Source organism: Cupressus sempervirens, chromosome 7 (genome assembly GCF_028749045.1).
Source record: "Cupressus sempervirens isolate cs-2001-9-10 chromosome 7, ASM2874904v1, whole genome shotgun sequence".
In the NCBI taxonomy this organism is placed as follows: Eukaryota; Viridiplantae; Streptophyta; class Pinopsida; order Cupressales; family Cupressaceae; genus Cupressus; species Cupressus sempervirens.
Window position 1 is genome coordinate 140,653,507 of NC_143124.1, and position 72,089 is coordinate 140,725,595.

The 72,089-nt window shown below is 33.8% G+C and overlaps 2 protein-coding genes and 1 pseudogene across 3 annotated transcripts; 2 read left to right on the forward strand and 1 right to left on the reverse strand.

Moving 5' to 3' along the window:
* Positions 1 to 11,770: 11,770 nt before the first annotated feature.
* Positions 11,771 to 12,784, forward strand: LOC149545916 (non-specific lipid transfer protein GPI-anchored 26-like; annotated as a pseudogene).
* Positions 12,785 to 27,571: 14,787 nt separating this feature from the next.
* Positions 27,572 to 33,988, forward strand: LOC149545917 (disease resistance protein Roq1-like). 2 transcript variants are annotated; one of them, XM_089790881.1, is made up of 7 exons: positions 27,572 to 28,396; positions 30,517 to 30,603; positions 30,695 to 31,784; positions 32,062 to 32,382; positions 32,491 to 32,752; positions 32,894 to 33,366; positions 33,454 to 33,988. In XM_089790881.1, exons 1-7 carry the CDS (start codon positions 27,591 to 27,593, stop codon positions 33,877 to 33,879), a joined length of 3,465 nt encoding a protein of 1,154 aa, XP_089647007.1. In that variant the 5' UTR covers positions 27,572 to 27,590; the 3' UTR covers positions 33,880 to 33,988. The 2 variants fall into 2 exon arrangements, with proteins under 2 accessions (XP_089647007.1, XP_089647006.1); XM_089790880.1 differs by having other exon boundaries at positions 32,491 to 33,366.
* A 1,829-nt stretch (positions 33,989 to 35,817) lies between these two features.
* On the reverse strand, positions 35,818 to 37,281 carry LOC149545918 (non-specific lipid transfer protein GPI-anchored 9-like). Its single transcript, XM_089790882.1, has 3 exons — positions 36,833 to 37,281; positions 36,524 to 36,556; positions 35,818 to 36,355 (listed from the first exon to the last, which is right to left on the reverse strand). The coding sequence occupies exons 1-3, from the start codon at positions 37,182 to 37,184 to the stop codon at positions 36,126 to 36,128; spliced, it is 615 nt and encodes a 204-aa protein (XP_089647008.1). The 5' UTR covers positions 37,185 to 37,281; the 3' UTR covers positions 35,818 to 36,125.
* Positions 37,282 to 72,089: the final 34,808 nt, after the last annotated feature.

A 72,089-nucleotide genomic window follows, 5' to 3' on the forward strand; every position in this document is an offset into this window, starting at 1 on the left:
GACTCCAAACTAGCCTAATGAGGCTTAGAAATTGGCATTTAGCCTTTTTTGTCTTCAAACACAAAACTTTCCCAAAACACATGGAAAACTACAACCATATTAAAATACCCTTTTTTCCATTCTATAACATACCTTAAGATTAGATATTCATCTTTTGGACAAAATAAGAGTATTCGGCTTGTACCCCTACAACTACACTCAAAAGTTGGTGATTTTACAAAGCAACTACCATTTAAACATATCCCTAAGGTCTCAAATCTTGTAAAATATCAAGAAATGTTTCAAAACCTCTAAATATAAGAGGAATTAGACTCAAAACATGTAGAACACCAAAAGCCCCAATTTGGTTGCTTCAAACCCTTGGTTTGAGGGTTTCTCTAATCTCACTCTTCCAAACCTTTCCAAGATCAATTGATGATTAATTCATCATTAGATACACCATATAAAATTATTTCAATCATAAAAAGACATGCTATTCAGCCCAAACTCCTTCTGCTACACTTGTGCCATCATTTTCACTAGGAAAATACCCTGCTACATCTCTATGATCACTCTTTCAATCACTTCTATGCAAATATAAATTTAGATTCACATGAAAAAATTTTAATAACCATAATTCCATTGATTCTATGCCTTTAAGTCCATGGGATGACTATTAGTTACCAAGAAGGCTTCAAAACAATGAAAGGAAAACTCAGAAATTCAAACTACTTTGCTGATCATGAAAGTATAGTCAATGGAAAATGACTCTCAAACCCTCTAAAACATGTGACAATTTCCTAAAATAACCTACTAAAACTTCCAAATTTATTATATCATGGATCTCAAACCAAAACAAAGAACATCAATGCTTGAAACAATGAAAATGTTGATCTAAAACATGTATTTCATTAACTATTTGGGTTGTCCATACACTCCAGGATTTCTTGCCATACCATGGAGTCTCAAAAAATAAATATCAAAGATTAACTTCCTGAACCTCTTCCAATCAGTTTGAGGGAGTATTTAAGTGGTTTAGTAATTAAAACTTCATTTCCCTCCTAAATGACTACTAGTCGTTATGCCTTGGACATTTTAACATTTAAACTATGAAAATGCATTAAAACTTATTAAATTTTCTCCCTAATGTGTTTCTAAAACCTAGGAGACTTCTTTAAACTTATTTAAAATCCTACTAACCTCATAACTCCTCCTAGACACATTAGGACACTAATGGTCCAAATTACATTCATTTAATCCTTTCAAGGATATTATTTCACTCAAAGCTATGTCACGGTATTTAAACTAGTATAGATTCAAATACATCATAGTTGATATGATTTGCATCATTTAGGATCCCTTTGACGTCCTTAGATCTCTGATTGCCATTAGGTATCTTGATCTCTTTCATTGTCTTCAAGGTTTTCTTGTTGTGCCTAAGTGCCCTTACACCATTCTTTCTCATTTATAAGTGTTCCCATGCCCCTATAGTTATCTTAGTATTTATTTTTTTCATTTATACTTATGAGAGCATGGCATATCATTCCCCATTTCATGAAATCATATTTTCAGCCACTATACCAACCTCATCAACAAGTTTCATTTGTTCAACACCTCCCCAACCCTGGTCAAGCTACTACACTAGTTGGCCCCATATTAGATCAGTCCCAAAAGCTGAAAGAAGTTAAGGAACAAAGAAAAAAATTTAAATTTTTTTCCAAAACTTAGTCAATGAGCTAGATAGCATAAAAAGGCAACAATTTCAACAATCCCCTAAGAGCCACTTCATCTCTAGTTATTGTAATGATTTCTAGAATCATCCTTCCCATGCTTATCAATAAACAAAAGAAAAAAAAATCCAAGCATAGATGAAATCCTTACAAATTTTGAAGAACAAATGAGGGATGTAGAAAGCGAGAATGAGTATAATATACGGTAGGAGGATCTTTCTTATCAGGCTTACATTCATCTACAATAGTTAGCAACACAATGAGGACAATATGAGGAACTTCATTCTAAAACCGATAAGCAATATAAGGTTCAGAAACAACAATATGTAGAACATCCTGCAAAAAGGGAGAAACAATATAAGGTTCAGAAACAGAAATATGAGATGCAAATGTGGAAGTATGAAGAAGAGTTTCAAAGGGAGTCAAAGTGTGTGAGGAATTTCATGAAAATGAGCTAGAAGATCACAATGTGATAATTAGAAGACTAGCTATTGCATATAAAAAACTAAAAGAAAGTCAAATTGATAATGTATTCCAAATCAGCCTATAATGCAAGAGGTTTCTAAGCCTATGATTCCTAGTTTCTTGAGTTACAATCTTGTAAAATAAGAAAGGCAAAGTATAGTCCCAAATGAGCAGATAGTCCAACACCCTATACTCACCTGTGAAGAAGAGGAAGTTGTACTTCAACAGATACTTCAATATGCAAAGATCATTCTGGAAGCTCAATCATCTCCAGATATTCTAATGCATCATGAGAAGGAGGTTTGTAATTTTGATTTTCCAAGTTTTAAAAATTTTCTCCTAAACAAGTTGAAGTTGAAAAATCTGACTCTCTACAAGAAAATTAGCATATTGGAAAATCTAATATTATTCAAAGTTATTTGATTTGTTTAACGAGATTCTTGGTTTTGTAAAAGAGGAAAAAGATGAGGTTCAAGATACAGAAAATAAAGACTAGGATTTTCTCACATTGAATTCAGTAGAGAAAGTAACAGAAGTCCAGGAGCAGAGCCTTTTAAGACAAGAGGGATCAAGTATGTCCTTTGAGATTCCTATATATTTTGAGTATGATGATAAACATGCCTCATTGGTTGTAGGAGAGAATAATGAGAAAGAAGAAAGGGTCATGATTTTCTTCGATCTAGGTATTGAAACAAACTATATATTTTGGAATGTACACATTGAGCACTACATTTCCTATTACTATTTTTTTTTTATTAAGCTTCAATCTTTAAGCTCTTCAATATTTGACAACAATTGAGAAAAATTTGAAAATTTTGGAAAAACACTTCCTTTTTTGTCCTAAAGTGGAACAAACTTTCCTTAAGATACTCTTATTTTTTTCTATGGTAGTTTTGAACATGAGTTCTTTGTTTTAGTTATTAGAACATAGTTCTATTTTGTCAAACTTTTAGAACTATATGAGAAGGAACTTTGTTAGTTGTCTCAAGAGTTTGAAAACAATATACTCTTTAAGATGTTTTCTAACAAAAAAATATGATACTAATAATGTTATTATTATTAGTAGTAGTTATAGGTCTCTCTAGATGATAATTGTGGAAGTTGATGTTTACTTTTGTTTTTGCAGAGCATTTGCTTAATATTTTTGGAATAAGCAATTAGATTGGGCAAGTAGTTATGTGTGTCAATGAAATAGTTTCACTAGCTAATATCATCCTTCGACTTACTTTTGGAAAATAGAATTTGATTTTGTATTCTTTTCCTGTGCAATTTTTATAAAGTTGGAATGTGATGAAGAATTAGACTGAGGTAGTTGTAGTCGAAAAAATGTCTCATGAGTTTTGATTTGCAATAGTAGGTCAAAATAAGATATAATTATTGGAACTAATCTACATTACTCAAATCCAATTTAAGTTTTTGAAATGATGAGACTTAGAAAGTTCAATAAGGATGCACAAATTTGACCATACGTTTATTAATAAATTAATATTGTGCCATGATATTTCTTTAACACAAGTACAAAATCTTGGATATGGAATTCAAAATTAGCAATATTAAATATGATAAATTTCTTTAACACAAGTACAAAATCTTGGATATGGAATTCAACATTAGCAGTATTAAATAGTCACTATCTATTCATTGTTGGAAAACATAATCATATCTTTATTATGGATATAAAAATATGAAAAAGAAGTCACATTTTCGTGATTGTAGCCAGTCGTTATCGCTAACCATGTGTTCAATTTTAATGAGAAAATTAGAAATCTCACCCTATTAATTTATTTTAACAAACTTATATAAAAGGTTAAAGTTTGAACAATTCCATTAGAACTTCACTATGGAAAATTGAAGAATTAGGTGGCTATAGAAACTTTCTATGTTTGGTCATATTTTTATCCCATATATCATAATTTCATATATCTATACATTTCAATGCACCTAATTTTGGTAGTATGTCAAACTTAGAAGAATCTACTAAATCAGCATTACAAAAGCATAGCAAAAAAGGTACCAAATTTGCAATAGAAGCATATGTTGCTAAAACTATACAAAATAATTAGAAGTTATAAAAAGAATAGGGAGATCCACCATGCATTGTACAAGCTCTCAATACTTTAATAAAAATACATAATGAACAAATATTCATTAGAAGACGACAAAAAACAATATTGTGTGCCTCTATATGTTTCTATCCATGATTTTTGTTGACAATTAATTGTATAAAACTCAGAATGCTCAAATTAATTTAGCCACTACAATGTGTGATATTATAAATCTATAGTAATTTGATGCTCAAATATATCTATAAATTATAGTATTATTGTTAGTTATTTTTGTTAATTTTAAATTATGATTTTATCTGATACCACATCATCCTTCAATGCATGCAATGTGATCTAAATTCTTCTATGTGAAGACATATTTTGGGGAAGCATAACTACTTTTTGATAGGATGGAAATTCTTTCCTATCATATTCTCACCCTCAATGTATTTGTGTGAAACATGTGTCTAGAGTTCTTGTCATTAATTTCTTCTCATTTGGTATACTATGATTTGTTTTAATTGACCTAATGATCTAGTTTAGTGAAAAGTGCACACAATTCAATTTCTTGTTTGACTTATTTGTTACCTTATGCACTTATGAAAATATTCAACAAATTGGTCAAAATCTCTTATCAAATAATAGTTATTGTATTCAACAATTTGGTTAGATTTTTTGTATGATAATAATGTAATATCTCTTGTTAGAGGGAACTATCTATTATTGATATAATTTAAATACATATCTATTATCAACTTGTGATTTATCAAATGAATTTGCATATTTGTCATGTTTTAAATATTACTTGGCATGCTAGTTGTTAGCCTCCACCAATAGATAGGTGGGACTAACAACTTGATTTCTTTAGGTTTATGTAATACAATTTTATTTATTATTATTTTCCTATTTGAAATCCATTCTAACTCTTGCCAACTTTCTACCAATGACATTACACATCACACCATCATATATATCCTTCTTGGTAGTAAATACTAATGATTGATTAAATTGTACATAACTATTTTTAGTATATACACACATTATTGTATCAATACATTCTTATATATATATATATATATATACTCCATTAATTTTTTTAATTTATTATATAATTGTTATTATATTTTTATATTACTTCAAAGAATTCTAGTTATTTGTTTCTTCCCTTCTTTTACCCATTTTCCCTTTATTTTTCACATTTTGTCTCTCTTATCACCCCCTAACCCCTCCTTCCTTATAAGAGTTATGACTAAAGTCCATGTTTTTACTTTCTTCTTCTAAATGGTAAGTCATTAAGTGCTCCAACAAAAAATTGATGTCAAAATGCACAAAGATGAGTCCAAGAATATTCTATAAAACGAGCTGACATATTGTTGAAAACTTAATCCTATAATTAGGTTTATAGTCATCTTATAGAAAATTCATTCATAATGTTACTTGAGGATGGGGATAGTATTAAAAAATGTTTAAAAGTATCTTGATACTTATTGTAAAAACTTAAGGATGTAGCATATAAAGGAGTACAAACCCATTAACTATAGAAAGTTGTTTAAATTCCCAAGAAAACGTAAATTTTCTTTCAATTATTCCATTTTGCACTCTAGTATTATACCATTATTAGAGTGTAGAATAAATTAGTATAGAAGATATCTTAGTTAATTTCACTATAGAATATAAACAAAGTACACAAGATTGCTTAGTAATCTCACAAGAAAAGAAAATTAGTATAAAGCATACCTAATTAATTTCACTAAAGAATTTAGCTGGGATTAACACATTTATGAATTTCAATTAAACTAAGAAGTACAATTTTAGAAATCAATTTTAAAATAAATAAATAACAAAATTAAATTATTAGAAAAATCAAAGATCACAAAAATGTACAAACTTTCTAAAACATTTCTTAGATTACTATTAGTCTCACAATAAGATTCATACTATCAAATATTTCTAAATTATCTCACTTCTTTGAAATTAAATATTTTAACAAGAAATTTATATCTATCCACTCCATTAGTATTTGTCCTCAATTCACACTGCTTTTCCTTGATGGTTTCTTTTTGTCTTGTCCATTATCTAAATCTATTTTCCATCTAGCTTTTTTTTGAATTGAAGTTAAAAAGTGCACTAAAAATTTAGTTTTATAGACCAAGATTAGTCCTTCAACAAGATCAAAAATTATTTTAGTGTTGAAAGGCCCTTGGTCTATAGGTGAAGTTGAATGATTCATAAAGAGCCAACCAAGGATCAAGTCTTGCTGAGTGCAAGGCCCAACACCATAAGGGATGAGGTTTGGATCATGCCCCAGGTGAATTTGATGGTGTGGATGCCCCTTAGTCCTTGGCCCTAAGCTAAAGAGATGCACATGTGGGCATGTATCAACTTCCTAACCCCTCAACCAAAAAAAAAAATCATTTTAGATATTTCAATAATATAAAAGCTCACCATAAAATATTAAAAAGGGTGAGCTCAAGCTATGACTTAATAGGATGCCTTATTCTTCCTGAATGTTGTCCTCATTTATAGCTTCCTAGATATGTTACATACACCCCAAACAAACACAAAAAATTTAATATTAGTTGAGTTGAAACAACATATATTGCACCAACAAAGATCATACACTAATATCGAAGTGAAACTAAAAGTGATGCCTAGAAGTTCCAATTCTATCTCATATGCAACAATCAGTAACATGGAAGCCAAAACAACCAAAATTGTTACCTAACTATAGACAATAGACTTCTATAAAATAGGCATCCATTTAGACCAGGAATGTTAGTTTTTTGTTAGATAAGTATAAACTACTAGCCTCCTTAATTTTACTAAAACTTTCCCTTATGTCAGCTAGCAAATTAATATAACTTTTCTACATTCATTTTGCTAAAACATAGTGCCATCTACCCAATCAATATTGCTCCACTTACAAACATTAAATTTCTCCTTAATTGAAAAATGAAAGCTAAAACTGACTTTTTCACAACTAATAGTGTCTTGTCCTACAAGATTTCATAGTTATTTTGAATCTTGGTGTGATTGGATGTCTTGTATTTTTTATGATATTGTGAAAGGATTGAATAGAACATTCTATTTAGATTGAGGATTTATAGTTCTAATAAAAAATGTGTCACGTGTTCTAATTAATTCAAATTGAATAGAGTTTGAACTCAACAAAAGTAACATCAAGTCACAAAGAACAAAAAAGAATTCACAAAATATAAATTCAGCTAACTAATTAAAAAGAAAAAGAATTAACAAAAAGACCTCAAATAAAATAAAATAAACCCCTTTATAATCCTCATTCAACTCCTTTAAATTAAACCCAAAAGAAAAACAACCAACAAAAGTGAAGACCTGTTACCCAAACATTTTAGAGGGAAGATTAATTATATTAATTTTGGAAAGAGAGAGAGAGAAAGATTATTTTTCAGCTAAACACATTTTCTCTCTCCTCGTACTCTTTCTCTCTCCATGTACTAAAACTTGTAGAGAGAAGTATGAGTTTGGGTTTGGGTTTGAGTTTCACTTTTTCTCTCTCCATGTACTAAAGTAATCTCTCTCCCCGTACTCCAACTTTTTAACCTAATCCTAACTCAAACCTCCCAACCCAAACTTCAACATGAAAGCAACTGCCGGAATTTTTTTTTTTTTTTTTTAAATCCATTGATAAAATTTGAAAGATTGGTTTCATTTGTAGAGAAGGCACTCATAGGTCAGCCATGGTGAATTTAAAAGTGAAGACTGTGTTTTCAAAGGCACCAACTTTTGATAGAATTCCTCAAAGTACCATTTGTTTTCTCCATTTTTATTGCATAGCGTGACATTACCTGCTCACAGTTCATAGATTTTATTGGAATCTGCTTTCATGCTCAATTTACCATTTTTCTATTTATGTTTTGCTCTATATCCACACCTCCAATAGCATCATGAGTTGCTTGAAGAAATGGTAAATGTGAGAAACATGAGAGATTTTATATAATAATGGGTGTGCTATATGGAGTGCACATTTTTCAGCTATCCCATGCAAGACAAATCAGACGGCTTCAAAAATGTTGACTAAGCAAGGGAGTTGTTTGAATTAATATCATACTCATACATGTGTGCATTCCATTCAAAGCTAGTTTTAGATAGAATTCAATAGCAAAAATGATGGTTGGTCATTGATTAAAGCACGTGAATTGTTTAGAAAATTGCCTTTCCATTTCCCTAGCCATCATACACAATTACCCAACTCCATAATACTCCCAACTCCATCCCAGCGTTGAATAATGCATTATTTAGAGTCTCAAATGCAGAGATGGTCAAGCATTATTACAACCTGATTAAGGAAGGCCATGAGATGATGTGGTCAGCCAGTAGATGATTTGTTTGACAAATTGTCTTTCCACTTCTCCACTCACCATAGCTAATGAGAACATGTGGATTGTGTGAAGTAATAACAAGCAAAGAAATGTTGGAAATTCTGACCATTAACAAGGTGTGTAGCTTGTTTGGGAATACAACTTGTTCCCCCTGCGATGATATGCTCATGGAAGCATAGAATAATATGGACATTGTCGTTTAATTGTTTGATTAAATTCTCATCTTAAGTCAGTTGTTCCTAACCCAATAATACAAGCCATGGACCAACATGTGAGAAGACCATTTGAAGAGAATTTGGAACAAATTTTGTATTCCAAGGGACTGACATACTACATTGATGCATTAGCAGGCAGAGAATTAAGTTTGATTGATACTCCATAATGCACAAAACAAGGCATGTTAATAAGTCGCGGGTGGAGAGTATAGCTAAGTGTTTGCAACAATGCATTGAAAGAATTGGGATGAAGAAAGGCATATGAACTATTGGATTAAAGGTTCCCCTCACGTATCTGCAATAAAACAAAGCATAGTCAAATAGTGCGCTGTCCCATTGAAATTCAGTCCTATGTAGCCTGCGCCAAATCAATTTCTCTAGCAAATCATTTCAAATTTTCATGCATTCACAGTATGTAGATGGAGGTTGTGTATGAGCTGAAAAACATGGATCCTTCTAGTTTATTACATTCTCTCAGAGTGTATTCACAAGTTGAATTTAGGAAGTTATCAGAGGAGGATAAGAATTCAATCACTTCTCTCTTTGCACATTACAAAGTAGTTTGTCCTCACTGCAATTTTGCAAGGACGAGATTTCTATGTTTGAATAATAGGAATAATTCTAAATTTCCCCAACCTAGTTTTAGATGTGAGAATTGTGGCCTCTCCTTTACGATGGGCAAGAGAATCAAACCGAGAAAGAGGAATTATGAAAACCAATCTTAACTGCCTACAAGATGGGAAGGAATTAATGCCATAGAGATGGGCTACTCTTTTGCATTTAGACATGCAGCTAGAGCCGCACTTGAAGGTATCCATTCATAGCTATGATTCCAAGGAATTTCTTTTCTGCAAACCTTCATATAGATCACTTTGAACATGGTCACTGAGCAAAAGGAGGTAGATTCACCAATAGAGATGAACTCTAGAAGGCTCTGTCTTCCAGTGAGAAAATCAAGGAATCCACATAAGACAAGAGAACTATTTGATCGAAAGTCACAAGTATGGAAGATTTGGAGTAGAGGAAAGATATTTATTGGAACACATGGACTATCAACAAAACTTCTTTCTCTCATTCCTCTAGCCATGACATTTATTAGAAGCATAGACAAGTCACAAACAGAGAAATAAACTACTTATCATATATCATGCTCTGAGAGAGAAATGTTGAGTTCATTGATGTTTACTAACACAATAAAGTGTTATTGGGTACCATGATTCGATAGAATAAGGAAAGAGTTAGATGATGGTAATAATAGGTCATTAGAAGAATCAATTTTAGACATGTTGGAGAAAGTTAAAATAATTCACAAGGAGTTTCATTGATATGTAGACATGTCATTGCAAAGAACAATTGGAGTTGACTAAAGTGGACAAGATGAGATTTTGTAAACACTTGGGAAAACTATAAGGCATTATTTTAGAGGATTAGTGTTTGTGAAAAGATGACTTGTAGATCAAGAAAGGAGTGTAGAGATCACATCAGTGATAGTGAAGTCTTGTTCTAATTTTGATGATATGAACATGAAATAATTTCATTGCAAAGTGACTTAAGTCATTTCTTGTAATTGAAGTGTCAACTCTAGGACTAGTTTGGGTTTTGGTTAGATTCTTAACTTTTCTTTGGTTAAGGTTGTGTTTTAAAGTTAAAATTTGTAAAAAGTTAGAGTTAGTTTGAAAAAGCATTACTAACTTCCAAGCTCTAACTTTTTGAGTAGTTATGAACCCGAAAAGTTGGTTAATCTGGATTGGCTATAAATTATTGAAAATCAATTTAATAAGGGACCTTTTGGACTTGGATACAGGGAACACTTATGCTCTGATAACAAAGCAATTTTTGGAAAGTGTGTACAATTGTTGTTTTTGTAATCAATTATTTCTTATTTTTTTGGTGCAAAGAAATAAAGCAAGTACATTTGGCATTCTCTTTCTAAAGGGTCTGAATTTTTGAGGTGTTGATTTATTTATGAGTATTTTCATGGTATGGTGTGAGTATTTGTGAATGGTTGAATTAGCATTGTGTTGGTGAAAGTCCTCAAGCGTAGTCCTTTATTGCTCTCATTAATAGTTTACATCATTTTTATGAAAATCTTGAAGGCGTGTGGTGCATTCACTGTCAATGGTTTTCCTTTCTATTTTCTAAGTTTTATTTATCTTTATTGAAAATTCACATATTTTATCTTATGAGGGAGTTGCCCCTCTAAACGCAAAGGAAGGCCAGATATCAAAGGCCTATCCAACTGTTTGAGAAATCGATTTGCCACCTACTCCATTGGACCAAATCGTATATTTTCAAGTGACAAAAACAAGACCTTAAATAAATAAAAAGTAATTGAACCGCTTTCTAATCCTCATTCAACTCTAACTCGTTGAAAAAAGAATTAGAAAAGTAACAGAGATCCCTCTTCGTTACGAGATGCTGCTCTGAAGTATCAGTCAAATTTTGTTAAAACAAACCCTGACCAACTCTCACGTTAACAAAAACTATGCATCGAAAGAAGCGGCCGACATGTTGGACCTTGTGACCGACTATTGACTCTGAAACTCCACAACTTACACGGACAGTCAACTGGTGATGCAATATTTGAATGCCCCGTATTATTTCTCTTGTTCTATCACTCATGGGATATAAATTCTTAATTTAAAAAGCATCTTTAATTGATTTGTGTAGAAAAAAGGAACTCATATTATGAATTTAGAAAGAAAAAATAAAAGGTATTGGTGTACGTAGACCACTTACAACGATTTTTCTGCTGACTGTGCTTAAATTGTTCAAAACTGGCAGAGAGAATCATGTTTGGTCAACTAAAACTTTCTGTGATTGCCAGCTTTGTATTCCGTGTACAGACAACTTTTAATTCCAATTACGCAATCTCTACTTGTTCACATTATAAATTACTGTTTTTCCAATCAGGATCTCACGAGTTCACTTCGACATTCCCAATTCCACTACTGCCAAAGCCTATTGCTAGAATTTTTCTACTTTTCAAAGTTCATTCACAATGGCAGGTGCATTGAAATTCCCTCAACGATTGGTTTCGGTCTCATTGATTGTGATGGTATTAATAGCAGTACTTGCAGAGTATGGCGGTGTGGCTGCTCAATCTGCAGGCTGTGCAACTCCTCTCTAGACATTGAGTCCATGTGTGGGATATATCACAAGTAATTTGTCAAATCCAACTCCACCACCGGGCTGCTGCAGTGCATTAACTTCTGCAGTGAAGAAGAGTGCAATGTGCCTCTGCCAGCTGTTCAACACCAGCAATAAACTGGGCATTCGCACAGATCAAACAAGGGCTCTGGCTCTACCAGGTGCCTGCAATATCACCACTCCACCCGCCAGTCAATGCAATGGTAAGGAAACCTCAATGTTACTTGGAAGTCTTTATTCTGCTTTAACATCAATGCTTATATTGTTCCATATTTTTAGATTTAATTGAGTATGTGTTTATACATAAATGTTTCAGAGTCATTCAGACAATCCAAGAAATGTCTTTACAACAACATTTCAGATACACATATTCATGAATTTTACTTTTTAACATTTAAGTTCAAAAATTTAGTCTGAAGATGAACATTATATTCAAGTTTTAAAGATCGAGTACTAAATGGTACACTACTTGTATTTTTGGTCAACAGCTCTCGGGGCTCCAACTGCTTCTCTAGCTACAAGTATGTTTACACTTTTTCTTGGCTTAAGTGTCCTGAGCATTTGCAGTTAAAGGGTAATTTTATATATGAAAGAGTTGGTTTATTCATAAAAGAAGAAAAAAAATTAACATAATTTGATGGCTACACTTGCAGGTTCTAATGCGCCACAAGCAACAAAAACATCTCCTTCATCTTCCCCTGCAACTCCAAATGTAGAGTCTCTCTCATCTGAATCACCTATTCTAATTCCTCCTACAAATTCGGTAGGCAGGAGTCCTTTTCACACCATCCACCATTATCTGTACTTTAGCAATAGCGATGGTAGCCACTAGTATTTGGTAAACATCATTCTTTTATATCTGTGTTGGATATTCTAACATGGACTTGAGTGTATTGTAGAGTTCCTAGAAGTCTTTCTGTTTGACTTCCTCTTCCTATTTGGGGACTTGATTAATAGATTTGATATTCTTTATAGGTTTTATGCACTCTGTGCATAATAGTACATTAGCGTTGTATCGTAGCTAATACATTTTCCTTTAAACAAATAAGGATATATGCATCCACTGTAAATGTCCAGATTTTCAGGTCTATTGGATGATATTTTCTACGAGTTAGCATTTTTTATATTAATAAAAAACAAAAATTACTTTCAAACGGTGTACGCAAATGATCATTGATTCATGAAACCACATGTCACTGCAATTTTCACAATTTTTGTTTTCTTTAATGCCCTGTTTTGGGTATTGCCATTTTCCTATTTGTTTATGAATAACTATTTCCATTAAATTTAACGATTAATCAAGAAACTAATTGCGACCACAATTTGTTGGTGTCTTCTGTTTCACTGTGGTTATCAATCAAATTTTGTGCTACTCTGCTATACCCTATTTTGTACCTTGAATAATTACACACCATTTTGTGTCAGAGTTAAAAAACTCGAATCTTCTAGCAAGAGATAAAAATGAAGTGCTAGTAGAAGGTGCGCAGAGATTTGTGCTTTTTCCATCAGCATTATGTAGAATTTCAGTAGAAGATAGTCAAAATTTGAGAAGGGCAGAATGCTCTGTTAAGAACATTTTATTTTCAACCTAAGGAAGACACGCATGAAAAGAGAGAGAGTTATGGTTTTTGGAATTTTATGAAGCGTGAGTTGTTCCTTTAGCTCAAAAAGTAATCAGCTACAAGAGAACAGAGATAAAGATTTAAAATGTTTTTGATTATTCAAAAATGAATGCATAAATCACTTTTACCATGCACCGAAAAAAGAAGAAGGATCAAAATAGCTCCAAAATGTATATCAATCACCAATGAAGGTGGAAATCATTAAATTCCAAACACTTGAAGATTCCCGAAATCCTTCCATTAGAGATCCTAAATCTGTGCAAAACCATGGATTTAGCGAATGAAACACGATATGAGACACATGATTAAATGGACTAAGAAATTTTAAACCTTTTGTTGTTGAGATAGCTACATTTATCTTCAGATTTCATTGTGGTAGTTATTGAAATATTGAAGGACTTGACCTTTTCTTGGTAAATTAGTGCATGGAATCTCTTCATATTCAATAGTTGGACAATGTTTCTAACCATTTTCACAACAAACTATTTTCTAGAAGTGCTTTCTAAAATATTTCTTGACTATGCATAAAACTTAATGCAAAGGCAAGGTGTCATTAGAATTTTATCTCCTTGCTAGAGGGCGAGAAATTATAATATATGTTGTTTTCATTACTACACTAAGATAAGATAAGAATGATATCTAGAATCTTCCATGAAAATAATAATAATAATTCACATCTTATCAGTAGAAAAATGATAAATCTACCAACCTAGGCCCTCTACTCTTCCTAGCTTGTCTATTCATCTTTAAGTGGCCCATACGAAACATTAATTACAATCTATGTTTACTCCTTTGCAAAACCATGATAGCCTGTATCCCATCAGATCTATCTCCAAAGACTAGCTTTATTTCATACGATTGACCTATGATCGTCCATTAGTTGAATTTGAAATTTATAAAGTATTGTTTCCACTATTTAGTACATTTTACAAATTCCAAAGGGGAATGAAGAGAATTTAAAGAATAGAACCATCATACAGTAATATTGTTAATCTCTAAACTTCAAAATTAGAAGATATACCTTGTTTAGCTTTCAAATGTTCTAAAACTGAAATGTTTTATCAGAGTATGCTTTACATACATCATTTTATACCTTTCATATCTTTCAACCTTAAGACCAAGCCTCCAATCTTAAAGCTTCAAGGTCTTAAGATATGATCTCTTTTAGCTTTCAACTTCTCTAATGCTAGATTTGTTCATCATATTATACCTACCATAACAAAATTTTGAGGCTATACTTTTCTATCATGCAAACAAAAAAAAGTTAACTATCTCTACTTAAACAATATAATTGATCAAATCAATAACTCCAAGAGATCTAGAGGAGAATGTGGAGAAGCATTGGCTGCCGGCTGGGCTAGGGTTTTTCCCCTAGCCTGTTCTTGGTGTTTGATCTTTACTATTTTTCTATTTTGTTTGGATTGCTAGCTACTGGACATAATTTGCGTCGGTGTTTTTGGAAATCTTCTGCAGTCAATTTTGGATTGGGGTTTTATTGTTTGCATGGCAGGGCCTAGGATTTCTTCTTCGTTGGTGAGAACAGATGGTTCTTCTCCAACTATGCAGGCAATGCGATCTGAATCGTTTTATTCAGGGGAGAGCTCCAAGTTGAAAAAAGTTAATGGTTGTTGTTCGCGTAGCCATGATCGCCCTGTTCTGGTTATTCCTCCAATGGCTGTAATGGAGGACATTGATTATTGGACCAAGCATGCTTTGATATGCAAATTTCTTGGAATCTGGATTTCCCTATCCGCTCTTGAGGCATGGATCCGCTGCTCATGGCAGGTGGAAGGTGATATGGAGATTATGTTGGCAGGGAATAGTTATTTTTTTGTTGTATTCTCTTGCATGTCTGATCGGGATCGTGTTTTTGAAGGAGGCCCTTATTTCTACAACCATGTGGGGTTATTTGTCAAACCTTGGCATTCAGGTTTTAATTCTGCTGAGGATCTCCCTTCAACAGTGCCAGTTTGGGTTCGCTTGCCTCGTCTTCCCTTGGAATTTTGGCGTGAAGACATCCTTCAACAAATTGCTGCTTTGTTGGGGAAGCCGGCTGCGATCACACATCAATCCCTTGATAAAAAGGATATTTCTTATGCTAGAATTTGTGTTGAAATTAATTTGAATAACCCATTAGCAAATTCTTTGGAAATTTGTATGGGGGATTTTTCTTGGGTGCAGTAGTTAGATTATGAATCTCTCCCTTTCCGTTGCCAAATTTGTCATGAGTATGGTCATTTACTGCGTCAGTGCCCCCGTAACTCAAGTTTGAAAGGAGTGGATGGTTCTACAACTGGCAATACTGGTGGTTTGGCAGATACTACAGGGAAAGGACAATCTCAAATGGTTAATACTACCAAGGGGATGAATCCGCAAGATGCTACAGGTAAGGGTAAGGCTCAAATGCAGGATAAGGATGGATTTACCCCTATTCACCCTCGTGCTAAGGGCCATGGTCAAAAGAGGCCTTTGAAAGAAAGATTATCTGATTCAGGTTTTAACTGCTTTGAGGTGCTGGATAGTATGGTTCTAGAGGAGGGTATTCCTCCTCCTATCTATTCTGATCCAGTTTGCCTAGATGAGAGATTTGTTCCTAATGATGCTTGTGGGGCATTCCAAGTTGTAGTATATTAGAACTGTGAGGGCCCTGTAGCTCCTATGACAGAGGCTCTGGTGACTCCTGTAGTGTTGGAGGATAATGATGTTGTTTTAGCTGACTTGGTTAAGGATGTGCTACCATCAGGTAAGGGCAAGGGTTCTCCTCTCCCCTTGGGGTTGATGTCTCGACCCTTTAAGCGAGCTTCTTCTACTCCTCTAAGGAGTGGGCGCAAAATAGACCAAGAGAAGATTAAACTCACAGGCGATATATTGATTGAGTCTGGTTTAGTGAAACCTTTGGATTCTCATTTTCCCAATTCTACCCAATGATGATTATTCTCTCATGAAATGTAAGGGGGTTGAATAGCATCCCTAGACAAAAGGCTATTCATAACTTGGTGGTTGATCATAGCCCTAATGTTTTTTGTATCCAAGAGACTAAGCTCTCTGTGGAGTCTATGGTCCAACATGCCTCTAGTATTTGGTCTCATGGACAATGCCAGTGTTTTGGGGCAACAGGCAGTGCGGGTGGTTTAGCTATATTTTGGGATCCTCAAAAAATTTCTCCTCTTGGCTGGATGTCTTCTCGCTCAGCTCTCTCTATGGTAGCTTTTGCTCTAGACTCAGGAGAGGTAATCATGGTTACTAATGTGTATGCACCTATTGATCTTGTGGGAAAGGAGGAACTTTGGGAACATATTCAATATGTTAGAAATTGTCATCCTTATCATCCTTGGGTGTTAGCAGGGGACTTCAATTCAGTTTTAAGTCTGGAGGAGAAGCATGGTGGTTTGGCTAGATTGGGGCCTTCTTTTGCTCTTCTTCGGCAACATACATCTCTTTTGCATCTCTCTGATGTTAAGCCTTCTAATGGTCTCTATACCTGGAATAATCACAGGACTGGTGTTGCTGCTATCTCAGAACGTCTGGATAGATTTCTTGTTTCTTGCTTCTGGGTTAGTGGCACCCTTACTATCTCTTCAGAAATCCTTGATTAGACGGGTTCAGATCATTGTCCAATCAAATTTTTCGCTATAGGGGCTTATGTTCCGAAGCATCCTCCTTTTAAGTTCCAGTTGATGTGGCTTCGGGACTCCTCTCTTCATGATTGTGTTTTTTGTTGGTGGAAAGATGGTGCTCCTGCATATGGTACTGCAATGTTCTCATTTTCTAAAAAGCTTCAATATGTTAAAAGGCAGCTCAAGATATGGAATAGGGAATGCTTTGGGAACCTTCACTTTATGAAAAGGCTTGCTCAAGAAGATCTTGATGTCATCACAAGGGAGATTAGAGATCGAGGTTTCTCAGAGGCTCTTGGCAAGGCTGAATCCCTTGCTTCTAGAGCTCTAGAAGAATGGGAACTTCGAGAGGAAATTTTTTGGAAGCAAAAGGCTAGAGTTGATTGGCTCCAGGAAGGTGATTGTAACACTGCCTTTTTCCATAAAACAGTGCAATCTTGCCGGAATCAGAGCACTATCTCTTCTTTGGTTAATTCTCAAGGTATCCAACTAAATTCCTTGCCAGCTTTGTTCCAGGAGGCTATTTGGTCCTTCGCTACCCTCTTCTCTGAGGACTCTCCTCCTGCTGATAATGAAGAAAATCTTATTTTGTCCTGTATTCCTTCCCTTATCACTCAAGAGATGAATGATTATCTCATGCATCCTATTTCTTTGGAAGAGCTGGAGGAGGTGGTCTTTGGCATGCCTAAGGGGAAGGCTCCTGGTCCTGATGGCTTTCTAGTTGAATTCTTTCAAGAATTTTGGGACATCATTAATCATGATTTGTTGGAGGTGGTTAAAGAATCCTATGCTAGCAAGAAGATGCTTCGAGCTTTGAACTCTACATTCTTGACTCTTATTCCTAAGAGAGAGGGTGCTAATCAATTGGAGTGTTTTAGACCAATTGCCTTATGTAATGTGGTTTACAAAGTTATTACTAAGTTGATTGCTGAGAGATTGAAAAGGTGGCTTCCCATTATTATCTCAGAAGAACAAGGTGGTTTTGTTGCTGGCAAACAAATTTTGGATGGGGTGGTTATTGCTACTGAGGCTATTCACTCTATGGGTACTTCCAGGGAGAGAGCCACGTTTGTTAAGGTGGATATGGCTAAGGCCTACAATAGAGTTAAATGGAGCTTCCTAAGGAGTATTCTTCTTTCTTTTGGATTTAGCTCTGACTGGGTGAGTTGGATTATGAGTTGTGTTACTTGTGCCTCTTTTTCAGTTCTTATTAATGGTCAACCTTCTCAACTATTTGGTGCTTCTAGAGGCCTCCGCCAGGGTGACCCTCTCTCTCCATATCTATTCATCATCATGGCTGAAGGCTTGGGCAGATTCATTAAGCATCAAGTGTCCCAGAATTCTATTCAAGGCTGGCGGTGGGGTAATGGCTTACCTTCTCTTTCCCATCTTCAATTTCTTGTTGATTCTGCTCTTGTTGGTCTTGCTAGGATCAAGGAAGCTGAAGCCTTTCGACATGCTTTGGACGTTTATTTGGAAGCTTCAGGCTAGAAAGTTAATGAGCACAAATCTTCCATTTACTTTTTTAACACTCCTGATTCTATTCAGCACAGGATTGTTGGTATCCTATGCTTTCAGATAGGATCACTTCCTTTGACTTATCTTGGCATCCCTATTGCTGTTTCCAGGCAGCCACATCTCTTCTGGCAAAATTTGATTACCAAGCTTCAGGATAAGGTAAATCATTGGACTCATAGATGGCTTTCTATTGCTGCCTGGATTACTCTTCTTCACGCTGTTATCCAAGCTCTTCCTACTTATCGAAGCATGGTTCACGCTGCACCTATTTACTTTCTCAAGGAGTTTGATGCTCTTTCTCGACAATTCCTTTGGAGTGGTAATTTGCATAGTACTAAATGGAGCCTGGTTAATTGGGCAACTGTTTGTAGGCCTAAAAAGGAGGGTGGTCTTGGTCTTCGATCTACTCTATTGAGTAGTCAAGCTTTGGCTGCTAAAATTTATTGGCGATGGTGCTCTAGACAACATCAACTTTGGGATCATATTATCACTCATAAATATTTTCATGGTGCTGATCCTTGCTCTGTTTCTACACTTCCTCTTGAAGGCCGTGGCTCAATGGTTTGGCATACTTTGAAGACAGGTGCGATGTTGGTAAAGAGGGGTCTGTTTTGGATATGTAAAGGAGGTTCTCAGGCTTTGTTTTGGTCTAATGCTTGGGATGGATTCCCTTCCATTTTATCCATATACCCTCATCTTCAGCCTCTTTGCGACTCTTTTCTTGCCGCTGGATGGGATAAATTGGCTCATTACAAGACTCCTTATCAATTGGGACCTGTTGTTGGTTACAGATGGAAGCATTCTTCTGATTGGCCTCCTGGAGGTACAGACATGGATCGTCAGGAGCTTTCTCAAATTCTAGCCTCTAGAGAGTGTTCTTCTTTGCTTGGTCCAGATGTTTTGGCTTGGGGCGGTACCTTGTCTGGTAAATATCATGTCTCTGCTGGGTATCAGGAGATAACTAGACAATTATTTGGGGATGCTGAGGTCCCTTGGTGGAAGCAAGTTTGGAATAAAGTTTCTTGGTCCAAGTGCAATTTTTTCATGTGGCTAGTGGCTCACAACCGTTGTCTTACCTAGGATAATCTTTGTAAACGTGGATTTTAGGGCCCCTCTTATTGTGTTTTGTTGGGTAATGGAGAGGAGTTTGTCTCCCATCTGTTCTTCCATTGCTCCTATTCTACTCAGATATGGCACCTTTGGTGGAGCGCTTGGGGTTGCTCTTGTCGGCATGCTTCCTCTTTGCCTGAGTTTTGGGCCCACTTGGGTACTACTCCCTCCAAGTCTTCTTTTCTCCATGCTGCTTGGATTGCTGGCCCATCTTTCATGCTTTGGCATATCTGGTTGGAGAGGAATTGTCGCATATTCCAAGATGTTCGGCTCGGTGTTTTGCATCTTTGGTGGAAAATATGACATTCTCTTCAGGAAACTATTCTTGTGAAGTGTGAGCTTGATGGGGGTATGGATCAGGTTGATCTTGCTATCTGTAATCTCCTCAATTTTCATCTGTTGGATGGGGCTGCAACTCATAGGTTTCCTTCTATGTCCAGGTAGCTTCACCATCAGAGGAAGGGTCGGGTTAACTGGGATGGGCACTGGACTCCTCCTCCTTCTGGAGTTCTGAAAATTAACACTGATGGTTCTTCCTGTGGGAATCCTAGTCCGGTTGGTATTGGCGGAGTGGCTTGTTGTAGTTCTGGGGATGTTAAATTTTTCTTCTCAGTTCATAAGGGTGATTATACTAACAATCTCATGGAAGCTCAGGCTATTTTATATGCTGTGGAACAGTGTTGCTTGCAGGGATGGAGTAAGATTATTTGTGAGTCCGATTCCTAGGTGGTGGTGAACATGCTTTCTTCGCAAGAGCTTGAGGATGTTAGTTGGCAGCTGGCCACTGTTGTTAAGTAGATTCTTTTCTTCTCTTCCTCTTTTCAGTTCATTAGGTTCACGTATATTCCTCGTGAATGGAATAGAACTGCTGATTGTTTAGCCAAATGGGCATCTAGTCATGATCCGGGTTGGAATATTAGGGATAGGAGGCAACTGTCCTTTGAGATGGTGCAAGAATTTGATGATCTTGTTGCTCAGGATCGAGCTCCTTGTTGAGCTCTCCTTGTTGTATTTCTTTCTGTCTTAATAAATTTTTACCCCTCTTTTTGCAAAAAAAATATAATTGATCTTAAAGAATTTTTTGAGAGGTTCTTTGATTTATCCTTATTCTAGAAAGAAATAATTTTTATTTGATTTGGATCCTTTCCATCTAAATTTCTAAAATTGGAAGAAGAATTCAATCTCTTTTTCTTATTTAAATTTGAACTACTATATGGCTTTATTAAAACTTCTCTAAATTGTTAATTATTCAAAAGCTAATTTTCTTTTTTTAAGAAACTTTAGATTTCTCTTCTTTTGATAGTGGAAACAAATCAAACTTGTCCAATCCCCCCACATATAGTTTTAGAATCCTTTCTAGATGAAAGACCATTTTGTAACTAATTCTTCCTTCTCCAAATTATCCAAATCAGTGAACCCAAATAGGTCATGTATATTGCCTCAAGTTCCATACACAATCTTCCATTTTATTTTGTTTTACATAGCCCTTAGACAAACTCTTCTTCCAGAATTTTTCCTTCTTTTCCTTATCTTTTTTCTTCTACTATAATATTGTTCATTTTTTTTTTCTAGTATGATTTCGTTGCTGATTTCAAAAGAGAGGAAATCATATAAAGCTCGAAGCCTTCTATCTATATTTTCCATAGTTGAAGATTCAACCCTTTCCTCTTTGCAAGATTAGATAAATAATGTATCTTTTCAATAGATAACGATAAAAAAATTGTCTCTTTTTCAGTATTATAATACATTTAAATTTTTTTCTACTTTGGATCCCTTACTATTGACTTGTTCATTTTATGCTTCCAACATAGTTTTTGAATTTAATTTATAAGGGTATGAATTTGGAACTTTCTTGATTAAACTTTTTATTAATCTTTTTTTTTCTTCATCCCTATAGTAATCATGCTTCCACATGTTTCTGCATGATGACTGCGAGACTCACTTGATGAATTTTCTTTCTTATGAGTATTCCCTAATAGTCTTCTTCTACCTTTTTTTATTCATCAATGGCATGCTATCCTACTTCTTTGATCCTCACGATCTCTTACTTGCCAAGGCTTTTTTTTCTCGCAATACTTCTTCCAAATCATTAACCTCTTATTGAATATTATTTGGAATAGGCTACAAGTTTATACCAAGGATTAGCTAATGTCTCCATCCTCACTCCTTTTTATCTTTCATGGATAAAATTTGAATATCATTGATTTGACCTTTTAATAATTCTTTACCATAAATTTCTAATAGGGCTTGATCATTATTTCTTCAATGATTCTAAATTGTGTTTTAATTAAACTTTTTAAAATAAATCATTCCATTTCTTGATTAGGAAAGTGATTTCTAGGGACTAGCAGGGATATTTTCTCTTCTTTTAATCTTTCCTTTATTCCCCTTGCTTGTTATATCCATTTGAACCTCAAATTCTTTTAACATATTTGAGTTTTTCCCATGCCATATTCTTATAAATGAATCTTATTGGAACCTCTATCCCCATTTTCTTATGGGTTATTGACTACAACTTATAAACCACTTTAATTTTCCTACCTAATAATTCTATATCATGATATAATTATTAATAAGAAATACCTTTCTCTAGATTATTTTCCTATATCATTCCATTAGTTAGTAAATTATTCTAGTCTTTCTCCCATAATAGTTATGAATACTCTTATAAAGTGGAGTCTATCATGCCAAAGCTATACACAGATTTTTAGTTTTTGTGGCCTCAAAACAACCATAACATTTGGTGATGCAGGAGCATCTTGCATGGGAAAATTATTGAAAAATAAATTAAAAAAATTCAAGGTGTGAAAGAGAAGGAGGAAGTGAAGAGTGAGTGTTCCTGAGTCTGTGAACAGAGTGCCGAATGTGAGGCAGTTTACAGTAGGATTGTGGTGGACTTGTGAGTGTGTAGACAGAGCGCCAAATGTGAGCTAGTTTACACTTGGATCTTGGATAAAGTTGGAGAAGAGCTAGTGGCTGTAGTTTAGAAACAAGGAGATTACTTGGTGGCTTGCGAGCACAAGTTGAGATCTTTGAGGTTTCTACCAGAGCGTGGATCTAGACTAGCTTGGATTTGGATTGGATCTTGAGAGATCTTACAGAAATGTTCTTGTAATTGCTAAGGATTTTCAAATTTAATAAAATTTCTTGGGAAGCATTTATTCTCTCTTTGTCTTCATATTGTTGCATTCTTGGTTATGAGTTGGTAGGTTGGTGTGGCCCTACATCAAGTGGTATCAGAGCATACCTTCATTAGTGGTATCAGAGCACATACCTTCATCATTTGGTATGCTTTTTCCCCTTCTCATATAAAGTAACACAATATACATCATACCTATTTAGACAAAAATTATAAACTAATTATTATTACTAATAAATTATTAGTGAAAAACTAACATAAAAATGTAATTTTACTCTTAAAGTGATCTTTAAAAAAAAGAACCTCCTTTTTGAAACCAACATTGAAAAACTAAGCATACCCGTACAAGACAACTGAAAAGCTATACACCATAAGATTTTCTTGAGTTAAAACTTTTTTTTGGTTTGATTTCTCATCAATTTGCCTTGTGCCTTTAGTACATTAAATAAAAATAAAAATTCTTAAAGCTTGTAATATTAAATGGTATCTCTATTCAATTTATTATTTTATCTTATATCTTGATATTATAAAGTATTTTCACATGTAATAGTATTTCAATTAATATTTTAAATGAAAAATAGTGATTATATTTTCTTATTTTTATTTTTATTTAATTTTATAATTTAATTTTTATATATAGTTTATTATATAATAATAAATTAAAATTATTTTTTTAATTTAGATAAAGTATTACAAATGAGTGCAATGATTTTTTGAAAAAATTTATATAGTTTTATTAAAGAATAATTAAATAAATAATATTTTGTTTCTTAGTTTTTATTATATTTTTAAAAGTAGTATTTTGCATATAATAATACATTAAAATCAAATTTAAACACAAATTCTAACTTTATTGATTAAGTTTATTATTCTTATTTTTATTTCTAATATTTTATTTTTTGATTCGTGATTTGATTATCTATATTGGTATGAAAGTTGAAAAGTAAAAAAATGCATATATCTTTTGGTTGAAATTTTGTCACTATAACATATTCTCCTATTCGTTTCTATACTACATATATACGCTTACATTCAACCTCCTAAACTATTGCAAATCCTATATAAACCAAAGAAACACATTATATATAGTAGGCTCATACATATTGGAATTAGGCACTACTATCACAAAGGTTGCACTATTATATTGAATAAAAAAGCCCATTATATTACTAATAATAAGTGAAATAAAATGGTAACACTTTTTATAAACAAAAAAATTTTAGAACTACTTAGAATCAATCATCTGAACCATTTCTTCATCATCTCCTCCCTACTCTCATTCAAAGTAAAAATTCCTTCATGGGTCTTGCTCTTTCCCTTTTTAGTCTTTCTTCTTGCCTTCTCTCTAGCTTTCTCACCTTTTGCACTTTGGCCTTTGTCTACTGGTTTCATATGAACTCTTTGTTTTCCTTTTCCCTAGTACTTCTTGGGACTCAATTTCACCCTCCTACATTTGCATGTACATCAACAAATCTTCTCATCTGCCTCAGGCATCCTCTATCTATTTCTCCTTAGGATTTGTAGAAATCCACAGTAGAAATATTTGAAAATCCCTTGTTGTGCCCATCACTATCCCTTAGGGCCATCCCTTATTATAATTCCCACTCTAGGATCCTCCCTCCACAAAATGGGGATCATACCTCCAACTTAGTTCAAGAACACATAAAGTCTCGTGGTCCTCCGTTCCTCCTACTTGCTACCTAATTATAACACTTGTGCCAGAAAAATGGAGGATTTGAACAACATATTAGTACGCAAGTGAAGATTTTTTTTAGATATTCATCCCATAGTAATTTAACCACAAACCCTTGAAATGGTTGTCATCAAATTGAAATACACCCCTTATTCTTCTTACTATGATCTCAACCCTAAATGTAGGAAACTAGCTTGGCGAATTTACTTTGGCAAGTTGAATCCATGTAGACCCCTACTAGCCATATTCAAAATACTCCCTTGGCCACCATACTTTGTAATTACATTACATAATGTGAATAAGAGAAACAACCAAAAAATAGCATTAATAACAAGAGAAATACACAAGGCATATCTATTCTAGTACTAAAGAAAGGTACACGACTAAATTTGTAAGGACGTAATCAATTATTAATACCAAAAGTAATACCTAACATAATCAACATGATACATCCTATAGTATTAACCTATTTAAATACACATAATAACTTACCAATATTGACGTGTGATGTCATTTATTTTAGTGTTGCTTAGAATGAACATATTAAGAGAGAGGTACATGAGCATGTGCATTATGGTGATCTAGAGCTTCCTTGCCACTTACCCTATAATCTCCCCTTGCTACAACAAAACAGACTAGTGAAAAAGAATGAATAAAATTCCAACATTTTCATCCACAAATATAAAACTTATGAAAAACTATCCGTTCACCTATAACTTCCCATATTTGTTAGTCCATAAGGTAGGGAACTAAAGTTTTCACCTGTGGTCCATCAATTAATCTTTACAATTAAAGTCATCATATTTCTAAAGTTCAAAAATGATTTATTTTTATACTATTTTTTACTTATTAATTTCTTAATTTTGATTGGTTGATCTCCATTTTCCTAGGGATAAAATTGATTTATCCATTCAAAAAAATTTAGAAATTAAATTCCAAAAACATCTTCAAAGTCTTTGGAAACAACATGAAGAGTTCATGGTTTAGTCCTCCAATTGAAAAATACAACTCGATCTATAAGTGTAAAGATTGTAGACTTTGTTCAATGTAAAAAATGAAAACTTGGACCCTGTGGCTGGAACCTGCATCATAGACATCAATCCAAGCTTGCTAATGTTGTTGACTCGTTTCTCACATGCTGTAAGAAAATGTCTTTAACATCAGCCAATTTTTGGAAATCTTGTGATATCCTTGGCCAATATCATAGATAAGGTTGATTTCAACAAGGTGGACTTCCAAGAGCTCAACCAACTTTAAGTTGTCCAAGCATTTGTTGCCATGACAAGCATGGCAGGTGTCATAGACATTTGCAAACCCACATAAGCAATCAATAATAAAAAAACATAAACATGAGACACTTCAAGAAACCACTCAATTAAAAAAAAAAAATTCACAAAAACCCTTTATTCAAATCAAGATCTAACTGCAAAAATGCTTGATAACTTGTTAGATTAAAAAAAATTCGTACCATGGTTGATTTTCCTCCAAAATCAAACAATTCATCGAAGAATATAAGAAAATAAATCCAAAACTTGTGTAGTCTAGTTGGATTTAAAGAATCCATGCCAATGCAAATGGGTGCAATACATGTGAAGGGCAAGTGATCTGAATGGATAGTGGTTCGGTGTTTCTGGTGAAATAGGGTAAATGCTTTGATGAAGCTAGATGGCCTATTGTTCCTCACAAAAATCATTTGGGTCATTGATTTATTGCTTCAGTTATTTTCTTTCATATAATAAATGGTTCAGCTAGTAAACGACATTGAAAGCCTAAACAAACTTTTTCTTTGGTGAAGAATATTTGCTCACCAAGCTCCATGTTCAGCTCTAGAAGTTTCGACCCTTGACCTGGAATTTTTCCCTCAATAAATATAAGAAATTTTACTAGGTGTTGGACTAACTCTCCTCATAATTTTTTAATTTAAATTGAGTATAAATGACGACTATCTTTTGAATGGTAACATGAAATTTATTTTCAAATTAACACGGCAAAACAATAATGTAAAGTAATTTAACTTTTTTCCCCTTGTACACACTTGGTGTTTGTTATTTAAATGTAGTATATATGGTTGTGTACTACGTCAACTAAAGTTTAGTTACTTTATCTTCCACCCATTTAAGTGCACTTCAATTTTTAGTTGTAAAAAGAGTAAAGATTCTAGACTTTTAATTTTTGTGTAAAGTTTAAGAATATTTCACATTTTTAAAAATGTTAAAGTTGTTAAAGTTGTGCACATTGTATGTTGCCTACAAACATTCTATCTAAAATTAAACTTGTCATAACAATACGTACTCCTATATGTTTTTATAGTTGTTGTAATTCTAATTAAATATCATGACTCTATTCAACATATCTTATAACTTTCAGAACTAGAATATCCCTACAAAAAGTTCCCTTGAAGCCTAATATATTCAAAAGTAGACTTTGACTATTAATTTACAACCACCACTTGTTTCATTTACTATTGACCTTAGCACAAGACAAAACAAAAGACTCAAGCTCTCTCCAAGCTCTTGGTTATATGACCTCTTATAAAAGCACTAAATCTGAAATCAATGTTCAACATTCCTAATTTACATCCATCTTTAATGATTGCTCCTTTCCATTGAGAAATGTGAACAGTTATATCTCCCAATAAAACAATTTACAAAACTAGTTTTTAATATTGACATTTAAAATATAATCAATTAAATGTATTGGATACTGGAAAGCAACTAAGATAAAAAATTGAAGAATTATATTAACCGCTAAAAGTTTAGCTTAAAGACATCCCGTCAAATCAGATATATTTCTAGAAAAACTCAGAAGAAGAGTCGGACAAGAACACAGTTTTGTCAACGCATTCGTTCAGGCGAAAAGATAAAATATGACTCTCGTGTCTACTGATTAACATTAAGGGTTCAATATGGGGATGACGCGTTTCAACTTGTCTCTGTCCCTACCTGCTCCATGCGCGTTTCATTTAAGAGCTTTGAAATGTTGGCGGCGACTTTGCTATATCGTCGCAGACATTCATTCATCGATTTCACACTTCCAACGTCTCTACTACCGTCCATTGTACATTTTAACACTTACACTGCTCTGCAGCTACAGATGAAGGTGGGAGAGTTTCCATCTGCTAGTTGTGATGAGGAAGTGGGCATGGGATATCTTCATAAACGTCGCAATAGTGATACTAAGCACAAAATAGGCTGCAATATATACCGCACGCCTCAACAAGTTGGATTACAAATTCTTCTTCATTCTTCCACCTCCACAGCTCTCAAGTGTCAGATAGAGGTGGGTGAGTCTTCCACGTCCAGAGCTCGGCAAGATAAGAGAGACCGAGAAAGCCCCTTTGATGGCATTACGCAAGAGGCATCTGCACCATCTTCAACAGTAATGAAGAAGGGGCCATGGGATGTCTTTATTAATCATCGTGGCTGTGATACTAAGCACAAATTGGCCAGTAGTATCTATCATACCCTTGATCTGCTTGGCTTACATGCTTTTCTAGATGAAAAGGAGTTGAACTTGGGCGACGCCATAGCAGAAGAAATTGAGGAGGCAATGCGCACGGCTGGACTTCATGTCGCTGTTTTCTCAAAGAATTATGCAGAATCTCCTTGGTGTCTGGCCGAGCTTGCTTTCATGCTCAAAACTGGCACTCCAATTATTCCAGTGTTCTATCATGTTGACCCAATTGACCTCCGACGTGTGGCTCAAGGGAAAGGATGTTATGCTCACGCATTTTCCCAACACGAAGAGAAGGGCAGGTACTGTTAGATGTTAAATTAATTATCTCAGGCTTGGTCGGCACAGACCAAAGAACTCTCTAGAAACACACATGCAACATGTGCAGCCATTTTCCATTGTCCATTCCAACTGCCTTTCATGAATATTCCAGCTAACTCCTCCTACAGTGTAAATGGCATTTAATATATATTTCTCTATAAATATAATGGACTGGGCCTGTGTTCAGCAGAGCCCATTTTCTGGGTTTCTCCATGGCTTCTCCTCTCTATGGCTTTCTATCTTGTTTAGTTTCTTTTTTGTCTTGTGCTGTAATTTTAATCATGGTATCAGAGCCATCGCTAAGGAACAGTGAGTAAGAGTTTGAACATTGGAGCATCAATGTATGATATGCTGTTGTGCCTGATTGTTTTGGAATCATTTGCAAGCTATTTGAATCATTGGCAAAGCTTGGTGAAGGTGATATGAAAATGCCGCTGAAGAGTACCTAGCTTGGAGGAGATTGAAGGCCTGCTATTAAACTGAGAGAAGCCGTGAGAAGAAGGAAGCCTTGCATTTGAAGTGTTCTGCAATAAGGGAGTTGAAGCTGTACTTGGTGAGTACGTATGATCTGCTGAAATCACTATTCCAGTGTGGAGAAGAGACGTAAAAAGTGTTAAAAGTTTGGAGTTGTGCATTGCTACTGGTATTTGTTAAAGTTTTGCTGACCACAGTAACAACTCTATTGATCTGTATTGGTGAAGGCAACTGCATATTGTTATCTATGTGATGTGCATAGAATGAGGATTTTATTGCATTGTTAAATGTTTGGGCAAATGCAAAGCATTGTGTAAAGCTTTCAATTAGAGATGCAGTTTGTGGAGCACCTCTGTCCAAGCCCAAGTGCCAGAGTGTACGTACACAATTCTTGTGAGAGAAGAAGAATTCAAAAGAGTGCAATGTGAAGTGGAGAGATCAAAGTTGAAGGTGAAAGCTTAGTTTGCTGCTATTAAACAGGTTTTATTATATATTTGTGTTTGAAGTATGTGTGTTTGATATTATACATTAACTATTGAAGTTAGTTGTTGTTGCAGTAAGTGAAAATAGGTTGGATTGGTGGTGAGTTTGTTATCATGGTGCAATGAGGTCTGTTTGTGCTAATTTGAAGTAAAGTGTTGGAATTTGTAGTGAGAATGTGCTTGTCTAATTGTGAAGGATATGATGTTCTTGATAGTGGTCATGTAATAGAAATTGATTGCATTGATATCCCCCAACCAAGTGATTAAAATTGAATTAGTGATGATTTTTAATGGGCTATATGAATGTATGGGGTGCATTATCGGTTGTGCCCGACACCCCAAAGGTTTCTTGTTTGACATATTGATGAACCATGTATGTGAAAAGGATTCCTATAGAACTGGAGAGTACAGCGGCTGGGTACCCATGTACCTCGGTAGATGGATTTCTTTTTATATGGACTCAATAATTAGTTTGATGCAGGTACAAAAGAGAAAGGCCCAGAGTGATGATAGTTTCCCCATAGTTATGATTTGTGGTCATTAAAACCAGTGAGTGCTTGGTTTGTGATAATCCAAAACCACTTGAGTGTTTGAAGTTTGTGGTGATCTTAAAACCACTTGTGTGATGCTTGAGAAGTTTGTGGTGAACTTAAAACCACTTTGATATTGCATCGGTTATGGGTAATCCGTACAAAACCTAGAGTGATTATGATGGGAGAAACAAGAATAGTGAAAGCATTTGATAATTGATTGTAAATGGGTACCTAACAAGGCTTAAGGCCAGGACCCATCATTTCTAGATTATGGGGGGATACTTGAAATTTTTTGATAATTAATTTATGGGGGGATGTTAGATGTTAAATTAATTATCTCAGGCTTGGTCGGCACAGACCAAAGAACTCTCTAGAAACACACATGCAACATGTGCAGCCATTTTCCATTGTCCATTCCAACTGCCTTTCATTAATATTCCAGCTAACTCCTCCTACAGTGTAAATGGCATTTATATATATTTCTCTATAAATATAATGGACTGGGCCTGTGTTCAGCAGAGCCCATTTTCTGGGTTTCTCCATGGCTCCTCCTCTCTATGGCTTTCTATCTTGTTTAGTTTCTTTTTTGTCTTGTGCTGTAATTTTAATCAGGTACCCGCTAAGCAAGCTGGAGGAGTGGAAAGGGGCACTTGAAAGAGTCTCGACTCTCTCTGGCCACATTCTTAATGACAACAACGGGTAAGAAAACAAATACCCCAGCTCTTCGCGTATTTAGCAAGTCATTGTTTTTTTTTTGGCATGGTATTTATTTTGGTTTTTATATGTTCAGTGATGAAGGGATGCTCTTGAAGAGCATTGTGAATTCTGTTTTGAGAGTGGTGAAAAAAGAGCCGTTGGAGGTGGCCAAACATCCAGTTGGAATGGATGAAATCGTACAAGACTTTGAAAGAAGTCGACATGAATATGTTGAGAGCGAGGAGTATTTACAGATTGTGGGGATAATCGGATTTGGCGGCTCAGGGAAAACTACTCTCGCAAAAGAGATTTACAATAGGAAAAGCACTTCCTTCCATCGTTCCAGTTTTGTCCATGACGTGCGAGACGCCGCATCCAAAAATTCTTTGCATGCCAAGCAGAATAAACTGCTCAAGGACCTCCGTATTCAAGCTGATCCATTTGACAACAAGGAGGAGGGCAAAAGAACTGTAGAAAAAAGCTTGAAATCACTTAATGCTCTCATTGTTTTGGATGATGTAGATCACGAGGACCAACTCGATGCTCTGTTGCCACGAAGTAGGAATCTGAAAGAAGGTAGTCTAATCATTGTTACAACACGGGAAGGGGGCGTACTTGCAAATTGGGGCATCAAGTGGACTTACAAAATGCGACCACTGCAGCCTATTTATGCCAAGGAGCTCTTCTGCTGGCACGCCTTTTTAAACCCTTACCCACAAGAAGGCTTCGAAGAGTTAGTTGAAAAATGCTTAGACGTTTGCCAGGGGTTGCCTTTATCTTTGAAGGTCATTGGCGGACAGCTCTATGGTAAAGGGTCCAAGGATTATTGGGCTTCTCAGATTGAAAAGGTCCGCAGAATATTGCCCAGGGATGTGAAGGAGAGGCTGAAAGTAAGTTACGATGCACTAGATAAAGAGGAGCAAGAAGTATTCTTGGATGTTGCATGTTTCTTTATAGGTGAAAGGACAAGTTTGGCAATTGCTGTGTGGAATGGATCAGGGTGGAGCGGTCCATGTAGTTGGGAAACGCTTTACAATAAGTGCCTTGTTGAGGTTATTGAGGTGGACGGGGAAGAGCGTATACGGATGCATGATCATCTCAGGGATTTGGGTAGGGAGATTGCAGAGACACAATCACCATCTCGATTATGGTCTGAGAGGCAGAGTATGCACAGTCATATTCAGGTAGTTAAAGTTCTCTAATTTTTTTTTCCTTATATTTAAGAATAGCCTTTACACTTATTAAATAAATTGAAATTGTAGAACCGTTTGTTTTATTTTTCAATCTAATTAATAAAAGTCAACAAATAGTCATGTCAGTGCAAATAATCAGCTGTATAGCGGGTTTATATGTTCCTCTGATTAATCATTGCATGGAAACCTTTTATTTCTGGAAGTGTTTTTCCTTTTCCATTCCTCTAATTAAACTGAACGATTTATGTTCTTGATTTTTTCACAATAGCGAGGCATGCCGATTCGTGGAATAATGGCCGCCACAGCTAATTCTTGGAAAAACGGTTTCAGAAATTTGGACAACCGCACGCCTTTCAAGGAGTACATAGATATGATGAGAATTTCAAATGTTACTGTAGGATTACAGCTACTTCTTATTGTAGAAAATGACTTCACCGAAGAATGTGGGGAGCTATCGAGAGGCCTTGTGTGGCTTCGATGGCCCATGTTTAAGCACATATGTATTCCATCCTGGATCTCCCTGGACAACATTAGAGTTTTAGAGTTGATTCATGCTTCTAAATTAGAAGCATTATGGGATGACACACATGTAAGATATTTGATTACCTATTTTATTATTAGAAAGAATGCTTCCCTTTTTTATTTAAGGTGCTTTTGAATTTGAATCCAAATAGAAATGAAAATTGATTGTGTGCAGCCTCCTTTGCAATTGAGAGAGCTGCTAATTAGAGATGCCTTGGGACTTCAAAGCCTTCCGAGGTCAGTTGGGCATCTGAAGCATTTGAAAAGAGTATCCATTGTGAAGGAGTCCCAAGGGGCGATGCAACTATCGAGACTACCAGAAGAGTTTTGTCGACTTCACTCGCTGGAGCATCTTGACATAATCTACAGCAAACTACGAAGCCTACCTAGCAATTTTGGTGATTTGGTAAAGTTGCGGCATATATGTTTGAGAGAGAGTATGCATTTACAGATGTTGCCCGAGTCTTTTAGAAAGCTGATACACCTTGAATATCTTGATTTATCTTTGTGTTTTGAGCTCATCTTAGAGTCGGATATTCTGAAGAACATGACAAATCTCAAGTTTTTCGATGTTTCAGGGTGTAGAAAGTTGCAGGTTTTACCCCACAATATCACAAATCAAGGATCTCTAAAAAATCTTAATTGCAGAGAAACAAGCAGCTTAAGGGAATTGCCAGCTAATATTGGTCAACTAAACAGATTGGAAGAGCTCATAATTTGTGACTGTCCATTGTTGACCAGGTTGCCAACTTCTTTGGGAAACTTGTCCAGGTTGACCAATCTAACAATTCTCCATTGTGAAAAACTGTATGAGATACCGAGTCTGGCGAGCTTAGTTTTCTTAAAAACTCTTCGTGTTTGTAATTGCCCTGAAATAGTGAAAATAGAAGGATTAGAACATTTGACTTTGCTAGAGGAGTTGGTTGTATCAACAAACGGGACGCTATCTGGTATACATAGCTTGCCGGGCTCGGAGAGGTTGCAGACGGTGAATCTGCAAGCAGCGAACATATCAACTTTTCAATCTTGCATTCAAAGTATAGAGATAGAGGTAATACTCTTTGTATATGAAAATGAAATTGTTACTCTCAAATGTAACTGTCGTGTTTAACTGAAGTATGTTGCAACTGATTTGCAGAAGTGGCCATGGGAAATAACAGTATGTGGAAGGATCTTTCCAGGTTTTGGGTCAATGTTTGATTCGTTCACTTTTCCCGGTCTTGCGGCGGTTGAATCATTTGTGTATCCAATAAAGCGGTGGACATTAACATGGCCGGAGACAAGTTTGTCCAATGTGGCTGTGCTATGCTTTCTAGTTCCTTCCTCCAGAACTTCGGATGTAAGTGCTGACGAAGAACTATTTGATGGTATTGGTAGTTACGGAGAAATGGCAGTGATCAGGGTCTTGAGAGAAGTTTCCCCCATTTTGGATGAAGGATGGCACTTTCCTGCATCAACAGCAGTTGAAGACAACTTGAGTGGACCTTTTGGTGGATGGTTGATTGTTGGAGAGATAGGTGGCGTTGTCAAAGGTCTTAAACAACTCTTCCAAACTCTCTCTTGAAGACCACATGTACGAGCCTGGAGATTTTAGTATTAATAGTGTAATTTTGTCACACAAACTTGCCTCTTGAATTAAATTAATAAAATTTCTACTCTTACATTTAAAACAAGTTTGAATTTATCATTTTGAATGGTTCAATCTAAATTTGATAACTGACACACACAAAAATATATAAGATTTTATATATATGCCTTCTATCAAGTTTGCATATCATAAAAGAAGATTTTATGTAGTAGCACTCTCAATGTCAAACTCTACGTTGCTTTGCAGCTTTATATATTTCTTCCTTAAAATATCTACTTTACTTTGTTATGTTCTAGTTATTAAATTTGTTTTGGTGTTCTGTTGTGCCCTGTTTTTAACTCTGACTCAACCAGGTTTTTGTACCCTGATTTATCTACCTTTATATAGTTTGTTTAAGAAACAAAACTTTAATGACACAAACATAAAGTTTGTTGTAGATTTGTTGGTTTTTTGTATGAGCATGAGAATTTGGGTAGAGCAGAATACGGTGTTCTAGAGTATTAGGTAGAGCGAAATACAGAGTTCCAGAGTACTGTGTATCATAGTTACCAGAAACGTGACGGGAGACTTCCGTTTCACATTGCGACGGCCGAAACGGGTTTCCTGTCACGAAACCGCCGTTTCAAGAGATAATTTCAGTTGTTAATAATTTCAATCAAATTAAAAAAATATTAAATCTTCTTCAGTTTTGACTACTGCAGAAACATAAATAATACATCGACTGTAGGAAGTAATAGTATTAAATTCATGTAGTTTATGATCAGTTAAGTATAGTTTCATTTATAGTTATTTAGCATTTAGTTTTAATTTGTTACAGTTTATAATTTGTTACAGTTTAGAATCAGTTAACAACAGTTTCATTTATAAAAAAAAATTGGAATGTTTTAAGTATGAGTTAATTATATTAATTTATAATATTTAAGTATGAGTTAACTATCTAGTAATTTAATTTATAGATTTTATTAAAAATAGTTAATAGTTAATTATAGAATTAAGATTAAATAATTTATTTTCAATTTCAATATTTAGTAAATTTATTAGACTTCTTACACGTCACATTTTATATAGATACTATAATATATATATATATACACGTTTCTTATGTGCAACTTTTCATATTTTGCTTTCTCGTCATGTTGCCGTTGTCGTTTCACGTTTCTCGTTTCTGGTAACATAGCTGTGTATAGCAAAATACATTGTTCTAGAGTACTATTTGTTTGAAGATATGCTATGAGAATTAGCATGCTGAAAAGAGAGTAACGTAATATCGGATATGGCTGAATGCAATAGTAATTTGACTATCTTAGCTCACATATATCGGTTTAAGGGAGACGATTATAACATTTAACATGAACATATTTTTTACTCTGTAAATTTAATTAATTTGAAGATTTGGTTTTAAAATGGTATGTAGGAGTTAGGCTCTTAATATTCATCATGAGGAAATCAACTGAATGTGATGAATCAAATTGGAACAATAAAGCTAGTACTTCCAAATTCAATCAACTTTCCTACATCAAAAGTTTATAAGTTCTGCAGCGTCAGATGGAAGTAGGAGGATCTTCTATTTCCAGTGCTCCACACAAACATTTGAAATGGAATTACGCCTCAAGCATCTTCCTCGTCATCGACAGTAATGGGATACTTGATTCGTCAAACTAAAATTTTATGAAGAGTGCTTCTTTTCTTAGATTTTCTATTCAATCTGATGCAAATAGTTATATGTAAAGAAAGAAAAAGCTCTGGGTCAGAATAATGACGATGGCCAAAACAGGGTTTCCTCTCCATGATAGACTAAACTAGAAGAAACAACCTATGAAAATATAACTGAAGCAGTAAATACTGGTGGTCATGTGAATCTAAAAATGGAGACCGCCACGGGGTTTCCTAAAGAAGTGATCATTTCAATATATATTTAAAAAATATTGCTAATATGTATTAATATAAAATAAGTTACATCATACAAAGCATCATTCAGCGACTCCGATACGCTGGACAATTACAGTGGATACGTATATCCTTATTTATTTTTGAAGGACAAAAGAATAGCTACAAAACATCGCTAATGCAATACTGTGCACAGAGCACATAAAACCCATAAAGAATACAATCCTAATAGACGACACCTCAAATAGGAGAAAGCCGCTGAAAGACTACTACTCACTCCACAATACACTCAAGCCCATGTTAGAATATCCAACATAGATATAGAAGAAAGATGTTTAACAAATACTGATCGCTACCATTGTGACTGCTAAAGCACTGATGATGGCAGATGGTGTGAAAAGGGCTCCTGCCTTAGATGTTGGCTTCACGCTGGCTGTTGGTGAAATGCCTCCTACAGAAGCTGTGGGAGGAAGTAAAGATGGTGAGTTAGATGAGGGAGACACAGCGTTTGGAGTTCCAGGGGAAGAGGTAGGAGAAGTTGCTGTTGCCGGTGGTGCACTAGAACCTGCAAGAGCACCCATTCAATTATGTTCAATATTTTTTCAATAGAATTTATATTCACATCAATAACCAAAAAAAACGAAAAAACACAACAACTTTCTCTATGCAAAACTACTCTCTAATTTCACAAGAACATTAGTTCTAAGCCAAGTCAGAAAATGTGTAGACATACCTGCAGATGGAGAAGCAGCTGGAGCCCCTGCAGCTGTTGACAATGACAAACAACAATAAGAAACATGTCAGTATAAATTATTTTGACCAATGGTTTTACATTTTGGATCATACGGTGATCTATCATTAGGATATTAGAAAGTATAAAGAGTATTTTTTAAAATTACACTTTGTGATTCAATGTGTATAAAATAACACTATTTGAACTATCCAGCATCCTAATGAAAATCAAAGAACATGATGTGAAGCATTGATGAGCACCATACATTGTAGAATGAAAATAACAAAATAAACATTAATTTTCCCTTACCATTGCATTGACTGGCAGGTGGAGTGGTGATATTGCAAGCGCCTGGTAGAGCCAGAGCCCTTGTTTGATTGATGGGAATACCCAGAGGATTGCTGGTGTTGAACAGCTGGCAGAGGCACATTGCACTGTTCTTCACTACAGAAGATAATGAACTGCAGCAGCCCGGTGGTGGAGTCGAATTGGACAAGTTACTTGTGATATATCCCACACACGGACTCAATGTCGCCAGAGGAGTTGCACACCCTACAGATTGAGCAGCCACACCGCCATACTCTGCCACTACCGCTATTAATACAACCACAATCAATGATACCGAAACTAATCGTTGATGGAATTTCAGTACACCTGCCATTGTGAATGAACTTTGAAAAACAGAGAAATACTAGCAATAGGCTTTGGAAGTAGTGGAATTGAGAATGTAGAAGTGATTTTGTGAGATCCCAATTGGAAGACGAGTAATTTATAATGTGAACAAGTAGAGATTGCGTATCTGGAATTCAAAGATGTCTGTGCACGGAAGAGAAAGGTGGCAATCCCAGAGGGTTTTGGTGAACCAAACCTGATTCTTTATACTGATTTTAAAATAATTGAAGTACAATCAGCAGAAAATTCGTTGTAAGTTGTCTACCTACACCAATACCTATTCGTTTTTCAATTCGTCTTTTTGTAATAAATCCTTAAAAAATTGCCTTCTATATGAAGAATGTATTCTCCCACATTCGTAACGGACAAGGAAAACGATTTAAATTTTTGCATCATCAGCTTTCTTTTCATGTAGTTTCTGGAGTTTACCGGTAAATAGCCCGTATCTTCTGCTGCACAGTCTTGCCGCGAAGTTACCGTTACAGTTGGTGAAGAGTTGGTTGCCTACCTTTAATCTACGGTGTTTGTTGCAACATGTAGCGGCTGGGCACCGGCTACGGTGCAACATATTTGCACCGTGCCGTTAACATTTCCGTCACCTGACTCCTCTGACACTTCCGTCCTCTTGATTGTCTGTTATGCGCTCTTTCCAAAATCCGTAGTTTCGGCTTCCCGTTTTCGCATGCCATTTTTCCCTTCACAATTGAATATGAGAAATATTATTAATCTCCTATCTTGACACCCAAGTAAAAATCATACTATATGTTAATAGTTTTGGATTTAAAAATGAGGGCTGTTAATTTCATTTATATAATTTTAAAACTTAAATTGTTACATTATATTCATTTCATGATAATATTGTAGGGTTTATATATTTTCAAGTTAAAATATATATAAAATTTTCAATTTTGAATTGTTATAATATTATAAATCCTACAATATTAATAGATTTATAAACCCTATAATATTATATATATTATATTATAATCTTATATATTTTTTAACTTAAAAATATATAAACCCTACAATATTAATAGATTTAAAATATTTATATAATATGTTAATAATATTATTATTTTTATAATGAACTATTGTAATAGATAATTTAAATTATTATGATTATTTATGATTCATTTATTAACTTTTTAATGTGTTTAATTTAAATAAATTTTTAATAATTATTATTCATATATTTTATTAATAATATGTATCTAATTTAAATATTATTGTATTTTAATAAATTTTTAATAGATTTAAAATATTTATATAGTATGTTAATAATAATATTATTTTTATAATAAGTATTTATATTAGTTTACTATAAAATTTGATGTCGATTGTATATTAAATATTTTTCTTACAATACAAAAAAACAAATCACTCCACAATTGACCTTAAAAATTTCTAATGACCTATTATTTATGACTTATTAAGTTTTTTAAAAAAAACACATTCTTTAATTAATAATAAATAGTTTTTCTAGTTAATATTTTAGTTTCAATTACATACACTAGGTATTGAAGACTTATCTCTCATTAAATTTTTAGCATTAAAATGTTTTAAAATGCTAATTATTATATTTTTGGCATATACTTTGGATTAAGTATTGTTAAGTGAAAAAATTAATTTTAAAATTTACATCTAATCAATATATTTTAGATTTTTAGATTTAATTTTACTAAAAGAAAAAATTATGGGAATAATCATAATAGTCTAACAAGCTTATCAAGAAATAGTTTTTATACTTATTATATTCTGGATAAAAACTTTAAATGTAAGAAATGATTTTTATACTTATGAGTCAAGAAAACACATATTATTTTGTTTTGGATAATTGTCTAACATTTAACTTGTCAATAATTAATAATAACAATAATATTAATAAAATATTGTTATATCTATTATTAACTATTAAAATATAATACTTATTAAAAATAACAAGCTTATTAAGAAATGTTTTTTATACTTATTAACTTCTAGATCAAAACTTTAAATGTAAGAAGTTATAAATAATAGGTCATTAAATTTTTTTAAGGTCAATTGTAGAGTGATTTGTTTTTTTTGTATTGTAAGGAAAATATTTAATATACAATCGACATCAAATTTTATAGTAAACTAATATAAATACTTATTATAAAAATAATATTATTATTAACATACTATATAAATATTTTAAATCTATTAAAAATTTATTAAAATACAATAATATTTAAATTAGATACATATTATTAATAAAATATATGAATAATAATTATTAAAAATTTATTTAAATTAAACACATTAAAAAGTTAATAAATGGATCATAAATAATCATAATAATTTAAATTATCTATTACAATAGTTCATTATAAAAATAATAATATTATTAACATATTATATAAATATTTTAAATCTATTAATATTGTAGGGTTTATAATATTATAACAATTCAAAATTGAAAATATTATATATATTTTAGCTTGAAAATATATAAACCTACAATATTATCATGAAACAATTTAAGTTTTAAAATTATATAAATGAAATTAACAACCCTCATTTTTAAATCCAAAACTACTAACATATAGTATGATTTTTCTTGGGTGTAGGAAAAAATGCGTGCAAAAATGGTAGCCGAAACTATGGATTTTGGAAAGAGCGCATAACAGATGATCAAGGAGGACAGAAGTGTCAGAGGAGTCAGGTGATGGAAATGGTAACGGCATGGTGCAAATATGTTGCACCATAGCCGATGCCTAGTGGCTATCCCACATTGTCTTTGTCGCGTTTTACATTGGCGATTATAGACTAGACTGCCCTTTCAAAAAAAAAAAAAAAAAATTTGCTAAAGTGGACAATATCTGGCCTATACTACATTCTCGCTAATCTAAAATTTTGAATTTATTTTCGAAAGTCAATTTTTTATCTTTTTATTATTAATTGCCACGAGTCCAATTGTTCTTGTGGATTTAGATATTATATATTATTTAAAGGCACACTTTATACATTTGGAATTGTGAAAGAAATCATATAGAAAATACTAGTATTCATTATATTGACATTAGAGAGCATTCTAATTGTATTATCAGATTACACTATCATTCTTAGTTTGTCTTTTATGCTTACTTGTTGTCTTTGAAAGAGCTCATTTAGGAGTTTGATAAAAAAGAGGCAGTTCTTCCCTATCAATATCTTTGGAGACTACTACTATTCAAACTTATATTCAACATGTTAAGGTTAAGAATTTTGACTTTCCAATCCTTTGTGAGTTCAATATTAGTGGTTAGGTTCAACATACACATAAGGATTAATTTTACATAAACAAGGTGAATTTGGTATAGAGAAGATATGTTTTAGGAAGCACAACATTATGCCTAACATTTAGTTAAAAACTAATTTTCTCAAAACTTCATTGGGTGAATACACAAAATGGTTCTTAATTTTCATCATGCTAAAAATTTGGTCAATTGGGAAAATATCATTTTAGGGGTCTTTGAGTGAAGAGAGGCCTTCTCTCAAAGGCCCATAGGAGGTTCGAGAAAACCCATGTGAGAGGGGGTCTTCAAGCGAAAACCCCCTTTGCTCAAAGGCTCTTGTAGAGCTTAGAGCCAAGGTCTCAAGTGATGTATCATTAAAGTAGGTTTATAGCCTAGTTTCTAAGGATGTCATCAAATAAGAGGTCTTCCCATATTATAAGGGGAGGGAAAAGGCGAGGGCATATCATGTCACTTGATGTGTGATCCCATAGACTGCATGTATGATGTACCCTCAATTTCTTGCATCACATGGTCGCTATCCTAATAACGACCAAATGCCATTATGTTTTTCCTAATAGTTGTATAAAAAAATTGTTTAGGGATCAACATCAACCATTTCAATATTGGCATAGTTTGGTTAGGCACATGATACAGTTGTAGATCATGATTAGTACTGCATGGTTGATTGATTTTTGTCTTCTCATTAATAGTTGCTGGATCAGAGGATTCTAGCAGCGAAACCACTGATGGTTGGTACTTCTGATATAGTTGTTATTGCTTCTTAGAGGGAAGAAATTGACATGATATGATGCATTTCAACTACAACCAGTAATATTACTTATAAAACATTAGGAACATATATAATGAGTAGAACCAGTTGACCTAGATCATCTTGTGAGGCATCATCTCCTCATTTAAGTATAAGTTCAACATTTTCGAGAACAAAGTCCTCAGTTTCCTTATCACTCACATCTTTAACAAGTCTTCCTATGATAAGTAGGAGATACTTTTCCATAGTAAGTCAAATTGTGATATTGCTATTGGGATTTAACTGTGTAGTGTTTGGGTCAAACTCATTGACCCATGTATCATGAGTAGTGACTCACACATGAATCCATCTCTCATGAGAATAAATAGAACACTCAGTGCTCATTGGATGTAGGTGATGCTCACAGAGATGAAGCATTGAGATTTCCCTTGAGGTCACCCATCCCAGTACTACTCCAGCTCGAGCATGCTTAACTATGGAGTTCCCTACATGGTTAAACCAACTCTTCTTACAACCACATTTGAAAAACCTTCACCAAGTGTGGTGCCTTATGAACCATTTATTAGAAATACCTTTAAGCTCATCAATTGATAAGTAGGAGATATTTTTCCATAGCAAGTCAAATTGTGATATTGCTATCAGGATTTAACTATCTAGTTTTTGGGTCAAACTCATTAACCCATGTATCATGAGTAGTGATTAGAAAATTATTTTCTCTGCTTAGTTATATCTTTCTATATATATTTGTGATCTCTTGAAAGACCCAAGATATTATCATAGGTTAAATTTTTATTAAATTCTAGCAATTGATGATGATGTAAAGCATTAAGGGCATTAAGGCCTTCCTCCACCTTGATCTAAACATTAAAGGAATTTGAAGATGATGTAAAGCATTAATGCTCTTAATTCTTTACATCATCCTTAAATGCTAACATTTTATACACATAATTGTAATATCTTAACTTGGACACACTCTAATTTAATGAAGCTTTATCACCTATTTAATGTCATCTCATTAGTCTTCTTACAACTTTAATTCCTTATTTCACTTTGTGCCATTTTTCTAGGTGCAATCATGGCAAAACATAATAGATCCTCTTTAAACCTCCTATTTTCATGGCATTAAGCTCAAGGTAGGATCCATCCTCCTTGTTCCTTCCTTTCCTTCATCTATCTATTTGGAATCTTCTCATTGCACTGTAGTGACTATATCTCAAATCCCGCACCTAATTCAAGAGATCTAGGACTTGTTTTGGGATCCCAAAAGGATCCCAGACATTCTCAAACTTGGTGTTTAGGGTCATCGTGTGCCACTAATGAACCAATTAGGGATATAGTGCACCCTATATTGGTAACTAGTTTTGGTCTCCTCTTTGGGTCTTGTGCTTAGGTACCTTGAAGGTGTCAATTCCTAGATAGGTCAACATGTGGAGGTTAGTTAGTTCCAAAATCTATGTAAAACCATTCATTTTCTTCATTTTTCATATCAATGCATCTCATATCATATCAAGAAATAAATCTAGCACACAAGATTTCAAGTGTTCAACTACTCGAGCATTCTTCAAGCATTCAAGTTTTCCTTCCATTGAAGATCAAGGATTTATGCATTCAAGGAATTGAAGGAGTTTTTGCAAGATATCTCATTTTGAAATTAAATACCCCCCTATATACATTCAAGATCCATTGTGGAATCTTACATACATTCATCTACATTCTTTCCTAAGAAAAAATTCAAGAACATTCGTTCATGAAGGTTTTGGTTATAGTTTGATTTCCTTTCTAGGGATTTTAAGTTAAGTCAAAGCTATTACATCTACATACCTAATACTTTGATGAATGTAAGAATCATAAACAAGTGATAAAAAGAAAATAAAAACTTCTTTAAAATTAAAGTATGAAACCTCTATCTATGCTCTCTATTATCTTCTACTCCTACTTTTAGTTTTCCTACTCATTCAGAATCTACTTTCATCTCTACCCCTTAATTTTTGATTCATTTAACTTTTATTTAGAAAATTGTAACGAGTATTTTCCTTAGAGGCTCAAGTGTTTAGTGATTCTACCCTTTATATCTATCATACAATTTATCTTCCAAATATTTATCTATTCTCATAGGACATAAACATGTTGTAAATACATGTCATATATTTTGTAGATTTTTATTTTCCTCTTATTTCTTTCCCTAATATCCATATTAAATTTCCAATGCTCATCTAGCTTTCAATAGGTGATGTGAATGTATTAATTTAACTACCAAATTATATGGCTAAATAGGTCAAATATGTGAGTTTTATCACAATAACCAAATCAATATATCTTATATTTCTACTTCATTAGGGTGGTTGAGGAGGTTTCTCCTCCATTATGTCCCAATACAAATTCAATGTTAGAGACTTTGGCTAAGTCATCTCACTCCTATTTTGAGTGTATGTTTGACTCTCTAGAGGATATTTCAAAAATAATAATCATCTTTATAATATAGCTAACTCTTGGATCATAGTAGATTTGTAATTAAAATGTCAAGGAAATGATATCCTTAGCTCTTGTTTTAAGTGAGACAACTAGTGCAAATTTTTATGTTGCACCTTTATATGCTTCTTGTTTCTTCCTCCATGATCTATACTAGGAGATGATGATCTTGTTGGAAATATTCAAGACTATGCTAGGTTACTAAGAGGGGAGGAGTGAATCAGTAACCATAAAAACTTTACCAAATTCAGAGCTTAGTTGCAATAATAAAAATCATTAAATCAAATCTAACTGTAATAATGAGAAACATAAACATTCATAACAGATGAACACATTGATTTGGTGACCCAGAAACCTTCCAAATAGAAAGTAAAACTAGGGTGGGGATGATACTCACAAAACTTCAATACTGTAGCATAAAGTTGGCATGTTAAGGCTTACAATGACCACTTCTGATGATCTGCCCTATTATGAGCAATTAGGACTGCTAGGTCCAACTTGATAGAGGATTTGCAAAGATACAACGAAGTATGCACTTTGTAAAGAGATTTGAAAAAGACTGTTAAGTCTACCTTGTTAGAGGATTTGAATTGGTTCACCTGTTAAAATGAAACAACTGATCTCTAGCTTACAACTAATTTGCTGATAGAGATTCTTTGAAGTACTGATCACCTTTATGTGATAGATATGACTTTGCTGCTCCTTTGCTAATATAGCCTTACAATATACTTGCTATTGATTCGCATTCACATGCATTCATACAGTCATCTATTCATTCCTTGTTCACACACACTGGATATGATACAATACATTAGATATATATCAATCCAATTTACAAAACTACAAAAGTCAACCAATATGCAAGTTAACACCAATATGACAAACTCAACTCAAATGAAGGCACTTGAGTTTTGAAGAATGACATAGTGAAGTTCTAATACATAGCGTCCACTGTCATTAGTCGACATCATCATGCATTCAGTAGAATTAGAGGCTCGGTCCATACTAATCATCTTAGAGTAGTCTCGAACTTGGTCTACACTAGTGGCTTGTTAGATACTATGTAACTTGGTAGAAACTGAATTATACGTTTACCATACCTAAAATCGATAAACATTGATCATCACATAGCTTGGTTAACACTATCTTCACTTTACATGAACTGCTGGCTCAGTTTGAATTGCGAAGCTTGGTAACCGTTGGGATGTTCTATAGGAATTGTAAAGCTTGGTGGTTACTGAATTACATGGAAAACAATGTAGACTATTCAAAGAGCTTGGTAGCCATACATAATCTAAATAAGTGTTGTCACTAATAAAAAACTTGATTTAATGTCAACAATCTCCCCCTTTGGCATTAGTGACAAAAACACTTATCAACCAAAACTTATAATCTCAGTGATACTAGCTTGGTACTATTTTTGAGATTTTTTAAAGTTTGTCTTTCTAAGTATATACAATATACTTTCCTTTCTTTTGCATGATTCTCCCCCATGAAATATTCATACTATTTTCATATATACACACAATCTCTCCCCCTTTTTGACAATAATACCAAAAAAAATTCAAATCTTATTTACACAGTGACACCAATATAAGAAAGAAACTCAGAATGTACCTTAAGTATGAGTGCTAAAGTCTTATCCCAATTTTTTTGCAAAATTTTGCACGTATGTAGAGTAACTTGGACTTTTGTAGAGAGTTCTATCATGTGATCTGCAATTGAGAAATTGTTATCATGGATCAATGTTTTTGAGTAAACAATGTGTTTCTGCATTGTGTCCATAATGGGAAGGATCATATTCTAGATGTCTATCAATGAAGACCAGAGCCTTGCTTCTTCTCTCAACAACTTTTTCTACATATCTAACAAGAATCTGATTTTCATATGATGCGTACAGCTTGAACTGGGGTCATTTTGCAACTACTGTGCACTAGCCTTCAGATCTTCATCAATCTTTGTCAGTTTTCTCTTTATTTCCTTTGTGAACTCAATAACATTAGATAATTTTCCAAAAAGTGAAGTTACATTTGTGCAAGATTTTTCAAGATCATTCAAAATTAAGGAAAGCTCCACTTGTTGAATGGCAATTTTTGAGCAATGTGCTCAAGCACTTTGTTATCAAATTTCTTCTCTACTTTCTCAATCAATTTTTCTTGACCACTAGAGTCCTCATTAAATTTCTAGACCGCTTCTTCTAATTGAAATAAAATGTGTTGAGAAGCATCAACTTCAACACCTATTACCTTAGTCAAAATATTCTTAGCACTTTCTATGATTTTATTTTCTTTGTCTCTTTCCTCTCTTAAGTTCTTCTGCTTTGCTTTCTTTTGGAGAAGTTTACTAGCTATTTGCATTTCATTTGCAGTGGCATTATCAAAATCCCACTTTGGAATCTCAATCTCGTCATCTAGATTAATTTCCTCCTCTATCTCCTTTCCACTCAAAAGTCTTATACTTAGTTGAGCCTTAGGTTCAATTGCCTTTCTACACACTATCTTAGAATCTGGAATGGAAACAATAGTAGAGATAGAAGGACTAGCAATAAAAACTGATATAGTACTAACAAATGGAATACTGATTGGTGTGCTTATTGAATCCAAAACTAATATACTTACAAAAGTATCTGAAGTTGTAGAAAAAAAATCTGTAGAATCCAAAATTGTAGAACTTGAGACTGTACTTACTGCTGAAGAACACAAAATTGTAGAACATGTTGTACTCACTGCTGATGAACTTGATTTAGGAACTAAAGAAGAGGGAGGCTGCAGCTTGGTAGATGAACTGGTAGACACTTCCATTGGTGATGTGTTGAGTTGTGAGGGAGCAATGAGTGATTGGACATTTGATGTATTTTTTGTGGTCACAATCAAACTTGCTGAAGCTATCTCCAAACTTGATGTAGCTGCTGATTTGCTTGGAGAATGAGGAAGTGAGGAAATGATTGCTGCTGCTATCTTCATAGGATCAGTTTCCTCATCATCTTCTTTGTCTTCCTTGGTAGCTTCTTCCTCTTTATCTTCTCAACTTCTTCATCGTCAAACTATATTGTCTCAAAGTTTCTTCCTTCTTCCTCATCATCACAATCATCATTCTTGACTTCTATTAGAAAGTCACTCTATTTATGCAAGTGATAAATGATTTTCCATATGCTTGTAGCATTCTTGACTACATGCTCTATATCTTTTAACATGATTAAACAAATATTGAATCTAAGAGTCATCCTATCTTCATTTTTCTTCATAGACTCTTTTACCTCAACATTGGTAATGCTTGGTAACAACTACCCCAAGGTTTGTTCATAGATATTTTTTGTTGTCTGCATGGTTGAGTCCCATCTTGGCTTCAATCTTTCTAATATATCATTAGAAATCTGGGAGGCTATCTAATCAACGAAATACTTCAATTTTCCCATCTTGGTTAGCACCAGTTCTTCAATCTACTTCTTCTCAACCTTTCACTTGGTCTCATACTTTAGTGATTAGAAGTTGGTTATGCCTGCACCTTCTTCCATTTGTTTTAGTTTTTCTTGGAAGGTGAGAGGTGGTTTGCTAAACACAACTTCACTACTTTTCTTTTTGGATCTCTTGGTAAACACTATAGTGGATGGCTTGGGTGGCTTGGTGATGATCACCTTGCCTTTCTTATTTATTGGATTTTATTCCTTTTCTGACTCATCTTCATCCTTTGCATCATCATCACATCTTCTCCCTTACCCTCGGTCAACAAAAGAGGTGTGCTAGATTTGAGTTTTCCTATTCTCCTCTTACCTTTGTTAACTGCCTGAGGAAGCTTGATTTCAAGCTCTATCCTTGCTTTAGCCTCATTATATGTTCCAATTTATGGTGTCTTTGGATCAATAGGTTCATTTATCAAGGCTTCAATTATATCTTTTGCTTCATCAATGTTCACCTCATAGGGAAGAGGTTTTACCATACAACTCTTGGTTTTACTACCTGAATGTAGACTTTGTCACTGTCTACCATGAAACAAACATTATGTTTGTAATCTTCAACCAATTTCTCGAGAATCCTAAATCTATTATTCATTTTCTCCTTAAAGAAATCAAAGTAGTTGTCCATTATGATGATAAAATTCTCACCCATTTTTGCACTATATTTGTTAATCTGATACAAAACTGGCACATCCTTTCTCCATACGAATGTACCTTTTGAGGGAAAAACTTTTGAACATAGAAGACTAAGCATGTCAACAATGAACCAAATTTACAAGGATTTTTCTTGGATGTCTTTATACTTTCCATGTTTTTGTTAAATTGTTTTAATAACAAGTCTATAAGGTCAAATGATAGATTGTTCTTTATGACTTTGAATGCCAAGTTTGTTGCTTCACACGACACACTATTTAGACGACTAGAATTGTAGATCTTGTGAGCTATCACATGTATGCCAAATTTTAGTTCTTCACCTATTACACAACTAATCTTCATGCCTCTGCCATCCCACTCAGCTGGGGTTTTATTCTACAACTCTGTCCGACCTAGGGTTTTAGTAGCTTTGGCTTTGGAAAGCATGGGAAGACTGGTAATATGATGAATCATCTTCTTAGTGATCAAATTTGGTTGCTCAAGCCATAACTGACTGTTGTGAACTCAGCTTAGGATGTATCTGATCCATTTGATTCGAAAACTCTAGGGTAGGTGGGGAATGTGGGTTAAACCCTTATCTTTCAAGTGCTTATGTTCAGGTTTAATGACACCATTCACACATAATTCACCTAGGGCATCATCCATCTCTAGGGTTCCAATTTCTTGAATTGCACACTTAAAATGAGTACTAATATTTTTAATGAGTAGTACCTTAGGAGGGATTTTTGATTGCACTCCATTTGGATCTAGGGATTTTGTGGTTGCTAGTATAAGTTTGAAATCTGGTGGTTTCCATTTGACTCCTCAAACTAACATTTTTGACCCTTTCTTTGCCATGCTGGTACTACTTGATGCTACCATGGCTACTCAGTAGGTGATGGAAAACTTTGAAAACTTTTACTACAAATTTTGCTCAAAATTGCTTGATCACTTGATCACAACAATACTTTAAACTTTTTTGGTGAAAAATGAATTCTATCTCTTGCCTTTTGATAACATTTCCAATTAATGCTTGATACAAAAGTATCATTATGTATGATAGTATGTGTCAATTTACGACAACCTATCATCCACTATCTGTTCAGATCACTTAGTGAATGCTTCATAGCTCGGTGATCAAACATGACTCGATAGAGTCCATGACCCAACCTATCTCGATGGTAACTGATCTGATCTTCTATGATCCCTTTGTATCTTTAATATTGATTTGGATTTTTTCTTTCTTTCAACTTTGGAACTGTTTAGATGTGATTGTAATAATACAGTTCCACTTCTTTGCTTAAGAACTAAATTGGAAATGGTGGAGTCACCCACTTCTTGAGTGACATGACCATCATTTCTTGGACTTGCTTCTTTGGTGGATTTAGGAATCCGTTGCTACCTCATTTGCTTCCTGATGTTGTCTACCTTAGCTTTCTTTTCATCTTCAATTCTACCTATATTCATGCAATTCTTGGCTAGATGACCAAGTTCTGTACAAGTGAAACATGTTATGGTAGTATCTCTTTTCCTTGTGTTTTAATCCCAACTAAATATTGCTTTCACAATTTTCTCTACTAGATTGAATGTCTTGGTTCTACAATTTTCTCGGTATCATCATGCATTTAGTAGAAGTAGAGGCTCAATCCATACTAATCATCTCAGAGTAGTCTCAAACTCGATCTACACTAGCAACTCAGTAGATATTGTGTAACTTGGTAGAAACTGAATCTTATGTTTACCATACCTAAACTCGGTAAACATTGATCATCACATAGCTCGGTTAACACAATCTTCAATTTACATGAATTGCTGGCTCGATTTGAACTGCAAAGCTTGGTAACCACTGGGATGTTCGCTAGGAACTATAAAGCTCGGCGGTTACTAAATTACATGGAAAACACTTTAGACTTCAATGAGCTTGGTAGCCATACAAAATTTGAATAAGTGTTGTCACTAATAACAAATTTGACTTAATGTCAATAGATCTATTGAAGACAATTAACAACAATATTTCACCTTATTGACTTTAGATAAGAATATATTTTGTCTTCTCCCTTATGTCTTTCTATATATGTTTTTATCCTCTTGAAAGATCTAAGATATTATCATAGGTGCTTGGATACAAGGGATTAAAATATGTTACATGCATTTCCTATATTTTTTCCATCAATTTTTTGTAAAAATAAATTCTAGCATTTGTAGATGTTGTAAAGCATTTAGGGCATTAAGGAATTCCTCCACCTTGATCTATACTTTAAGTGAATTTGAGGATGATGTAAAGAATTAATGTCCTTAATGCTTTACATTATCCTCAAATGCTAAAATTTTATGCACACAAGTGTAATGTCTCAAATTGGACACACTCTAATTCAATGAAGGTTTAGCACCTATTTAATTTGAGCTCATTAGTCTCCTTTCACCTTTCATTCCTTCATCCCCTTTATGTCATTTTTCCTAGGTCAAATCATGGTAAAACATAATAGATCCTCTTTAAACCTCCTATTTTCATAGAATTAATCTTGTGGTAGGATCTATCTTCCTAGTTCCTTCCTTTCCTTCATCTATCCACTTGGAATCTTATCCTTGCACCATAATGACTATATCTTGAATCCTGGACCTAATTCTTGAGATTGAGGACTTGTTTTGGGATCCCAATAAGTTCTTGTATCCTCTAGGACCTAGGTTTCAAGCCCCTAGTCTGCTACTAATGGACCAATTAGATATACATTGTGCCCTTCATTGGGACCTAGTTTTATCAATAATTAAGGGATGACATAAAACTATAAATATAACCTCATTTAACAATACAAAGGTTGACAAACTTGATGGTGAATTTGTCTATAATTCCATTTACCCTATTTGCTTGTAATGTTTTGTGGTCCATGCATAGATTAAGTTTGTAATAAGAGTTAAAAGACAATTATATGTGATTCCATGATAATCATATGGATTCTATTTTATTTTGATAATTACAGTAAAGGTGATTCTATTTACTTTCTTCATATATGGTTCTATTTCCTCTATTGCTAGTTTCATGTCATGTTAGATAGTTTCATTGGGAAATGAAAGATAAATGTGTATGAATCTATTAGTTATTGTTCAGATTTCATTTCATTCAAGTCTGATAGTGAAAGAAATTTTATTTTCCCTCATGTGTATATCTCTTCATTCCTCTTATGCATTTAGATGGTTAATTTGAATTTAGAATAGAAGTAAGGGTTAGAAATCTTGAGATAATCTACTAAAGTCATTTCATTTGGTATGATAGGTTATTCAAATCCATCTTGTGTGAATTGTTTGTGCCTACAAATAATTTGGTTATCATTTATTGCTCTCAGTTTAAGAGCTTATAATGTCAAAACTTCTAATCTCATAAAAACATATTCATTGTATATCATTGAAAATCATAGGGAGCTATAAATAATAATTTAGAGGGGAGTGATAGAATATGTACACTGACCCATTTTTCGGTAAACATCCTTTTGTATCTCCAAAACATTGGGTATCAAAGAGTCAGGTTATAAAATCTAATAGGAGGAAAAACTATTAACCAACAATTTTTGGTGACTCTACTGGGGAGAATTCAAGTGAAAGCTCTAAAGAATCTCCCTTCATATTAATTTCCAATCTAATTTTATATATTTGAGTTGCAAGAAAGGACTTGTGGTAGTCAGGTTTTTTCCATAAGAACTTGATACTAGTTTTATAGACTCAACCTACTGAAGAAAAGAAGAAAATCCAAAGTTGAAGATTGGTAAAGACAAATTTAAAACACCATTTTTTTGAACATTTGATACATCTTGGATTCCAAATATACTAGGAGTGCCAAGGAGAAAAGAAGTATTGATCCGATATATGAAGAGCTCAAGAAGGCTAGTTTTCCTATCCTAGAAAATCTGTGTAGAAGATGAAGAGCATGTGCAAGGGAATCTATGACTAAGAAACTCCAAGATACTCACCTTTCTATAGTTGATCCTCATAATAGAACATAGAGGAGTCAATCTTCTTTTCCTCCTATTGTTAGGATCTCTATTCCTCCTGCTTTTTATACTTTATTGTTGATTGTTACAACACTTCTAGTTTCTGTTATTTTTCAAATAAACCAAAATATTATACCAGTAGCTATGGAACAACCATGGGGAATTTCTATTGGTCCTATTGCCCTTGGGGATAATAATGATATGCTACGAGAATCAAGGAAGAACTTTCCAAGTTTTAATGGTGATGGTACCACTTCTGTAGAACAACACTTAAGTTCTTTCCATAAGGCTTGTGGTGTAGTAAATCCTCAACATGAGGATGTGGCAATCAGAATGTTTGTTGACACACTTGTAGAAAATGTTGTTGATTGGTTTCAAGACTTATCTATAGGATGCATCTTAGATTGGGATACTATGAAACAAAGGTTTGAGGAATGTTATAAAAGTATAGATGATGAACAAGTATTGTTGTTGCAATTACATAGATAAAGAAAGAACCATCAGTTTCCATGAGAGATTTTAATGCAAATTTATCTAAACTCATTAAAATAATACCTACTAAAAATGTACCTACAAATGATAATAAAAATACTTTCTACATTAGCTCTATGCCTCTTGATCTAGGATATCAAATTAGAAGAGAAAATGTAGCAAACTTACGAGCTTTCTAGACACTAGTTGTGTTGATGGAGGATAACATGATAGCCTCTGGTAAGTGAAAAAGGAATTTCCAATTTGGAACCATGAGTAATACAACTAGTACTTCTAATAATAGAGAGGCTATGCCTCAAAAAATTGTCTAATGAGCTCATTTCATTGAAGAAACAAATCATTAGGTATGCTCATCCCGTTCATCAACCTTATCAAGAAGGTTATAGAAATTTAAATCGAGGTAAAGCATTGTAAATACCACCTATTCAATAGATATTAGCAATTGAAGGTGCCCCAAAAAGACAAAATATGTGTGTTTTTCATCTAAGGGTAGATCATGATGGAGATACATGTGCTAATATGATTAGATATAGGCAGATGGTGGATAACAAAGAACAAACAATTGAATATCTTGAAAGTGAGGATGATCATGCTCTTGTGGTGACTTTGAACACTTTTTCTTGGAGTATGAATCAGATTTGGAAGTATGAGGTGACTTTTTTGCTTCTCTATAATGACCTGAGTTAACATTAATGACTAGAGTTCAAAAGAATATAAATTAGACTAAAAATTGAGTTCCTATACAAAATAATGCACCATTAAAAAAATTTGATAAATTTAGTGGCATAGTAACTTCATCTTCACAAAAAGAGCACATAGGTAAATCAACTAATTCCTTTGACATATAATTTTGATCAATTAAGAATATTAGTTTGAGCATTTTAAATAATAAATATGTAGGTCATGTCAATATTAATGCTAATGTTGACCATCACAATAAAGCTAGCACTAATGGAACTTCTTTGACTAATGAAGATCTTGCACTTCCTATGTTTTTTAAAGAAGAAGAACCTCTTGTCTTGGCCACATGCCCAAAGGAGAAACCAGATCGCTTCTACATTTCTTTATTTATCAATGGAAATATATTGAGTAACTACATCATAAATTTAGGAGCTTCTGACAATGTAATGCCTACCTCTGTGGCAAAATATTTAGGACTTCCACTGACCAAGACTTTTGGTAGATGTTATTCAATGGATGCAAAACAAGTGGCTTTGCTTGAACAGATAAAAGATGCTAAAGTTTCCATTGCTCCCTACGCTTCCAAAAGGTTGGCAATCACTATTCTAGTGGTAGATATCATTGCAAGTTATGGCATGCTGCTAAGTATAAGTATTTACAAAGACATGGGTGGGGAGATAAAACTAGATTGGCCTTGTGGTACTATCCAAGTTGGAGATAGAAAGGAAAAGCTAGAATCAAAAGAAAAGGAAAAATTCATTATCCTAAAATCAGTTGGTCCTAGGTCTTAAATATTGTATCATGAAATGTAGTTTGGTAATTACATGCTTTTCTCTGACACCCCTAATATTTCAGAAGAATCAAAGCAAAATAAAGGAGATCAGTTGTGGACTCTAGAATTTGATGGCAATTGTGCTAATGTTGATTTAGGTTTAGGTGTAGTAGTGTTGACATCATCTAGTGAGGAAATGACTTGCTTGGCTTATAATTTAGATTTCAAAAATACTAACAATACTATAGAATATGAAGCTCTTCTTCTTGGAATAATGAAAACAAAACAAAAAGGAGTTAAGATACTCAAATCTCAAGGGGATGTAGAGTAGGCGGTGAGACAAGTCAAAAATCAATATGCAATAAAGAACTCAGGATTGAGAAGCTGTTATAATATGGTGTGGGATGAAATTGAGAATTTGGATGCTTTTTAAACTACATCAGTACCTATAGAATTCAATTCAAGAGCTAATTCTTTGGCAGTCTTTGCATCATTTCTCTTACCAAATCTTGATTTCAAAGATCAAGTTTATAAAGTAGAAGTTCTATTTAGGCCTAATGTCCCTAATAATGAAGATTCATGACAAGTGTTTGAGGATGATAAAAAAATACTAAAATTCATTGAAGGGGAAGATCCTTTTGAATGCTTGTATTTTGAAGGAAGCACTAATACAAAAGATGATGATTCAGTGATAGGTGATAAAAGGAAATCATAGCTTGATATGATTCAATTGAAAGGTAATAAGATTCCACCCCATCTAATCTCTTTAGAAATTTTTTTTGATAGGAATAATGCATACATACAGAGGGAAAGAGATAAGAAAGGAAAAAACTATGGTGAATATGGTAGAATTAATATAGGGACAACAGTTAGTCCAAAGATAATAAACATAGGAAAGTGTTGCACACTAGAGGAGAGGATAGAGATCAGGAAATTACTCATTGAATTTCAAGATGTATTTTCTTGGAGCTATGAAGACCTAAAGAATTTCATGGGTGGGAAGTTCAAGCATGAAATCCCTCTTAAACCAAAAGCAACACCATTCAAGAAGAAACAAAGAAATTATAACCCTATAGTTGAAGGAGCAATCTTCATGGAAATTGACAAAATGCTACAAGCAAGGATTATATACCCTATTCATCATTCCACTTGGGTTGCTAATATTGTGCCAGTAAGGAAGAAGAATGGAGAGATAAGGATTTGTGTAGATTTTAGAAATCTTAATCAAGCCTCACTCAAAGATAATTTTTCTCTCCCTAATATGTATCATCTTTTACAAATTGTAACAAGATCATAAATGATGTCCACGTTAGATGGATTTTTAGGATACAATCAAATTTAGGTAAATGAAGAAGATCAAGTCAAAATTGCATTTACCACACCATGGACTACTTTTCCCTACAATAGAATGCATTTTGGCCTAATTAATGTAGGTGCAACTTTTCAATGTGGCATGAATTTGGCCTTTGAAGATTTGAAAGATAGAATTATTGTCATATACCTTTGTGGTTTGACAATCTTTTCCAAAAAGAGAAAATATCATATTAGAAATCTATAAAGGGTGTTGCAAAGATGTAAAGATCATGGTATCTCACTAAATCCAAAGAAGTCAGTATTTTGTGTGATAGAAGGTAAAATTATTGGTCATATTGTATCTCAAGGAGTGAATATTGATCTAGACAGAATTAAAGCTATTCAACGATAAGTTTTCCATTACATAAAATAGAGGTAAAATCCTTCTTTGGCTAGGTAAATTTCTTGAGGATATTTGTGGCTGACTTCTTTGAAATAGTCAAATGTATAGTTGATATGATGAAAGGAAATAAAAATTTCCAATGGAGTGATGTTGAGAAAAAGGCTTTTGAAAATATGAAGGATGCTATTGCCAAAGCCCCTATGCTTGTCCATCTTGATTACACTAAAGACTTCATCATTTAATATTATGCCTCAGAACATAAAATGTGAGGTATATTGATGCAAGAAAATAAATAAAGAATACAAGCTCCAATTGCTTTCATGAGTATACTATTGAAGAATAAAGAACTAAAATACTCAAAGATAGAAAAAACATGCATGTGCAGTGGTGAGGGCCCTTAAAATTTTCAGGTTTTATGTGCTCCATTCTCATTTAGTGATATATGTGTGAGATCCTAGAGTAAAATGTATTTTGACACAACAAGAGTTTAGTTGTAATAATAGATGGGGTCAAATAGAAAAAGTCCAAGAATATTATATAGAAATTAAGCCAGCCAAAATTGAAGAGGTAATGTACTCTATAAAGCCTTAGCAGAAGATCAACAATTTAAAGAAGAAGGTACTCCAAAAATTCTTATAGTAATTCTTTCTCAAATATTGTTGATTTTCTAACATATGGTGAATGCCCTGATGGATTGACTACTAAGAAAAGAAGGGATCTAAAAATAAAATCTTTGAAGTATATGATTCATGATGATGTGTTGTAAAAGAGAGCAATGGATAGAACATTTTTGAGAAGTGTGGATAAAGAGCACCAGGTATAGTTGTTGACATATTTTCATAATGAGGTGTGTGAAGGAAATTTCTCTTCTACTATCACTGCATTTACAATTTTGAGGCAATGCTATTATTGGCTTGGCATGTTTAGAGATGCATATAAGTGGGTTTCTAATTGTGAGAAATGTAAATTATTTACTACTAAACCTCACTTTCTGCCCTACCTCTTAAGCCAATGATAATTGAAGCTCATTTCCATCATTGGGGTTTAGATTTTATAGGCCCAATTAATCCTCCTTCCACTCTTACATACTGACTAGTTACCATAGACTATTTTAGTAAATGGGTTGAAGTAAAGGCTACGAAGAAGACTTCATCAGAAGTAGTATGTAAATTTCTCAAAGAGCATATATTGATTAGGTTTGGAGTTCCTATAAAGTTTATAATGGATAATGCATCTTATTTTTCTTCTTCAAAAATCATTGAGTTTTTCTATGATAATGATATTCAAGTTGGACATTCCTTTGATTATTTTCCTCAAGGAAATGGGCAAGCCAAGTCTAGTAATAAGAATCTGATTAATATTTTGAAGAAATTGGTCTCAGATAATCAAAAAAGTTGGCATAAGAAGATTCATGATGCTTTATGGGTTAATAGAACCACACCTAAAAGGACTCTTGGTATTTCACCTTTTAAATTAGTCTATGGAGTGGAAGCTAATTTGCCATTTCCTTTAGAGCTTGCTACATGTAAAATAAAGACTCTTATTAAAGAAGATGTTTTCAAAGATGGATTAGAAAAGAGGACCCTGTATGTTACCAAACTACAAGAAGAAAGGGAAGAGATGGTTTATAAGATCATTGAACATCAAGGAAGGATAAAGAAGTTGTTTGATAGATGAGAATGGCCTAGAAAATTTATGGAAGGTGATTTGGTGTTGCTATGGGATAAGAGACATAAGCCAAGAGATATGCACTCTAAGTTTTAGTCTTTGTGGAAAGGGCCATTTCAAATCATTCAAGTGAATCAAAATAATTCCTTCAAATTGGCATATGTTGTAGTGCCTCTCCCATTTGACTTCTGTGAGTCAACTTGGTAGATGCAACCTTATTGATCTCTCCATGAGGTGGGATCATGATTGTGACCATGAGTGGTCTAAACTGTAGAGGTGATTTGATGTATGTTTTGTATTAGTTGCTTTGATTATGCTTATGAGATGATTTATGGTTCACTGAGGTTTGTGCCAGTGCTTACCAGGATTGAGATGGTATCATGAGGTTGTTCTGTGATTACCCTGAGATGTGTGTAGAGATTGCATTGTGAACTATTACCATGCTACACGAGACTAGGTTCCTGTAGCATTGGTTAGTCATGTTTATGACTATGTTCACTCAGGTGTTTTAATTGCCTTTTTTTGGTTCTTTAATCAACCTTTATTCAATGCTTAAATGATTAGAAATGGATTGTCCATTTGGATTATTTGGTAATGTGTTGCATACATTTACCTTGTTATATTTTGATTTGAGAGTTATGTGTTACTTATGTTATGTTTTACATTTGAGAGGACTTGAGGGTCAGATGTTATACTTTGATTTTAGTATCATAGATTTTAGACTACTATGCTGTTTAGTTGATCATATTGCATGACGATGCCATTTTGAGATGATAGTGTGTTTTATGATGATATCTAGTTATCTAGTATTTGGACATACCTCTGATTATGTTATGTGATGGATTTAATGCTATGGTTATTTACTTCATTCCTATGTTGTTAAGCTTTATGCAAATGTGAGTGATGTAAATAGATTATTTTTAATATAATTAAATAAATGGTTAAATTAGGTGATTTAATGCATTTATTGCTTCGGCTATGTTATTTTATGCAATTGCACTTGATCATGTTGTTTAGTGTGTAGGATTTATATCCCTGGCAGTGGCACATGGAGTTAGTGATTCAACCATTCATATTTTCCCAATGTCATCCTTTTATGGTTGACGTATCCTTATTTTAATTATTTTATTAAACCTTTAAGTGATTATTAAATCCCAACTCATTTGCATTATGTGATTAGACTAGTGAGTGTGTCTGTGCATTTAGAGTTTCACATTGTCACGAAAGTTGTTAAGGGAATTTATGTGTTTTTGGGCTTTTTAATTGATTTATTTTAACTTTTGGCAGCTTTTCCATAGATGAATTCCTATTTCTAGGAATAGCTTGTTTTCGTTTGGGTCGACTCGGGGTTTAACTAGGCTAGCTAGTTAATATCCCTAATTGATTATTCACTTGAAAAGTGAATAAATATCCAAAAAAGGAATTTAATTCCTCACTTCTCACTTTTGAATTAGAAAGTTTGAGAGTAAAACCAAAAATCCTCTTCCTGAGGATTTACTATTTTGTTCGTTGTGGGAGCTACGGGCGTGGGATCATTGTGAGGTTGGGCTCATTGGATCTAGCTTGGGGAAACCTTGGATTGCCGTGATTTTCAGCTACTTCTGCAAGCTATTCATATTATGGTTCAGATTCCCATTTTGCCCTTTTGGCTGTGAGGTAGGGCTTTCCTATTTTATTGTTTTTGCTTCTATTTTTGGTAGCCATTTGTTTAGAGGCTAAGAACTAGTGTTCTCCTCCATTTCTATATGCTAGTTCTACCTGGTTGGGTGGGTATGAACATTTCCCTATTTTTTGGGATGAGGGTTTGGAGGTTGACGTCGTTATGCTGGCTATTTTTGCATATGGTGTCTGAACTCATTTATTTTTGGATTTTTGGAGTTTTTGTGCCCGAAGGTCAAATGGGTTTTAATTTTGAAGTTTTCCAAAATTTTGGAGTTTTTACCTCATTTTGCATGCCACCCTATTTTCTCGAGTTTTCTTGGCACAATGTGGGTCGTGGACTTGGATGATCTGTTTGGATATCAGTCAAACCACTATTGCACTTTTATGTTGCATTGGGATGGTGTCACACCCGTACTCCCGACTTTGTGTTTAGTTGAGTAATTTTATACCTGGTGTTATGGTTTCTTTTGGACCTTTTTCTTTTGTTTTGTGGACACTAGGATTCGTGTAGAATCCATGCTCCCAGATTGAGGCCGGTTGAGTGAGTTCATGATGTTTGCTCTTGTTGCATCATTGGGATTTGTGTAGAATCAATACTCTTGGATTGAGGCTGGTAGAGTGATTTCATGATGTATGGTTTTATTGGCTTTGGGATTTGTGTAGAATCCATCCTCCTAAGTTGCTTTTAGTTGGGTGTTTTATTTTGCATTGTGTTCTCATCTTGTCCTTATGTTTTGATCTTCATGATGGTGGTGCGCCACACATGAGTACATGTGCGTACATTTGTTGGGTGACTTGTGAGGCCCGATCTTTCATGGTACTTTTGAAAGTTATGATCATTGGGGTGGGGATGGGAGTATGCATGCCCACGGGCACTTGTCGTAGGATGAGAATGGGTAGGGTAGGGTAGCATATGGAGGGGGCTTCTGTTGTGCATTCTAGTGTCCATTTCCCATTTGACTGAATAAGGTTTTAAATAAGTGATAACTAAATAAAATGTGTGAGTGGTAATAAAACTTAAGATAATAAAATGCTGTGCCGAGCCATTCCATTGAGGGATGTTGAATCTGCATGATTCGAGCTTGGGCTTTTTGATGCTAAGAAACTCTCCATGATGTCAACCCCTACTTAGTAGCCTTTTGAGTGTCTGACCAGGACTTGTACTCCTTGCATTGTCTTAGGTTCTTGGTTATAGTCATCATACTATCTGGTGTGAGTGTTAGTAATGGATGTTGTTTTATGTGTTTGTGGTTGGATCATTATCTCCATTAGCACAGCGGGTGTGGACCTATAGGTACGATGTGGTTGGGAGGCATAGATACCTTCACCACTGCTAGGGACTTGTATATAGAGATGATCTTTTATCCTAGTGCGGCTGTTCCTAGATGTTTTCACTTGATGCTTTAGGTTTCGAAGTATTCTTTCTTGTGATTTATGCTTTCATTGAAATACTTGGATATCATGTTTAAATAATGTTAGTTTATTTGACGCATTCCCTATTATGATGATTAGCATGTGATAGGAGATGTTATCTACTTGTAGGGTTATCTTATGCTTTTCTACTAGCATGTTATATTTCCTTATGTTTATATTGTAGCATGTTTTAGTATTGACGTCCTTATTACAATAGTACCAATGATCTGATTAGTGGCTTGTGATGTTACGCATGGGGGATGGCTAGGATCCATGATGGTCTTATGATGCTATTGATGGTTGGGAGGAACCATGTACTTAGTTTGGTTGTTCAATTATTGCAATGTTGTTTATGTTCACTGTGATGTTGTGTTCAGTACATTCTGTTATTTCTATGATTTAGATGGATATATGTTCCTCTTTCTTGTTCCTTGGCATATTGTTGATTATGCACTTGAGTGTTTTCTCCTCGATCTATGTGGATCTGGTACTCCTCGGTGTGGAGGTTCTGAACTTAGTTTTTCTCCATTTTCCTCCTTTTATGTTTTCCTTAAGTGTTTTTGTGTTTCTTTGGGTGACATTTTATCAGCACGGTATGACACAAAAATGTATCGCACACCCATTGAAAATTTTTCATGGGTCCCTTGATTCTATCACACGCCTCTTGGATAATTATTTCGTGATACTAGAAAGTATCACACCTCCTTATAAGATATGTCTTATGAAACCCTTAAAGTGTCGCATGCCTTAAGGAGAAGTATCACCCAGTCCTTGAAAGTGTCACCCTCCTTTAGAAATGTCGTGCGATACCTTTCTATGTTGTATTAAAGTATCGCCTAGTTTTTGTAAAAACTTATTTAGGCATGAAGTGGGTACTTTTCGGTCTGGTCCAAAATTTTTGAGAGTTGATTTGGATACCCTCTTTGGTGTTCTTCAACCCTATGGTGTCACATTTTGATTTCAGTTGTGTGTGTTTCTATAGTCAGTCTCTTGGGGTTTAAAATATATTGTTTAAGTATAAGGACTTATACTTAAGATATATTTAATATATGTGATGATTCTTTTGAGATAGGTTCTAGAATTCTCGGAGATAAGATAAAGATTCTAGGAAATTTCAAGGCTTTAGTATTTTAGACTTAGCCAAATTTTAGGTTTCTACATCCTACCCCAACTTGGTGTTTTATTGATGAGTGGTCATTTCTTTGAGCCCTCATCTTATGCGTGGTCGTTGTTGGCTTTTGTTTGCATGTGTTACTTTGGTAGTGGCATTCAGAGATCTATTGGTTGCCAGGATTGTGGTGAAGTCTTCCATTGTGATCTTTGTAATCTCTGTATGATGTTTTCATGTGAATTCATAATTGTAAAAAATAAAATATCTTGGCTTGTATTGAATCCTTGTTCAAAGGATCTCCAGGCGAGGCAATACATATGTCACTGGAGAAACCCTGCTATGTTCTTCTAATGGGTAGGATTTGAAGTTATATCAAATGAAAGAGTGAGAGAAGGAAACCCATGCATAGTAGAAAAATAGGTAGGTTTTCCTTTGATACAATTTTCTTTAGCTTAGTTGCTTGCTTTCCTAGGTAGTTTGTTGCTTTTTTACTAGTCTAGTCTATTCTTTTTGTTTCCAAGTTGTCACGTTTTGTGAAAAACTAGAGATTGCTAGAGTTCTTTCAAGAATTATCATGATTAAATCCCTAGACAAAGCTAGCTGTTACCCAAGTTTTAGTTCATATCCTTTTGCTTTAGGGTCTTGAGTCAAGTCAAGTGTCAATTTCTTGAGTCTAAGTTTAGATTGCTCACATGATGGCCTTCTTCTCATCATTCCTTTGAGCTAACCTAATGTAGGAAATCATATCTGCAATGAACCAGTCCAATGGCTAGCTAATTAGGTTTTGGAGGATTTTTTATTCATTTCCCTAATGAGAAGAAGTTTTGGATATTTCATCAATTCATATTTCTTTATTACTAGTCATGTTGAAGAGAAGGATTCATGATGTGTAATAGTTTTTTCATTGAAGATATTATAGATAATCATGATAGAATGCAAGAGAAGAAAATAAATCATCAGAAGTGGTGAAAGAACCCATTCAAAAGTGGTCTAACTCTTGCTATAATGAAAATCAATGACTTATATTTAATCTACATGTCTCCATACAAAGTTGACAAGTCAAATGGCTTTGAGACTAAATATAGATCGTCGAATGAAGACCAAATCAATGGATGATATTTTAATGACAAAAATATAAGTATTCAATGATTTATCTCATAGATCATTAGATCAAAAATAGATATATGTTTTTTCTGTAAAAAGTTAGATGAGGAATATCCTTGGCGAGATAGCAACAAGTTGACACTTGTCTGTAGGACCCAACTAACGGTAAGATCTTGAGGAAATCATTACCATAAATTGAACATGAAATCAATTATTTTTGTGATGTCACTATGGAGAGTTCCATGAAGAGTAATCAAAGAGACATAATGATCTCATGACACATGGAGATAGTGAGACCTAACTTAGCTACAAGCCACAAAAAGGAATGCATAAGAGTAAGTTGTCCACATGGCACACTCAGGTTGGTTAGAATATTTGACTATCATAAATGTTACCTCTTTATGAAATGTTAGATCAAAAGAAGATTCCTAACTGTTGTTATGTCATTTTCAAAAGTTTCTTGGTATTTAATTATGGAGATGTAGTGATAGAATGACATGTGTCCTAGTGGGCCATTTCCTTTTGCAATTGATATGACTATCAAATGAAGTGGCAACTATTTGTGTTTGATTGGTTTGTTACAAAATAGAGCCAAGTCCTTAGGAAAGTCTTTTCGTTGTGTCCTGCATAGTGACAAAGAAAGAGGTGTCATGTTGGGCCCGTCATATTCCATGAGAAATAGTCAAAATCTAGGCATGAAGTGCCATGAAACAAGGAAGGTTAATGTCAGATTCTCCAAGAAATGAAATTTTGTCACCTATTTGCCGTGGTATGCATAGCTAGAAAGTGGACCCACATCGCAAAGAAAATAAAGGATTAATGTCTTTTATCATCACCATCAGATCAAAAGGAGATCAACTCTCATTGTTATGTTGCTATTAAAAGTTACAAGGAAAATATTCTTAGTGACATAATGATGATGTGACACATGTACCTAGTTGGACCCATAGAGAAAGTCATAAAGGAAATGGCTAGGTTTTAATCATGATCATTGGTTTAAGATCAACAGTCTAAATTCAAAACTAAAGTGACTATTGGAATATAAATTATATAGACTTGGTTCAAAAAAACAAAATATAAAGAAAACAATGATTTTCTATAGGATTCCTAAGATTGCATGAAGTTGAACAGTCATTCGGTGTTTTTAGAAGTACCATAGATTCATAATCATTAATTTAAAAGATTCCACATGTTCATATCATTAGATAATTTCATATTTTCTTTCTATTTTGTGACTGTTGCTATATAAGAATTGAGGGATGATAGAAAACTATAAATGTAACCTCATTTGACAGTACAAAGGTTGAAAAATTTGATGGTGAGTTGGTCTGTAATTCCTTTTACCATATTTTCATGTCATGTTTGGTTTATCATGCATAGATTAAGTCTTCATTAAGAGTTGAAAGCCAATCATATGTGATTCTATGATAATCATATGGATTCCATTTCATTTTCATAATTATAGGAAAGGTGATTCCATTTACTTTCTTCATATATGGTTTTGTATCCTCTCTTGCTGGTTTTTCATATCATGTTAGATAGTTTCATTGGGAAATGAAAGATAAATGTGTATGAATCTATTAGTTATTGGTTGGATTCCATTTGATTCAAGGTTGATAGTGAAATCAATTCAATTTTCTCTCATGTGTGTATCTCTTCATTCTTCTTGTGCATTTAGATGGTTAATCTGCATTTAGAATAGAAGTAAGGGTTAGAAATCTCAAGATAATCTACTACAACCATTCCATTCGGTGTGATAGGTTATTCAAATCCATCTTGCTTGAATTTTTTGTACCTATTAACAATTTGGTTCCTTTTATCTCTCCAAAACATTGGGTAGCAAAGAGCTAGGTTATAAAATCTAATAGGAGAGAGAGAGAGAGAGAGAGAGAGAGAGAGAGAGAGAGAGAGAGAGAGAGAGAGAGAGAGAGAGAGAGAGTTTCAATGTGTTACACTGACAAAAAAGAAATAGATCCTTGAATATTTGTATACTATTATTGAATTTGTGTGTATTATGCATTATCTATTTCAAGGTATAATTTGATAGATACATGTCTCATTATTCTTTCATATCAAAAAATACCCTTCTTCTTGAATGTCATCTTATGATCTCCTCTCTCTAGCATTTATCATCATAAATAGGCAATGGCAAAGGAGGAGATGAGGTTGGGGTTATAATTTTCATATGTAAGTCAGTAGATCTTTTTTTTTTGGTTGTACTTTTCAAACTATTTCAAAAATGTCTCATGTTATCTATCACTTAGCATGGTGATATCCATCATCCTTTGTCTTTATGCATGTCCATGTCTCTTTTATGTGGTTTTCATAGAATGTAGTTTATAAATGTTACATGCTTCCTACAATTTTATATAGCCCTAAGAATAAAACAATTTACTACTCATACATGTTAGTTTTCTTGATTAGTACAAGCACCAAATGAAAAACCTTTTTGATTTATCCCTACTATACATTTATACACAAGATAATATTGGCAAGATTCTATAATATCAGTGCTACAGTTTATATAGATATAAGAAATAATTTCTTCTAAGATTATGCAAAGATTAGGAAAGACAAAAAACCAATAATAATTTAAAGATATAATATTGGTTGCATAACATAAGCAACATCCACTAGAATTATAACTATCTATATTTATTTTATTTTCACACAGAGAAAATATCAATCTAATACTTTTTGCATTATCGAACAACTTATTTATCAATTATGTAAAGATGGTTTACAATGTTAGTTAAAAATTAACCCTATGTCTACAAAAACAATTAGTGGTTGTTACCTTGAGAATTTTCACTTTCAAGGGGCTTTCTGTTGAATACAATTATTTAATTGTATATTGTCTTTGATGTTACACAAATGCCAAGTCTTTTATTGAGCAATTAGTGTCAACCAAGCTCACTTTAACTTTGAAGGAAGTTTCCTATGTATGTCATGTGTTCTAGGAAAGACACCACAGAACCAGTGTTAACTAAGTTCACTCGGTTACCAAAGGAAGTTGGCATGAAACTAGTGTTAACTGATCTAATTTGGTTACCAAAGGAAGTCTGAAGGAAAGTCTTTTCTAAGTTAGTGTTGACCGAGTTGGGTTGACTATCAAAGGATTTTCCTATATCAACATATTAGATTTGACAGTTTTGTTGCTCAATTCTAGCCAACTCATGGGATGAATTCTATTTATTTGAAAGTGTACTCAAGCCAACTTGACTAGGTAAATCATATAAATATAAGGTCAAGTTAAGGATTGAATTGTAGTAGGCATGGGATTGAAAAGATAAATTAAGCAAATTGGAAGGATATCAAAGTATCTAAGTTGAATGAGTTACAAAGATCATTTTGATCAAGGAGGATCAAGTATTCAAGCTAGAACAAAGATCTAAAATCAACAAAGATAGTTGCATTAGCAATCAGGTCAAGTCATTATTACACTCTAATAATTATAGCATTGAATCAAATTTCCTAATAGAGTTAGCCTAATAGCTATTTCCCAAATTCTCTAACAAGGTGGCATTTCTAGATTGAAGTGTCTACAGAGCTCTAACAAGGCCACTCCTAATAGGGTGAATTAAATCCTTTAATAGGTTCACACCTAGCATTGTGTTTTGTAACCTTTAATAGGGTTGTCTTCTAATAGGGGTCACTTTAGAAGAGTGAAAATAGTAACTAGTTGCAATTGATGTTTTTTCCAAATTGGGTTTTCACGTTAAATCTTGGTGTCTCTTGTGTTCATGTTATTTTCTTTATGATTCTACAACTAAGTTTTAAATTAAGGTTGAACACACTAAACATCTTATGAAGTGATTATTTCAATATTTACTGAGTGACGATAATTCTTAGTGTACACCAAGTGTTCCTGTGTTAACCAAGTTACAGTTGCATTTTAGTTTTAGAAGAGTTTTGGTTTTGTATTGTATTGATATCTTAAGGGATCTTGGATTAATTTTTTTGGTAACTAATTCACCCCTCCCCTCTAAGTCACCCCTCTTATATTTCCAACTATTGGTATTAGAGCTTTTGGTTCTTATAGAGAAGTTTTCAAGGACTTAAGCTAAAGATCAAGATGTCTTACAGAAGGGAGATTCCTAAGATGGACATAGACAACTTCCAAGTAGGACACAAACTCATGAAGCTCCATTTGGTGAGACACGATTCAAATATATGAAGAACAAGTATGTGGCACCTACAAGGACTTTGACTACGAAACAAATTATAGGAATAGAAGAATCATAACACAATGATGATTAACATTTTTTCCACACTCAATTATGTTGAATTTGGTGAAGACAAAGATTGTGCTACTGCTCGTGAAATGTGGAACAAACTAAAAGATAACTATGGAGGTGATGAAAATATGATGAGAGGTAAGGCAAAAATTCTTAGAGGTTAGTTTGATCAAATGAAGATGAGAACATTACACAACACATTGAAAGAATCAAAGCTAGTGTGAGTGCAATCAGAGCCTTAGGTGGGAAAATTGACAATGTAATAGTGGTCAGCAAGGTATTGAAAAATCTTTTTCCTATTTATGAAATTAGAGTTTTAGATATTCAATAAATGAGATATGATCTTAAGAATGATATGAGATATGATCTTAAAAATGATATAACTTTAGATGTTCTAGTGGGAAGGTTGACAACCTTTGAGTTAGATAAGTTCGATAATTATGTTCCTAACCATGGTAATATTGAGTTTGCATTTCAAGCTAAACTATCACTCAAAAAGAAAGATGAAAAATCTAAAAGAAAAAGGTTTGAAAATGAAGATGAATATGGTTCTCATGATGATCTTGAAGTAATTGAATCATTTCTCGCAAGAAGATTTCCCAAAAGGCAAAAGAAAGTACAAAGGAAAATTTCCTTTGATCTATTTTTCTTGTGAAGAAGTTGGTCACATTGCTACAAGGTGTCCAAAAAGAGAAGGAAAAGATGAAAAGAAGCATGACAAGTAAGAAGGCAAGAAATATTTCAAAAGCTACAAAGACTACAAGGATAAAGGTAATAAATCTTGTTACATGGCTAAAAATTCTAACAATAGTGATGAAGATGAAATAATTTACATTGCTGTTAAGGATGAATCAGATGATGAAAATAATAAGATGGTCCTCATTTATCATGTTAGTAAGAATGATACATGGATCATAGATAGTGGTTGTTCTCATCACATGACTTGTGGTAAATCTAAATTTGTGCACTTGGAACATTATGATGGTGGGAGGGTTAGATTTGGAAATGATGAACCTTGTTATGTGAAAGGAAAGGATTGTATTGCACCAACCAATGAACTCAGATGTGATAATGCTTATTAGGTTAAAGAACTAAAACATAATCAAATCAATGTGGCACAATTGAACAACATTAGAGTCAAGGTATAATTCATGAATAGGAAAGCCAAGCTATTGGATGGAAAAGGAAATCTAGGTAGGACTGATAATCAAACAAGAGACAATCTATTCTACCTAGATCTAACTGAAAATTCATGTTTCATAGCTCAAGAAGAATAAAGATGGTTATGGCATAAAAGGTTGTGTCATGTGAATTTTGATAATCTAGTCAATATAAGCAATAATAAAAGGGTTAGAGTAATTCCAAGCCTAAAGAAACCTAATATGGGCATGTGCAAAAATTGTCAAATTAGAAAGATGGGAAAGACAAGTTTCAATAGCAAGAATCATCACTCTGAAGAAGTCTTGGAGCTAGTTCATATAGACCTTTGTGGACTTATTGGCATACAAAGCTACAATGGAGATAAGTACTTTATTTTGTTTGTTGATGATTATTCTAGGATGATCAGAGTTATGTACTCAAAGGATAAATCAGAAGCTTTTCAAAAGTTCAAATGGTATATGGCAAGAGTTGAGAAAGAAACAAGAAATAAACTAAAGTATCTAAATTCAAATAGAGGAGGTGAATTCATCTCAAATAAATTCAATGAATTTTGCAATGAAAGAGGAATCAAAAGATAGGTATTTGCACCTAGTACACCTCAATAGAATGACACATATGAGAGAAGGAATATATCAATTATGGATTGTGAAAGGATACTGATGATAGAGAAGAATGTTTCTAGATAAAATACTAGAAGGAAGAAATCAGCACTGTAGTTCATACCTTGAACTAAGTTGAGCTAAAGAAGGACTTAGATCAACCATCTTATGAATTATGGTATGGCTATAAACCTAAAGTTTGTTATTTCAAAGTATTTGGAAGAAAATGTTATATCCTAAAGGAGTCAAGAAAAAGAAAATTTGATGTAAAAAATGATAAAGGCATATTCTTGTGATACTCCAATAAGAGCAAAGCATACAAATGTTTGAATCTATCTACTCACAAAGTTACAAAAAGTGCACATGTAAAGATTGATTAGTTTGAAGAAGAGTATGAAGACCAAACTAGAAAAGAACCTAAAAATTACATAAAATTTTGTTTATTATAAACCTGATACTTTACTTGAAGTTCAAGAAAATTAGCCATGTTCACCACCTGAGTCCCCAAAATACTTAGTTAAACATGAGTTGTAGCCAATGCAACTTGAGTCACAATCTAAATGACTTGATTCTCAGTTAGAAGGACCCAAGTTTCAACTAGTGCAAACTGAGTCATCTAATGGATTAGAGTCACAAATAGAGGGACTTGAGCATGATTCAGAAGATCATGGTGAACCAAGTAAATTCAGAAAGGAGCCTAGACTTGCTGGATTTGTCAGCAGACATCATGCACCCGAGAAAGTCATTAGAGATCAGTCAAAAGGCACAATGACAAGGAAAAGTTTTAAAAGTACATGTTTTCTTACTAAGTTTGAACCTAGAATTATTAAATATACATTAAAAAATGAATGTTGGATTGAGGCAATGAATAAAGAGATTGATCAAATTGAAAGGAACAAAATTTGGACTCTTGTTCCTAGATATAAGGACATGATTGTAATTGATACAAAATGGGTATTCAAAAAGAAGTTGAATGAGAATGGAGAAGTTTCAAGAAACAAAGCAAGGTTAGTTTGCAAGGGTTATACTCAAGAAGAAGGTATTGATTAGGGAGAGCTTTTTGCTCCTGTTGCTAGCTTGGAAGGTGTTAGAACACTACTTGCATATGCAACACACAAATGATTCAAATTATATTAGATGGATGTGAAATCAACATTCTTGAATGGAATCTTAGAAGGTGAAGTATACATTGAGAAACTTGAAGGTTTCCCTTATCCTAGCAAAAGGGATATGGTTTGTAGACTACACAAAGCCTTTTATGGTCTCAAACAAGTCCCCAAAGTCTAGTATGGAAGATTACATAATTATCTCATAAAGATTGGTTTTCAAAGGACTAATGATAATGACAACCTATACATCAAAGAAGGTCTAGATAAGAAAATAGTGTTGGATGAAAAATTTGTGGATGCTACATTATTTACTTGAAATGATTTATTGAGTAAATATATTTCTATGGAAATGAGTAAAGAATTTGAAATGTCAATATTTGGAGAGATTAAATTCTTTTTTGGCTTGCAAATTCAAAAGATGAAGGATGGTATCTACATTACTCAATAAAAACACATCAAGGAGATATTGAAGAAATTTGGAATGGAGGATCCTAGACTAGTTGGAACACCTATGTCTACTAGACATAAGCTTTCCAGAACATTTGATGATTCCAAAGAGGTAGATCAGATTACATATAGATCAGTGATTGGAAAACTTAAATATATAGTACACATAGGACTTGATATTGCATTAGTAGTTGGTATGGTGGTTGGATTCTCTGCCAATCTTAAAGAAAATCATATGATGGAAATCAAAAGAATCATGAGATATCTAAAAGGTACTAAAGATTATGGTTTGTGGCACAAGAAAGGAGGTAACTTTGAATTGAAAGCATTCACCGATGTTGATTGGGTAGGAAGTGTTGATGATAGGAAGAGAACTAGTGGTGGAGCATTCTTTCTTGGAAAGAGGCTAGTATCTTAGACAAGAAAGAAGAAAAAATGTATCTCTTAATCTACAATAGAATAAGGATATATTTCTATAGCATTCAATTGTTCCAACATTGTGTGCTTCAAACAACTATTTTCAAGTATGAAGGAGGAGATAAAGGACCCATTTTTTATCTTCTATAATATTACCAATGCAATAAAAATATCTAAGAATCTAGTAATGCATACCAAAACCAAGCACATTGCAATAAAATATTATTTCTTGAGACAATTGAAGCAAGACAAGGAGGTGAGATTGTGAATACAAAAGAATAGTTTGTAGTAATATTCACCAAGATGTTTCATAAGGATGCATTTTTGTATCTAAGAGGTAAGCTAGGGGTCATTTCATATTTGAAGCTCACTAATCATATTTAGTGATGCATCAACCAAGTACTTTGAAGATCAAAAAAGTTGATGCAGTATTGCCATAGCAGATTGCATATGAATCAGTACATCAGGTACATGGAAAATACATTGATTATTGCCTTTGGCATAAGATGTCAAAGAAAGAGGGTTTGTCAGATATGAGAAATTTTTGTATCAATAGTGATGGAGAGTTTTTTATATCATAAATTATAAATTTTGAGTTAGATATCAAAGAGGAGAGTTTACTATTAGAGGGAGAAATTATAGTTAGAGAAATCACAGAGATTGATATCAGAGGGAGTTTAGGTTGATAAAGGTAGTTCTGATGGATTAGAATCATAATGAAACTAAGGATATTATCCTTCTATTTTTCTGTAAAAAATTATTTATATCATGGCATCTTATGTTGCCATCAATGCCAAAGGGGGAGATTGTTGAATACAATTATTTAATTGTATGTTGTCTTTGATGTTATGTACAGATGTCAACTCTTTTACGAAGCAATCAATGTCAGCTAAACTCACTTGGGCATTGCAGAAAGTTTCCTATTTATGTCAAGCATTCCAAGAAAGGAAGTTGGTGAGGAACTCGTATTAATCGAGCTTACTCGGTTACCAAAGGAAGTTGGTGAGGAACTTGTATTAATCGAGCTTACTCGGTTACCAAAGGAAGTTGGTGTGGAATCAATGTTAACCAAGTCCACTCAGTTACCAAAGGAAGTATGAAGGGAAGTATTTCCTGAGTTAGTGTTGACTGAGTTGGGTTGGCAAATGAAGGATTTTCCTATATTAGCATATTGGATCTAATAGTTTTGTTTGTTAGTTCTAGCCAACTCATGGGATGAATTCTATTTATTTGAAATTGTATTCAAGCCAAATTGACTACATAAAACATATAAATATAAGGTCAAGTTGAGGATTGAATTATAGTAAGCATGGGATTGAAAAGATAAATCAAGAAGAGAATTAGAAGGGATCAGAGTATTTGAGTTGACTAAGCTACAAAGAACATTCTGATCAGCAAGGATCAAGTATTCAAGCTTGAACAGAGATCTCAAATTAGCAAAGATAGTTGCATTAGCAATTAGGTCAAGCCAATGTTACTCTCTAATAATTGTAATAGTGAATCAATTCTCTTCATAGAGTTAGCCTAACAACTATTTGCCAAATCCTCTAACAAGGTGGCATTTCTAGATTGAAGTTTTTGAAAACCTCTAACAAGGCCATTCCTAATAGCGTGAACTAAATCCTTTAATAGTGTCACACCAAACAATGTGTTTTGTAACCTTTAACAGGGTTGGTTCTTAATAGTGCTCACTTCAAAAGAGTAAAAAATAATAACTAGCTGCAATTGGTGGTTTTCCCAAATTGGGTTTCCAAATTAAATCTTGGTCTCTTGTGTTCCT

Coding starts and splice junctions, on each gene's coding strand:
- LOC149545917 (XM_089790880.1), top strand. CDS start 27,591: ATGCGCGTTTCATTTAAGAGCTTTGAAATGTTGGCGGCGACTTTGCTA. Junction 31,785..32,061: donor GTATGCACAGTCATATTCAG/GTAGTTAAAGTT, acceptor TTTTCACAATAG/CGAGGCATGCCGATTCGTGG. Junction 33,367..33,453: donor TTCAAAGTATAGAGATAGAG/GTAATACTCTTT, acceptor ACTGATTTGCAG/AAGTGGCCATGGGAAATAAC.
- LOC149545918 (XM_089790882.1), bottom strand. CDS start 37,184: ATGGCAGGTGTACTGAAATTCCATCAACGATTAGTTTCGGTATCATTG. Junction 36,557..36,832: donor ACCTGCCAGTCAATGCAATG/GTAAGGGAAAAT, acceptor CATTGTCAACAG/CTGCAGGGGCTCCAGCTGCT. Junction 36,356..36,523: donor AGCTGCTTCTCCATCTGCAG/GTATGTCTACAC, acceptor GTGCTCTTGCAG/GTTCTAGTGCACCACCGGCA.